The 60,437-nt window shown below is 43.6% G+C and overlaps 2 protein-coding genes across 2 annotated transcripts; one reads left to right on the plus strand and one right to left on the minus strand.

The window, feature by feature from the left end:
* Positions 1-607: 607 nt before the first annotated feature.
* LOC110523896 (cathepsin L1) lies at positions 608-5,068 on the minus strand. The gene is made up of 8 exons (XM_021603016.2): positions 4,911-5,068; positions 3,133-3,271; positions 2,856-2,978; positions 2,533-2,682; positions 2,062-2,286; positions 1,625-1,793; positions 1,206-1,323; positions 608-1,024 (listed from the first exon to the last, which is right to left on the minus strand). The coding sequence occupies exons 2-8, from the start codon at positions 3,259-3,261 to the stop codon at positions 925-927; spliced, it is 1,014 nt and encodes a 337-aa protein (XP_021458691.2). The 5' UTR covers positions 3,262-3,271; positions 4,911-5,068; the 3' UTR covers positions 608-924.
* A 34,025-nt stretch (positions 5,069-39,093) lies between these two features.
* LOC110523897 (growth arrest-specific protein 1) lies at positions 39,094-41,461 on the plus strand. The gene has a single exon (XM_021603018.2). It carries the CDS (start codon positions 39,660-39,662, stop codon positions 40,455-40,457), a length of 798 nt encoding a protein of 265 aa, XP_021458693.1. The 5' UTR covers positions 39,094-39,659; the 3' UTR covers positions 40,458-41,461.
* Positions 41,462-60,437: the final 18,976 nt, after the last annotated feature.

Raw genomic sequence — 60,437 nt, forward strand, 5'->3', positions numbered from 1 at the left:
AAATCACAAATTTCCTGACCTGCCAGTGTTGTGTTTAGTCTAATGATTTTGCCTGCCGAAATGGCATCCGTCCTCAAATGGGAAAGCGGTGTTGGCTGTGTTATGTAGAGGTTATTGGGTCAAGACACCCTGTCATTTCCTGGTGGCCAAAAGTCACTGGTTGCTCAATTTCATTTTGTAAAAAATAAACACGCACCAAAGTGTAGGGAATCACTGTACTGTAAATTAAGACACAAAAACTAAACTTAACAGCTGTCATTTCCTGGTTGCTAAAATGCAACACTTCACTCAATTTAAGTTGAGGAAACAAGCACTGAAAGAATCCTTGTCCCATCAAAAAAAAAAAAAAAAAAAAAAAAAATCACTGAAATATATTTAAGTAAAAATCTCAAGCAGGCGTACCATGTTACAGGGAAATGGGATGCAGGGGAGATTTATTTTGAACAGCCTAGTGCTGTTGAAATTCACCTAGCTCCCAAATGACATGTGTGTTTGAGAGTCAGCCTTCACCGACTGTCATAATAGCTGCTAGATAGTGCCAACATTTAAATTAGTGCTACATCGTAGAAAAATGTAGTCGATTAGTACCACATTGTAGCCTCACAAATCCATTTTAAAAATGTTTATTTTGCTGATGTACAAAACAGTTGTAAAAGCAGAAAATTAGGAATGTACACAAGTTACACCTGTAACATTCACTTGGCTCAAGATGCATAGACATAAAAATGTATAAAACAAAAATGGGTAGAATTTCATAAATTCCCTAAATGTGCTTCTTTAAAACCCAAGCAGCAGGTTCTCATGCACCTTTCACGGATGTATTTAATTAAGGCAGCACTGTAACCATGACCCGTTTTCCAGATCTTTCATCAAATGTTTCTAAAACTAAGGTCTAGTGTACTAGAACCTTCAGGTTGTAGAACACTAGACTAGTGGGTAGCTGGCTGCCGTGGCGATGCCACAGTGGTTCTTCCTGTCTTTGGCCATGTAGATGTAGCCTTTGTCTCCCCACTTATCACTCCAGCTGAGGAAGAGACAAAACATGTTAGTCCCACAATTATAGATTCACTGCTGCTTTAGAGAAATGTATGACGTAGACCATAGTATCAGGACAAGAGGCATATTCCCCGATGAGGAAATCAACACATCCCATAGTGGTGACGTAACAAACAAAAAACATCCTAGGAAGATACTATGTACTGTACCTGTTCTTGACAATCCAGAATTTCTTGCCACCTACATCCTCTCCTTCAAAACCGTAACCCACCACCAGAACTCCATGGTCAAGCTCCTCACTGCTGCACTCCTCCTCATAATAGATGCCTACAGGGAGAGGTCAAAGTTAAATTAGTGGGTTAAGATGCTGGGTTTACCTCAGTATGTAAAACCACCGGATCTCAAAGCTAAAGGTCGTTAGGTAGCGTGTAGCTATTTACTAGACGGCAAAACTGAAATATTTGGTAAAAAACACTTTACTACAAAGATGAAACCATTTGTAAATATTAACTACAGTGTGATAAGGACAGACCAGAATAGCTCACTGCTACCCAAAAATAGTAGGTAGGGAATCCAATCCTTGCAAATATTGTAACAATTTAAAGTGGCATCGCTAACTGCTACTCACCAGACTGGTAGAACTGGAAGGATTCGTGGCTGGCATCGATGGCGACAGAGACTGGGCCAACAGACGCCACAGCCATCATCAGAGTGTGCTCCTTGCCATTGGGGATGTCCACAAAGCCGGTTTCATTGACGGCACTGAACTCTGGTCGGTAGTGGCAAAAGTAATCCTCCTGAGTAACCAGATAAGCCCAACGGCCATGATTAGTAAAAAAAACAATTCAAGCAAGTCAGTCATCCTTGGAGACATAAATCGAACTGTAATGTAGTGGAAAATGTCATTTATTTCTCAAAGTTGTAAGTCATGCCAAAATAATAACCATAGGAGTTGGAGCTACAGGAAATTATCTGGGACCAGGCTAAAAGAACAGGGCCTTTTAATAAATGCATCTTCATACCCTATTATATTTGAATTCAGACTAATAGTACACAGGGCCTTACCTTGCCCACATAGGGGTAGGACGCCTCTGTGTCCAGGCCGCCGTTGTCCTTTACATACTGGAACGCCAAGTCCATGAGACCCCCATTACAGCCCTCGTTGCCCTGGGGTCTGGAGCAGTCCATCAGGTTCTGTTCACTCAGAGACACCAGATTGCCAGTCTTCCTGAATTGCTGGCCCTCTATGGCTCCGGTGGAACTGAACGACCAGCAAGACCCACATGAGCCCTGGGGGAAAGATTGTTAAACATCATGTTAGTATTTCATGTCAGAACACTGACATGTGCATATTAAGCCAGTGTATGTAAGTAATAACCCATTTGCCACATACTGTAAATTACAGGCATGTCATTGGTAAGCATGCAAACAAGCCAGACATTTCCTAAATGTAAGAACTCAGGAAAGCCTGCATTAAGTGACAGAGCATTGTGTGTGGATAGGAGTCATGACTCATGAGTGTGATTCAGATCTCACCTGGTCCTTGACGGGAGTGACGTAGCCCTTCTCTCTCCAGTCCACAGCTTTAGGGGCCTGCAGGTAGTTGGGCTCCATGAACAGAGAGCCCTTGTACTTCCTCTCAGTAGTCTGCTTGTAGCCGTTCAGCTGCCTGAACTCGTCGTTGGTCTAGGGAGGAAGGAATTCAGATAAACACGTTGAAATGTAGTCTACCTGGCCAGATGTGTTCTGTAAGTTACCATCTGAATTTAATATGTAGGTTTAATGTCTTGCACCCAGAATGAGTAGCGGCACCCATTTCATCCATGTCAAGCACTGCTCAGCAAGGTGATTCTTCTTACCATGTCACCAAAGTTGTTCATGCCCAGACGATAGGAGTGTTTTCCCATAGAGTGGTCCAGGTTGTGCATCTCAATCTTTTTCAGGTTCTTCTCCCAAACCATCCTCCTCCAGCCCTCCTCTCTCTAACAATGAGTGAAAAACAGTCAGAAAATACACAATCCATGTAATATTGTTAAACTGAGTTAATTGTAATTTACAGCTACATGTATGCAAAGGCACCAATTATAGCCACTGAGGGGTTCCTATGTGCTCCTCTACTTCTGTTTAAACACCCACCTCATGGTAGTTCTTGCTGTGCCAGTTCTTCCACAAGTGCCAGTGGCCCTCCAACTGAGAGTCAAACATAGGGGCTGCATACACAGCACTCATACAGAGCACCAACACTGCCAAGTAGAGCGACGTCATAGTCAAACAACTTAAGGGAGAGAGCAGAGTCATCAGTCAGCCTTGTATTCAGTGTTAAGAATCTATACATTAAAGTGTTGAAATTGCTTCTTTGAAACAATAGAGCTTCAATGTTATAGCCACTACCAGAAGAAAATAGAGGCTGGGCAGCACCAACTTTTCAGTAGAAGAGCTACAGCTATCCATTTGGTCTCCCACCCAGGGTTTTAACCAAGCCCTGCTTAGCTTTGACATGTCCCTGACTACTACCCATGTGGTACAGTGAGAAGTCTCTCACCTTCAGATTCACTGTTGCTAGCAGTCATTCCAAAGGATAGGTTTAACAGAAACAATGAAATCACCCTACATATCAATGACACTATTCAGGCATATACAAGATTTGTGAAGGCATCAGCAGCTATTGTTCAAAGTCAACTAAAAAGAGACACATCTAGAGTTAAGCTTCACTTGATTTAAAAAGTAATCTTAAAATTAGGCCATATGTTGGATTCACATCTCCCTCAACAAATATCTAAGTTAAAGAACAGGACTAAATCAAACTTACGACCTATTCTTTAACTTTTGGTTGAGCTGGAGGTGTGAATCAATCATTAATATGTAGACATGCCAAAATTAAAGCCTTGACACAAAATATACAAATCCTTCAAATGTTGATAATTGGTTGCATTGACAAAACATTTATATTATTTGTGCAATACAGTAAATAGCCTAAAAGTGTGTCTCAAACTAATGTGACAGTATTTACTCAACTAAAATGAGTAAACACATCCGTGCCACATTCGAGATGAGTCACTATAAAATGTCTTATTTGCATATCAAAGTTGGTCACGTGCGCCGAATACAACATGTGTAGACCTTAAAATGAAATGCTTACTTACAGGGTCTAACCAATGCAAAAAAAATGTGACAGCACTGAACTAATTAATCATGCATTCAAAATAGCGTGCCAAGGTCGTAGTTCTGGAGATATTCATAATTGCTATAATCTGCACACTGAAAATGGCATTGATCACCGGCACCAAATTACGCAGTTAATGAAATCAACAGCAATTAAGGTCATGTGGTTGTGCTTTTAGATGAAGCACAGTAATTAAATTGTTTATATATGTTTCATGTTTGAAAGCGCAGTGTAAAACACACTTAGATTGATTTTTGGATTAATTCACGGTTTCCATAGAATTTGGGTTGTACTTTGAGGGTTGAAAGCAGTGATAACACATTGAGGAATCAAACGCCGGTCTCTTTTTAAATTGCTGAAAATCTCATTAAGCAACACCTCATCCAAATATTAGCCGCATTTGTACTGTTTCCTATATCGTAACGTATAAAAACGATAACACTGGAGAGGTTTCGTATGTGAGATCTCCATATTCTAAAAATCTAGCGCAACAGTCAATTAAACTGAAGGAAAAAACAAAATGGAACGTTACTGTCGTTATTCCAAATTATAGCAAGTAATGCTTTTCCAAATGATAAATGTTGATATTCAAGGGAATGTTTGGTAACAGCCGGCAGCAATAACATCAGAAACTGTATCTTAACGCTGTTAGGCATTGTCGTATCAATTGAAAAGCAAATGCCCCTGATAAACGGCCATAACCCAAGAAGACCGACTGAACACTGTATAACAACCCTAGCTCAATACTTACTTTCCGTAAATTTGCAATAAAGGTGAGTTGATATATGCTGTTGTTGTGTGGACAATGCCTACTAAACACAACACTTTATACAGCCTGCTATATGTCGTGATAGTAAGGGAGGCCTGTGATTGGCTAAACGGACCTCGATATCACACAGTGTATCTTGGGATTGGCTGAAAAAGGAATTAAAAAAATCTCAGGTCCCGCACCCGAGTAAATATCCCAGCATGTGATTCCTGCCCAAGTGACCGTTTTATCCTTAAGCTGAACTTGATGAAACATCTTTAGAAGTTGATTAGATTACTGGGAGACAAAGGGTACAATGATAATATAATTATTATACATTGTAACGTCGAACCAGTTTGCATTAACATTCTTTCATATTCGGTTACTTTGTAACAGTTCTCTCATCATGTGCCGGCTCAGAGAAGATGAGAACGTGACACGCTGCTGCTCAAACAGCAATAACTAAGAAATGGTCAGTAAAAAAAAGCAAGACATGTTCACTGCACAAGGATGACATGAATTTAGCTAGAAAGTGATAAATAACTTGCCATCATTCTTTGACTCAGCAGTGGGTTACATACCCGATACACATCTTCGTGTTAATTTGGGGTTTTAGGCTGTGTTCCTGTATATGCACATTGTGACAACTGCAGAAACAGTGTATTTATTCCCTCAGCAAGGCAATCAAACAAGCAAAGTGTCAGTGTAGAGACAAAGTAGATAACAATTCAATGGCTCAAACGTGAGACATATGTGCCAAGGTCTACAGACAATAACGGATAGCAAAAAGAAAACCAGCCCCGTCGCGGACATCAACGTCTTTCTCCCAGACAAATTAAACAACTTCTTTGCTCACTTAGGGGACAATACAGTGCCACCGACACGGCCCTCTTCCAAAGACTGGGCTCTCCTTCTCTGTGGCCTATGTGAGTAAAACATTTAAACGTGTTAACCCTCGCGAGGCTGCAGGACCAGACGGCAACCTTAGCAGCGTCCTCAGAGCATGCGCAGACCAGCTGGCTCCACATGCTTCAAGATGGCAACCATTGTTCCTGTTCCTAAGAAAGCTAAGGTAACTGAACTAAATGACGATCGCCCCGCAACACTCTCTTCCGTCATCATGAAGTGCTTTGAGATGCTAGTCAAGGATCATAATACCTCCACGCTACCTGATACCCTAAACCCACTCCAATTTGCTTACCTCCCCAATGGGTTCACAGACGATACAATCGGCATCACACTGCACACTGCCCTATCCCACCTGGACAAGAGGAATATCTACAGTTGAAGTCAGAAGTTTACATACACCTTAGCCAAGTACATTTAAACTCTGTTTTTCACAATTCCTGACATTTAATCCTAGTCAAAATTCCATGTCTTAGGTCTTTTAGGATCACCACTTTATTTTAAGAATGTGAAATGTCAGAATAAAAGTAGAGTGATTTATTTAAGCTTTTATTTCTTTCATCACATTCCCAGTGGGTCAGAAGTTTACATACACTCAATTAGTATTTGGTAGCATTGTCTTTAAATTGTTTAACTTGGGTCAAACGTTTCGGGTAGCCTTCCAGAAGCTTCCCACAATAAGTTGGGTGAATTTTGACCCATTCCTCCTGACAGAGCTGGTGTAACTGAGTCAGAATTGTAGGCCTCCTTGCTCGCACACAATTTTCAGTTCTGCCCACACATTTTCTATAGGATTGAGGTAAGGGCTTTGTGATGTCCACTCCAACACCTTGACTATGTTGTCCTTAAGACATTTTGCCACAACTTTGGAAGTATGCTTGGGGTCGTTGTCCATTGGAAGACCCATTTGCGACCAAGCTTTACCTTCCTGACTGATGTCTTGAGATGTTGCTTCAATAAATCCACATAATTTTCCTCCCTCATGATGCCATCTATTTTGTGAAGTACACCAGTCCCTCCTGCAGCAAAGCAGACCCACGACTTGCAAGCCTCCCCCTTTTTCCTCCAAACATAAAGATGGTCATTATGGCCAAACTGTTCTATTTTTGTTTCATCAGACCAGAGGACATTTCTCCAAAAAGTACGATCTTTGTCCCCATGTGCAGTTGCAAACCATAGTCTTGCTTTTTTATGGCGGTTTTAGAGCAGTGGCTTCTTCCTTGCTGAGCGGCCTTTCCGGTTGTGTCGATATAGGACTCGTTTAACTGTGGATATAGATACTTTTGTACCTGTTTCCTCCAGAATCTTCACAAGGTCCTTTGCTGTTGTTCTGGAATTGATTTTCACTTTTGCACCAAAGTGCGTTCATCTCTCTCCTTCCTGAGCTGTATGATGGCTGCATGGTCCCATGGTGTTTATACTTGCGTACTATTGTTTGTACAGATGAACGTGGTACCTTCAGGTGTTTTGAAATGGCTCCCAAGGATGAACCAGACTTGTGGAGGTCTACAATTTTTTTCTGAAGACTTGGCTGGTTTCTTATGATTTTCCCATGATGTCAAGCAGCCTACAGGGAGGAGGTGAGGGCACTCGGAGCGTGGTGTCAGGAAAACAAACTCTCACTCAACGTCAACAAAACAAAGGAGATGATTGTGGACTTCAAGAAACAGCAGAGGGAGCACCCCCCTATCCACATTGACGGGACAGTAGAGGAGAAGGTGGAAAGTTTTAAGTTCCTCGGCTTACACGTCACGGACAAACGGAAATGGTCCACCCACACTGACAGCGTGGTGAAGAAGGCGCAACAGCGCCTCTTCAACATCAGGAGGCTGAAGAAATTTGGCTTGTCACCTAAAACCCTGACAAACTTTTACAGATTCCCAATCGAGAGCATCCTGTCGGGCTGTATCACCACCTGATACGGCAAATGCACCTCCCTCGACCGCAAGGCTCTCCAGAGGATAGTGCGGTCTGCACAATGCATCACTGGGGGCAAACTACCTGCCCTTCAGGACACCTACAGCACCCTGTGTCACAGGAAGGCCAAAAAGATAATCAAGGACAACCACCTGAGCCACTGCCTGTTCACCCCACTATCACCCAGAATGCGAGGTCAGTACAGGTGCATCAAAGCTGGGACCGAGAGACTGAAAAACATCTTCTGTCTCAAGGCCATCAGACTGTTAAACAGCCATCACTAACATAGAGAGGCTGCTGGCAACATACAGACTCAAATCACTGCCAACTTCAATAAAGGTATCCATGGTCACTTAAAATAATGCCACTTTAATAATGTTTACATATCCTACATTACTCATCTCATATGTATATACTGTATTATATACCATCTATTGCATATTGCCTAAGCCGCACAGCCATCGCACATCCATATACTTATATGTACATATTCTTATTCCATCACCTTACATTGTGTGTATAAGGTAGTTGTTGTGAATTTGTTGGAATACTTGTTAGATATTACTGCACTGTCGGAACTAGAAGCACAAGCATTTCGCTACAGTCACATTAACATCTGCTAACCATGTGTATGTGACCAATAAAATTTGAGTTGATTGAACTTGTAAAAGTCTGTGTTTCAGGTGGTGAGGCCTCCTCGTTTACATCAAGCAGTCATCAAGAAACTGTTGACCTTGATCTATGTATTTAACATTGGAAAGAGGATGCATCGCATAGTTATTTATATACTTGGCATAGCTAATTATAATAGGCTATACTGTATCTACTGCTGTACATATCATTCTTAGCATATCTTGTGTAAATTCATCTGGTGTATACACCTGTAGATTGCATTTGGATTACAGTGCTATTTGGGATGTTAATTGGATTCCGCTGGCATTTCTTGAATTTTTATATTTTTTCTTGTTTTATTATTTGTAAAGTGTACTTTCACATTGAGCTGCACTGTTCGGAGCTACCCACTGGGCACACACTGGTTGACTCAATGTTGTTTCCATGTAATTTCAATGAAATTACGTTTCAACCAACGTGGAATGGACGTTGAACAGTGTCCAGTGGCTAGTAACATTAAGTATTTCGCTGCACCCGACATCTATTTTTAAAGATGAAACTAGCAGGAACGCACTGATCAATACATTTGTTTCTGATCAACACCTATTGTGTCATGTCACTTTTGCCTTGTCAGCTTTAGGAAATACTGCCTGTGAACCTAATGAACTTGACTACAGTATTCTGAAGGAGACAAAACAAATACTTTGTAAAGGGGTGTTTTCAATTCCAGCAAAATATAGTCTGAAGGAATAATAATAAGAATACAGTAAATAACCGGTATTAGAAAGGTTACTTCATGGAAGAGAAACGGAGTGAAATAGATAATTGTTATCAAAACCCTCTTAATAGTCACAGTCGGGGCAGAAGCACATTTGTTTCTGAATTGATTCATTCAATTAACGGCTTGTCTGTCTCTGACATTGGACACCACATTACAGTTGCCTATCTGATTGGGCAAACACAATCACACAGGAGAGAGATACAGTGCCTTGCGAAAGTATTCGGCCCCCTTGAACTTTGCGACCTTTTGCCACATTTCAGGCTTTAAACATAAAGATATAAAACTGTATTTTTTTGTGAAGAATCAACAACAAGTGGGGCACAATCATGAAGTGGAACGACATTTATTGGATATTTCAAACTTTTTTAACAAATCAAAAACTGAAAAATTGGGCGTGCAAAATTATTCAGCCCCGTTAAGTTAATACTTTGTAGCGCCACCTTTTGCTGCGATTACAGCTGTAAGTCGCTTGGGGTATGTCTCTATCAGTTTTGCACATCGAGAGACTGAATTTTTTTCCCATTCCTCCTTGCAAAACAGCTCGAGCTCAGTGAGGTTGGATGGAGAGCATTTGTGAACAGCAGTTTTCAGTTCTTTCCACAGATTCTCGATTGGATTCAGGTCTGGACTTTGACTTGGCCATTCTAACACCTGGATATGTTTATTTTTGAACCATTCCATTGTAGATTTTGCTTTATGTTTTGCATCATTGTCTTGTTGGAAGACAAATCTCCGTCCCAGTCTCAGGTCTTTTGCAGACTCCATCAGGTTCTTCCAGAATGGTCCTGTATTTGGCTCCATCCATCTTCCCATCAATTTTAACCATCTTCCCTGTCCCTGCTGAAGAAAAGCAGGCCCAAACCATGATGCTGCCACCACCATGTTTGACAGTGGGGATGGTGTGTTCAGCTGTGTTGCTTTTACACCAAACATAACGTTTTGCATTGTTGCCAAAAAGTTCAATTTTGGTTTCATCTGACCAGAGCACCTTCTTCCACATGTTTGGTGTGTCTCCCAGGTGGCTTGTGGCTTGTGGCAAACTTTAAACTACACTTTTTATGGATATCTTTAAGAAATGGCTTTCCTCTTGCCACTCTTCCATAAAGGCCAGATTTGTGCAATATACGACTGATTGTTGTCCTATGGACAGAGTCTCCCACCTCAGCTGTAGATCTCTGCAGTTCATCCAGAGTGATCATGGGCCTCTTGGCTGCATCTCTGATCAGTCTTCTCCTTGTATGAGCTGAAAGTTTAGAGGGACGGCCAGGTCTTGGTAGATTTGCAGTGGTCTGATACTCCTTCCATTTCAATATTATCGCTTGCACAGTGCTCCTTGGGATGTTTAAAGCTTGGGAAATCTTTTTGTATCCAAATCCGGCTTTAAACTTCTTCACAACAGTATCTCGGACCTGCCTGGTGTGTTCCTTGTTCTTTATGATGCTCTCTGCGCTTTTAACGGACCTCTGAGACTATCACAGTGCAGGTGCATTTATACGGAGACTTGATTACACACAGGTGGATTGTATTTATCATCATTAGTCATTTAGGTCAACATTGGATCATTCAGAGATCCTCACTGAACTTCTGGAGAGAGTTTGCTGCACTGAAAGTAAAGGGGCTGAATAATTTTGCACGCCCAATTTTTCAGTTTTTGATATGTTAAAAAAGTTTGAAATATCCAATAAATGTCGTTCCACTTCACGATTGTGTCCCACTTGTTGGGGACCCCAAAATATGTGGTAATAGGACTACTTGATTGGTATCTACAGAAAGAGGGAAATCAATGAATCAATGGGTTTATTTATGATAAGCGTTAGTTACTAGTATTAAGAATGTTTTTATTACAATGCAGTACTGACCATTATCTCATCCATGCAACTAACGCTGATTACAGCCAAACAGAAAAAGAAGCACCTCCTCCACCTGTTAGCCACGAAGTGTACTGCAGGGGTCCAGGTTAGTCGGGGAAATTTGTACATATAGGTAGGGGTAAATTGACTTAGTCAACTATAGAGTTGACTAAGTTCTAATGTCACATGCACAAGTACAGTGAAATGCCTTCCTTGCCAGCTCTAAACCCAACAATGCAGTAATCAATAACAATGTAATACTAGAAATAACAAGGTAGAACAAAAACACAAGTAAGTAAGCATACTACACTGAGTGGACAAAACATTAGGAACACCTGCTTTTTCCATCCCATAGACTCACCAGGTTAATCCAGGTGAGCGCTATGATTGAAGTGTTAAATCCACTTCAATCAGTCTAGATGAAGGGGAAGAGATGGGTTACAGAAGGATTTCTAAGCCTTGAGACATTGATTGTGTACGTGTGCCATTTAGAGGGTGAATTGCCCATGCAAAATATTTAAGTGCCTTTGAACGGGGTATGGTAGGAGGTCCCAGGCACACCGGTTTGAGTGTATGAAGAACTGCAACACTGCTGGGTTTTTCACGCTCAATAGTTTCCCGTGTGTATCAAGAATGGTCCACCACCCAAAGGATATCCAGCCACCGTGACACAACTGTGGGAAGTTTTGGAGTAAATATGGGCCAGCATCTCTGTGGAACGCTTTCGACACCTTGTAGAGTCAATGTCCCGATGAAGTGAGGCTGCTCTGAGTGCAAAAGGGGGTGCAACTCAATTTTAGGAAGGTGTTCCTAATGTTTTGTACGCTCAGTGTAGAGGTCCTAGATGGCAGGGAGCTCGGCCACAATAATGTACTGGGCTGTCCACACCACCCTCTGTAGCACCATGTGCTTGAGGGTGGTGCTATTGCCATACCAAGCAGTGATGCAGCCAGTCAAGATGCTCTCAATGGTACAGCTGTAGAATTTTCTGAGGATTTGAGGGCCCATGCCAAACCTTTTCATCCTCCTGGGGGGGGGGGGGGGGGGGGGGAAGAGGTGCTCTTGCGCCTTCTTCACGACTGTGCGTGTGTGTGGACCATTTTAAGTCCTTATTGATTTGGACACAGAGGAACTTGAAGCCTTCAACCCACTCCACTGTAGCCCGTCGATGTGGATGGGAGCGTGCACGGGCACCACACTTCCAGGCTGTCTCATCATCGTGGGTGATCAGGCATACCACCGTTGTGTTGTCAGCTACGTAGTTGTGGGTGAACAGCGAGTATAGGAGGGGACTAAACACACACCCCTGTGGGATCCCTGTGTTGGGGGTCAGCTTGGCGGAGGTGATGTTGCCTACCCTCACCACCTGTAGTCAGCCCGTCAGGAAGTCCAGGTTCCAGTTGCAGAGGGAGGTGTTCAGTCCCAGGGTCCTAAGTGTAACGGATGTGAAACGCTAGCTTAGTTAGCGGTGGTGCGCGCTAAATAGTGTTTCAATCGGTGACGTCACTTGCTCTGAGACCTTGAAGTAGTAGTTCCCCTTGCTCTGCAAGGGCCGCAGCGTTTGTGGAGCGATGGGTAACGATGCTTCGTGGGTGACTGTTGTTGATGTGTGCAGAGAGTCCCTGGTTTGCGCGAGGGGACGGTCTAAAGTTATACGGTTAGATTGATGCTGTTGACCCGGATCACTGGTTGCTGCGGAAAAGGAGGAGGTCAAAAGGGGGGTGAGTGTAACGGATGTGAAACGTTAGCGGTGGTGCGCACTAATTAGTGTTTCAATCAGTGACGTCACTTGCTCTGAGACCTTGAAGTAGTAGTTCCCCTTGCTTTGCAAGGGCTGCGGCTTTTGTGGAGCGATGTGTAACGATGCTTCGTGGGTGACTGTTGTTGATGTGTGCAGAGGGTCCCTGGTTCGTGCCTGGGTATGGGCGAGGGGACGGTCTAAAGTTATACTGTTATATAAGCTTGGTGATAAGCTTGGAGGGGACAATAGTGTTGAACGCTGAGCTGTAGTCAATAAAAAGCATTCTCACATAGGTATTCCTCTTATCTAGGTGGGTGACAACTGTGTGGAGTGCAATTGCGGTGTCTATGGATCTGTTGGGGCAGTATGCAAATTGGAGTGGGTCTAGAGTGCCTAGGATGATGGAGTTGATGTGTGCCATCACCAGCCTCTCAATGCACTTCATAATTACAGATTTTATTTTATTAAAATTTTTAACCTATATTTAACTAGGCAAGTCAGTTAAGACTTGTATCTCACAAAGCCAACACCTCATTTGGCCGCCTTTCCTTCCAGTTCTCTGCTGCCTGTGACTGGAACGAATTGCACAAATCGTTGAAGTTGGAGACTTTTATCTCCCTCACCAACTTTAAACATCTGCTATCTGAGCAGCTAACCGATCGCTGCAGCTGTACATAGTCCATCGGTAAATAGCCCACACAATTTTACCTACCTCATCCCCATACTGTTTTTATTTATTTACTTTTCTGCTCTTTTGCATACCAGTATCTCTACCTGCACATGACCATCTGATCGTTTATCACTCCAGTATTAATCTGCTAAATTGTAATTATTTGCCTACCTCCTCATGCCTTTTGCATACAATGTATATGGACCCTTTTTTTAAATAAAATTTTTTACAATTATACTGTGTCATTGACTTGTTTATTGTTTTCTCCATGTGTAACTCTGTGTTGCTGTCTGTTCACACTGCTATGCTTTATCTTGGCCAGGTCGCAGTTGTAAATGAGAACTTGCTCTCAACTAGCCTACCTGGTTAAATAAAGGTGAAATAAAAATAAAAGAACAAATTCTTATTTTCAATGACAGCCTAGGAACAGTGGGTTGTTCAGTGGGTTGTTCAGGGACAGAACGACAGATTTGTACTTTGTCAGCTCAGGGATATGAACTTGCAACCTTTTGGTTACTAGTCCAACGCTCTAACCACTAGGATACCCTGCCACCCTAGGGTAGATATGGGTGCTACCGGGGCAGCAGTCATTGTTGCATGAGGCCTTCAAGTTCTTGGGACCAGGAATGATGGTGGTAAAACATCTTAAAACATGTGGGGATTACAGACTGGGACAAGGAGAGGTTAAAAATTACCATGAACATGCCTGCCAGCTGTTCTGCGCATGCTCTGAGAACGCTCCCAGGAATAACGTCTGGCCCTGAGGCCCAGCTGGTGTTGACCTGATTAAAGACCTTACTCATGTCGGCCTTGGAGAGTGAGATCAACTAGTCCTCTGGGTCCGTGACAGCACTTACACCCAGCACAATGTTGTTATTGTCAAAACGTGCCTAAAAATGCATTGATTTCATCTGGTAGCAAGGCATTATTGAGCAGATCACGACTGAGTCTTTCTTTGTAATCCGTAATATACAGTATCTAGCCTATCAGTGACTTGTGTTTGCTTCTCTAAACAGGACCTACAAATGATAATGTCAGAAAGCAACATAAACATTTTAGGTGTTAGTTTTCCAATAATCTTAGCATTTCAGTATTTGATCCACATATTTTTTAGCTCTCATCTTTCTTTTTCAGCTTCTCCTCTTCTTTCCCACTAGAGGGCGACCTCTAACAGTTAGTCAGCTCAGAAGTAGATCCCAGGCCGAACATGAACAGAAACACTCACACACTAGATGCAAGTTCAGCCTACCCTGACAAATGATAACTTGGCTTGCAATCTGGTCTCAGAGAATTTAGTATTATTCTGTATGTAAATCCAAGACACTCTATTTAGTATGATATGTTACGTTTTGTATGGTATGCATTTATTCAAGGATGTCCATCCTCCATTTTGTATGATATGTACAATATGTTACAAAGTTTGCTAAACATACAATATGTTACGAATGTGAAAAATTAATGATGTGTTACAAATTCCAATTTGTTGTTGTTAACATTAGCTAAGTGGCTAGGTGGCTAATGCTAACGTTAGCTAGCGTTAGCTAGGCTAGATGTTAGGGTTAAGGTTAGGGTTTTGTCTTATGTAGCCATACCAAATGTAACTTATCATACTAATTTCAGTGTCCCGGATTTACTTTTACTATGTTATGTCTAGTCTATGAGACCAGGCTGTGACTTAATTAAATAAAACTAAAGAAGGGTAAACTTGTGTTTGGTATGAAACCCTATGTTAACTTCACACCTCTCGCTGTCAGTTTCAACGAAATGGACTCTACGTAAAAATAAAAACGCAGGGATAATATTCCTCTAATGAACTTTCACACAGTTCTCATACTGGGATTGACCTCAATGTTCCTGGGTGAGAGACATTATGAGGTTGTTTTGAAGAGGTTTTTACAGCTTCTCTCTGCCCGACCAGTCTTCTCAAATTAACATGAGCTGAAACACACTGCCCCATGAACACACACACACACACACACATACACACACAAGTCCACAAACGTAGCCCTTTTTGCCCTATACATCCATTACATAGCACTGCTCTGAGTGCCTGCAGTCTATTGACACAGTACTGAAACTAGAGACAAACAACACAAGCACAGCTTGAGATAAGAGCTCAATTAATGAGAAACGTTATTTCTGTTGGCAAATTGGATTTCTATTTTGATGACTTGCTGCAGTGTACAAGCCCTCAGACTCAGAGCTCTCTTTATTCATTCTCTCCATTTAATGAATGAAGGGCTACTGTCTCCAGACAGACTTTCAGCAGTGACTTTAGAGAGAGACATAGAGATAGAGAGAAGTAGAAGTTTATAGGCAGCCAAAAGCTACCTGCTCTTTTGATGAACAGCTAACACACTACTTACACGAACTCTTGGCTACTTTGTTTCCTTCTGTGTTTTAAAGTTCTCAATATGAAAGCAAAGATCCCCTTGAATGGCCTTGCTCATAGTGGTAGCTTAATTTATTTTAGTGTCCGATATGTTTGTTTTGGGTTTGTCCAAGGATCAGTACTTCGATGGAACATCCTTCAGTATGGACTGAGAGGTTATGCAGTCAAGTGAAAGAGGAGTCTGTCTGTCTGTTCATCTATTCTCCCCTGAGTCAAAGGTTTTCCCCCTTTCTCTCTCTCTCCCCTCTCTCCCCGCTGACACTCAGGTCCTCTGCCAGGTGCGGTGCTCTCTGCACTCCCCTGATTGCCTCTGGCACCGGGAGCACACCCATACACACCCTTACACCCTTACACACCCTTACACACACATAGCCCAGACACACACATTTCATACAGGCTCTGTGTAGCGGAGCCAGAAGTGTTTTAGCATCGCCACGGCGCTAATGGGCCATAAAGACTCACCCAGAAAGAAAAAATCCAATGCTAGCTCAACAGTCTCATTCAATGGCAGTGTATTTGGGCAAGCAGTCATTATAGTCCACAGAACAACAGGGCTTTGAAAGACAATGCTCCTATGTCTAAACTGTAGGGAGGGAAACAACTTAGGACGAACAGAGCAGAGAGGTCCATTTCAGCCCCAAAATCATCTAGATTCACAGACTGATATGAGACTGCAGGGCTTGGGAACATTAGTGCAAATTTCCGGTGTGTGAGTGTGTGTTTTTCACGGACCAGTTTCACAGACGTACTTAGACACACACACACACAGAGCCACACATGCATGCACATGTAATTGCAATGATTAATGGCTGTTATTATGATGTCATGTACGAGTTCAGTTCCGTGGAAACTTGGCATTTCGGGATAAATGCTCCTCTGAGAACCTATTGGATTTTTTATTGCTCCCTTCATTTTATTCCTGGCCATTGATAAAAGTCCCTTGATGTCAGATGTTGGTATGTGATTCATATGAAATGAAAAGGATGAGAATTAACAGCAGATGCCTGTGTGTGTAGCAGGCCTTGAGCTCACAATACCCATCTGTAGAAACCCTTTGTGTCGAAAGACTAAAGGAAAGAATAAATATTTCAACTTGACTTCAAATAGTCACAGATAAAGAAGCCATGGTGCTTTAAAAATAATAGCAATTAAATAAATCTTAATTGTATGGCACGTGCACGCACACGCACGCACGCACACACACACACACACACACACACACACACACACACACACATATGTTTATTGCTATTCTGTCCAGACTGTGTATGATTACAGGTTGCAGAGTCAATATTTAGATTTTGTGGAGAACAGCACAGCCCAGCCTGTTTATTTTCCTCTCGCTACTGTATGTGTGTGTTGACTCAGAGAGCTGCGGACAAAGTGGGATGTCAATGGTCTCACAAATCACACCCTGTAGTATAAACTGTTGTAGTTTATTTTAGATAACCGTTATCATCCATATAGATCGCGAGGTTACTGTTAGCATAATTTCGCCATATGCTCTCTTGATGTACGGAGCCTTCAGAAAGTATTCAGACCTCTTGATTTTCTCCCCCACATTTTGTTACGTTACAACCTTATTCTAAAATTGATTGAATTACTTTTTTCCCCCTCATCAATCTAGACACAATACCCCATAATGACAAAGCAAAAACAGGTTTTTCTAAATTTTTGCAAATGTATTAAAGATTAATTTTTTTAAATGAAATATTACATTCAAATAAGTATTCAGACCCTTTACTCAGTACTTTGTTGAAGCAATTTTGGCAGAGATTACAGCCTAGAGTATTCCTGGGTATGACGCTGCAAGCTTGGCACACCTGTATTCGGGGAGTTTTTCCCATTTTTCTCTGCAGATCCTCTCAAGCTATGTCAGATTGAATGGGGAGCGTTGCTGCACTGCTATTTTCAGGTCTCATAAGAGATGTTAGATCTGGTTCAAGTCCGGGCTCTGGCTAGGCCACTCAAAGAAATTCACTGACTTGTCCCGACGCCACTCCTGCTTGGCTGGATGCTTAGGGTCGTTGTCCTGTTGGAGAGGTGAACCTTCGCCCCAGTCTGAGGTCCTGATCGCTCTGGAGCAGGTTTTCATCAGGGATATCTCTGTAGTTTGCTCTGTTAATCTTTCCCTCGATCCTGACTAGTCACCAAGTCCCCGCTGCTGAAAAGCATCCAACAGCATGATGATGCCACCACCATGCTTCACCGTAGGGATTGTGCCTGGTTTCCTCCAGACGTGAAGCTTGGCATTTAGGCCAAAGAGTTCAATGTTGGTTTCATCAGACCAGAGAATCTTGTTTCTCATGTTCTGAGAGTCATCATTTAGGTGCCTTTTGGCAAACTCTAAGTGGGTGCCTTTTACTGAGGAGTGGCTTCCGTCTGGCCACTCTACCATAAAGGCCTGATTTGTCACACCCTGATCTGTTTCCCCTGTCTTTGTAATTATCTCCACCTCCCTCCAGGTGTCACCCATCTTTCCCATTATCCCTTGTGTATTTATCCCTGTGTTCTCTGTTTGTCTGTTGCCAGTTCGTTTTGTCAATCCTATCAGTGTTTTACCCTCTGTTCCTGTCTCTTGTTTTGTTCCTGTTTTCTAGTTTTCCCGGTGTTGACCTTTTCTTCCTGCCCTGAGCCTGCCTGCCATCCTGTACCTTTGCCCCACCTATCTGGATTACTGAGCCCTGCCTGCCCTTGACCTGTCTTTGCCTGCCCCTGTTGGATTAATAAACTGTTATTACTTCGACGTTGCCTGCATCTGGGTCTTACCTGAAACGTGATATGATTGGTGGATTGCTGCAGAGATGGTTTTCCTTCTGGAAGGTTCTCCCATCTCCACAGAGGAACTCTGGAGCTCTGTCAGAGTGATCCCCATTCTTGGTCCCCTCCGTTACCAAGGCCCTTCTCAGCCGAGTGCTCAGTTTGGCCAAGCAGCCAGCTCTAGGAGGAGTCTTGGTGGTTCTAAACCTCTGCCATTTAGAAATTATGGAGGTGTGTGCCTTTCCAAATCATGTCCATTCAATTTAATTATTTCAAACAGAAATTTGCATCCTGTAGCACAAACTCAAAAAAGTTCTGGGTCACTGTGAAGTCCATGGAGAATAAGAGCACCTCCTCCCAGCTGCCCACTGTACTGAGGCTAGGAAACAGTGTCACCACCGATAAATCCACTATAATTGAGAATTTCAATAAGAATTTTTATAAGGCTGGCCATGCTTTCCACCTGGCTACCCCTACCCCGGTCAACTGCCCCTACCCTCGACTTCGGTGATGTCATTTACAAAATAGCCTCCAATACTCAACAAATTGGATGCCGTCTATCACAGTGCCATCCGTTTTGTCACCAATGCCCCATATTCTACCCACCACTGCGACCTGTACGCACTCGTTGGCTGGCCCTCGCTTCATACTCGTCGCCAAAACCATTTAATTGGTATTATTTTGTAAATGACATCACCAAAGTCGAGGATCGGTAAGATGATCAGTTTTACGAGGGTATGTTTGGCAGCACGAGTGATGGAGGCTTTGTTGCGAAATAGGAAGCCGATTCTAGATTTAATTTTGGATTGGAGATGCTTAATGCGAGTATGGAAGGTTAGTTTATAGTCTAGCCAGACACCTATGTATTTATAGTTGTCCACATATTCTAGGTCAGAATCGTCCAGAGTAGTGATGCTAGTCGGGCGGGTGGGTGCGGGCAGCGATTGGTTGGAGAGCATACATTTAGTTTGATTAGCATTTCAGAGCAATTGGAGGCCACAGATGAAGTGTTGTATGGCGTTGAAGCTCGTTTTGAGATTTGTTAACACAGTGTCCAAAGAAGGGCCAGATGTATACAGAATGGTGTCGTTTGCGTAGAAGTGGATCAAAGAGACACCCGCAGCAAGAGAGACATCATTGATATAGACAGAGAAAAGAGTCTGCCCGAGAATTGAACACTGTGGCCCCCCCCATAGAGACTGCCAGAGGTCCAGACAACAGGCCCTACGATTTGACATACTGAACTCTATCTGAGAAGTAGTTAGTGAACCAGGCGAGGCAGTCATTAGAGAAACCAAGGCTGTTGAGTCTGCCGATAAGAATACGGTGATTGACAAGAGTCGAAAGCCTTGGCCAGGTCAACGAAGATGGCTGCACAGTACTGTCTTTTATCGATGGCGGTTATGATATAATTTAGGACCTTGAGCGTGGCTGAGGTGCACATGTGACCAGCTCGGAAACCAGATTGCCTAACGGAGAAGGTACGTGGGATTCGAAATGGTCGGTGGTCTGTTTGTTCACTTGGCTTCTCCAAGACTTTAGAAAGGCAGGTCAGGATGGATATAAGTCTGTAACAGCAAAGGCTCTGAGATATAGGTCTCATGGCAAAGGCTCTGAATATTTATGTAAATAAGGTATTTCTAAAAAACAGCTTTTGCTTTGTCATTATGGGTATTGTGCATAGATCGATGCGATTTGATTTGATTTGATCCATTTTAGAATAACGCTGTAACGTATCAAAATGTGGAAAAAGTCAAGAGGTCTGAATACTTTCCGAATGCACTTTATATCGCCCTGTATGTTTTATCATTAGCATGAGGTGGTCCTGTTGTTTCAACCACAAAGACACAGAGGGTTTGGGGTTTTATTGTTAGTACTCAGAGGTGGGCTCGTGTCTAAGAATAAACAATTGAACCGGGCCAGTGTCTGACGCACTGCCTGCTGTAAACATTTAGAGGGAGGGACAGAGGGATGGAAGAGAAAAGGGGACACAGCCTCAGATTTACGTCTGTAGGTAGATTGAGTCGTCGGCTAGAGACTGATTAGGACTCTTTAGCGCCATTGTTTAAAGCATTTGTGAGAGGATTCTTTTGATTAAGATTCACTGAAAGTCAGTTTTAGTATTTGCTCCTGACAAGCTACAGCTACAGAAGTGGCAGAATGTGTCCTATGTCTATGACCGTACCTTATCTCCCTGTGTCCTTGTATCCTTTTACATCTGTGACCTGGTAGCGGAACCTCACACACTGTAAGGTCAGAGTCATGCCGCCAGGCTGAGTGCTGCTGCTGTGTATGTAACCTACCGTATGGTCACTACAGAATTCTAGACTGTTGGATAAATCTCTCTATTTTGGTGAAGAAGTGAACCTGGCTTGGACTTGTTAAAGTCTGGCCCCATTACACCCATGTTTACATAGTCACAGGAGTTGTTGCCCTGCATGACCTCTGTATGAAGGGCTACAGCTTTAAGGGTTACAAGTTGTGTTTTTCCAGTTGGCTGCCGTGCATGTCTTTGTCGATCATTTCAGAGTATCTAGATGGGCTCTGCCTCCATTTTCCCATAGCAGTGGGGATATGTGTTACATCTCACTTGGCTCACGTTGACTGGTGATTAAATTGAATGTTGTTTTGTCTTCCAGTAAAAACAGCATAGTGGCAGAATTAGGTTTAACCCCCAGGGGGATGAAACAATGGAAGTGGAGGAAGAGCATGGAAGGACTCCATCATTTTCCACTGCAGCTCCAAGGAGCTGGATGAAGTGTTGTCTACAGCGCTGTAGGAATTCCCTGCCTATCATCAAGGTTTAACTGCTGCGGGGAATGTACACAAATGTGTACAATACATCTGCAAACTGTGCCACATTAAAAAAAAAAAAGTAAAGCCAAAGGCACAGCATGATAATATGTATGAAACTTTGTGAACGTATCTAAAGTGAAGGAACTAAAGTATTCTTCGTTTTCAGCTCAACAGAGTAGACCTATTACCAGTTAGAATCACATTTATTTAAAAAAAAATCTAAACAAGAAACCATTCTAATTTTCCTATCATGTAGCTGCCTACAATAGCTAGAGACATAGTCTTATACACTGGGGGAAGGCATTTCCCCTTGATGACATCGTTACAACCAGTTTGCAACCAGAACTGAGAACCTTAAGAACCTCCCTCAAGTCCATGGCCGCGATGATGTTCTTTCTGGCACTGTTTACCTCCAGCTCCCTCCCCTTCAGAACTCCTGTTGTGGTGGTGTTGGTAGTACTGGTTATGGGGCTCACTGAGCGAAACCGATCGCTACCCCCTTCCTATCCCCTCCCTCGGTGGGGGGACAATAGGTCATTCAGACACGGCTCAGCTTTGTCACTGGTGATTGGCAGGGAGGTGGCTAGGGCCCTGGCTGCGTGGGAACATTCCGGCACAAATGATTACCGGGTCCACAGAAGACAACGAACCCCTCATTTATGCCTGTCCAGAAAAAAAATCTTAACACAAACAAAACAGGGCAGTGATGGCTGTCGGCGCTGCTATCTGCTGGTAGAGAGATGAACACATTGGTTCTCATGGAGAGACCCAAACCCATCTTCCTGTTACACAGCGTTACAGCATTAGGGTTGGCTCACCATGCTTTGTGTTCAGAGCCTGTGTTTTGTTCAATCACAGTGGAGATGCTGTGCTTTCTGCTCTGCTGGTCATTTGAGAATAGCTACAGTAGGGTAGGCAGTCAGTTTAGCTTAACAATTCTACCAGAAGATACATTTATGTAACACTTGTAAAACTGTCACAAATGCTATGTTGCTCTTGGAAAAGCCTATTCCCCCCAAAAACATTACGATCAGGTAACATGAATTTCTCCTTTGCTAGTAATTTAGAGCCCACTGTAATCTGTAGCGCTTCCAAAACTGTACGTTCCCCATGACCAATGGAACTCAAGCACACTTCATCATTCCCCTCACCTTTCGTTCAGGCAAGACTCTACAAAACATTATAAACACCTTTCTGATATTGAGTTGCAATCCCTGATTTTGCCCAATTCGTCAGGGCATGAACTGTACTAGGTGTCCAAAGCGTACCACAGGGATGCTGACCTATGCTGACTCTAATGCGTCCCACAGTTGTGTTCGATTTGGCTGGATGTCTAAACTGTTGAGTGTGGAAAACCCAGTAGTGTTGCAGTTGTTGACTCACAAACCAGCGCACCTGACACCTACTACCAAACCCTGTCTAAAGGCACTTGTCTTGCCCATTCACCCTCTGAATGGCACAAATACACAATCCATGTCTCAATTGTCTCAAGTCTTAAAAACCCTTCTTTAACCTGTCTCCTCCCCTTCATCTACACTGATTGAAGTGGATTTAACAATATATAAGATTTAACAATCAATAAGGGATCATAGCTTTCATCTAGATTCACCTGGTCAGTCTATGTCATGGAAAGAGCCGGTGTTCCTAATATTTTGTACACACAGTATCTACTTAAAGCTCTTTCACCCACTATGTGAGGGCACTGGTCTGGCCAGTGATCTCATATTTCCTGTAAATGGGTAAGGTGGCCTTTCTCCTCTCCTCTCCTCTCCTCTCCTCTCCTCTCCTCTCCTCTCCTCTCCTCTCCTCTCCTCTCCTCTCCTCTCCTCTCCTCTCCTACCAGTGACAGTAAACAGAGCAGGATGATCTGCAGAGGGGTAGGTAGTCATGTTTAAAAAAAACACACAACATAAACCAAATGTCGTCACAGACCAGACCACCCTGACCGCCCAGAGCTAAACACAAATTCAGATTCTCTCTCTCTTTAACCCTCCAGCCTGCCTGCGTCCACCTCTGTAGCATGGAATGATGTTTGATGCGACCCAAATTGCACCCTATTCCCTATAAAGTGCACTACTTTTAACCAGGGCCCATAGGGGTCTGGTCAAATGTAGTAAACTAGGTTGAGAATAGGGTGCAGTTTGGGACTCAGACATAATATATGTATCTGGATATAGAGACCTACACGGGGACCAACGGACACAGAAATACAGTAAACGCATACAAAGCCACACTGTGCAGTTGGTTCAACGTTCAACACAAAATATACTTCATTCTCCCCTACGGACAACTACTTCCTCCTTTAGGAAGTGACACAACACTATATTTAAGTGTAGTCACCTCTCCCTTAATAGTCAGCTTTGAGATTTTCACTGCCTGCATACCAAATCCCACCCTATCCCCTATATAGTGCACTACTTTTGAAAATAGCCCATAGGGATCTGGTCAAAAGTAGTGCACCATATAGGGGATAGGGTGCCATTTGGGACACCCAGCTTCTTAAATTCATACGGACGTCTCAATGGGGCGACACAAATTAGTCCCAGCATGCCATGCGCTTCAATAAAGTTCCCTCAACGCTCCAGTTACCTTAATCAGGAAACTTTTTGGTTGCTCAGGGGAAACCGCTACCCTATAAATCAGTAGAGCTAGCTAAGGTCTGGAATCCGGAATGAAACAAATGTGCCCCGACCCGGCTTTGCGAGCCAATTTAAGTTGGCTGGAGAAAGTTTTGCTACAGTCCACTCGGCTGTTATAAGGGCATAGGGTATTTATTCATCCAGCTCCAGTAGAAAAACATTTGAAAGTACATTTTCTAGTGAAATGTTTTGTCCAAAGTTGTGCCGGTAGCTAGGCAACGCAGCGGCAATTGCTCCCGGAACAACTCAGGTCTCCCTTCTCTCCTCCTGTCTACCTCTGATAGGAAGGATCCTTCATCATGAGATATCCATCTGAATCTTTGCATCCCAAATGGCACCATATTCCTTACATGGTGCACTATCCTATAGGCCCTAGTCAAAAGTAGTGCACTTTATACAGTCTAAGGTGCCATTTGGGAGGCATGCAAATGTGTCATCTGTTCTGCTTAGAAAAATCTATGAACCGCTGTGGGCAGTGCCTAGTTAATAGGCACTGTTGTTAAGCACACAGGAACAAAATCATACCATTTTCTTTATTCTACATGGAAGTATCAGATTTGAATCATACATTGAAGGAGACAACAGTACCTTCAGATTTCCAACATAATGAATCAGTCTGCTGCTAGCTACATCTATGTTAGGTTTAAAAATTGCATTGACGGGACAAAAATACCATCTCATTTTCAAGCAAGTTCTTTGTAATCACATCACATGCAATACAAGGAGCGAGAGCATGTGTCTGTGCTTTCTGCAGGTCATATACAGGTCAGAAAATACCTATCGGTGCCTCCCATGACTGCTGCTTGCCTCCTGCTTCCAAAGTGCAGAGGGAGAGACAGAGAGGGAGAAGGAGAGAAAGAGAGAGAGAAAGACAGAGATAAAGAGGGAGAGAGAGAGAGAGGAAGGGAGAAACAGCGAGGGAGGTAGAGAGAGAAAGAGACCCCTCCCTGAGTCGGACCACCCCTGAAGATGTTCCCTCTGATCATCAAACACAGTCAGCTCCAGAGAAAGATTGGAACAGCCCAGGGGAGAACAGGCTGGGCCAGGGAGAAGTAGTTTGAACTTGAGAGTTTTTAACCCCTCTGGTTGCAAAAAATGCTGATTTTCCTAGTGTTTATCTTTGGCTGTGAATCGAAAGTGAGAGAAAATGTGTGTGTGTGTGAAAACAGTGTGTGTATGTGTGTCTGTGCGGATGCCTACATGTCTGTGTGTGCGCGCTCGTGCACAAACGAGACATTTGGGTCTGTGTGGGCATTATTTAGACTTATGAGATGGTGTCAGGAGTGAGGACAGTTCCCTGGGACCACCACGGCTGCAGGGCCTGGAGTAGGGGAGTGTGTTTAGAGTGAAAGTGTGTGGTTACTGTCTTGGGAGACAGACTCATCTGTATGACATCCACTAAAGTCACTGTAAGCCTCCAATCCCTCCATGTTTTTCTGCTAGCAGCATCGCGCATGGCTCATCACCAGGGTTTTTCAGTCACGAAAAGGCCTGGTTATTATTAGCTATGTATCACCATACCGTATGGATGGACCCATATAAGTACAAACAGAACAAAGCAAGGTGGTATAGTGTGTTTCGAAATACTACATATTACTATGCAGTATTATGTAACATACATGCACCATAATCAAATCAAATCAAATCAAATGGTATTAGTCACATGCACCGAATACAACAGGTGTAGTAGACCTTACAGTGAAATGCTTACTTACGAGCCCCTAACTAACAATCCAATTTAAATTAAAAAACATGAATAAGAATAAGAAACAAAAGTAACAAGTAATTAAAGAGCAGCAGTAAAATAACAATAGCGAGACTATATACAGGGGGGTACCAGTACAGAGTCAATGTGCGGGGGAACCGGTTAGTCGAGGTAATTGAGGTAATATGTACATGTAGGTAGAGTTATTAAAGTGACTATGCATAGATGATAACAACAGAGAGTAACAGTGGTGTAAAAGAGGAGGGGGAGGGGCAATGCATATCGTCTGGGTGGCCATTTGATTGGATTTTCAGGAGTCTTATGGCTTGGGGGTAGAAGCTGTTTAGAAGTCTCTTGGACCTAGGCTTTGCGCTCCAGTACTGTTTGCCGTGCGGTAGCAGAGAGAACAGTCTATAACTAGGGTGGCTGGAGTCTTTGACAATTTTTAGGGCCTTCCTCTAACACCGCCTGGTATAGAGGTCCTGGATGGCAGGAACCTTTGCCCCAGTGATGTACTGGGCCCGTCAGGAAGTCCAGGCTCCAGTTGCAGAGGGAGGTGTTTAGTCCCAGGGTACTTAGCTTATTGATGAGATTTGAGGGCACTATGGTGTTGAACACTGAGCTTTAGTCAATGAATAGCATTCTCACATAGGTATTCCTTTTGTCCAGGTGGGAAAGGGCAGTGTGGAGTGCAATATAGATTGCATCATCTGTGGATCTGTTGGGGCGGTATGCAAATTGGAGTGGGTCTAGGGTTTCAGGGATAATGGTGTTGATGTGAGCCATGACCAGCCTTTCAAAGCACTTCATGGCTACAGACGTGAGTGCTACAGGTCGGTAGTCATTTAGGCAGGTTACCTTAGTGTTCTTGGGAACAGGGACTATGGTGGTCTGCTTGAAACATGTTGGTATTACAGACTCAGACAGGGAGAGGTTGAAAATGTCTGTGAAGACACTTGCCAGTTGGTCAGCGCATGCTCGGAGTACACATCCTGGTAATTCGTCTGGCCCTGCGGCCTTGTGAGTGTTGACCTGTTGAAAGGTCTTACTCACATAGGCTGAGAAGAGCGTGATCACACAGTTCTCCGGAACAGCCGGTGCTCTCATGCATGTGCTATTTGCCTCAAAGCAATAATAGAAGTAGTTTAGTTAATCTGGTAGGCCCGTTTGCTTGTAAGCAGGAATCGGGAGGATATAATTATGGTCAGATTGGAGGAGGGCGAGGGAGAGCTTTGTATGTGTCCCTGTGTGTGGAGTAAAGGTGGTCCAGAGTTGTTTCCCTCTGGTTGCACATTTAACATGCTGATAGAAATTTGGTAAATGGATTTAAGTTTCTCTGCATTAAAGTCCCCGGCCACTAGGAGGCCGCCTTTGGGTGAGCGCTGTCCTGTTTGCTTATGGTGGAATACAGCTCATTGAGTGTGGTCTTAGTACCAGCCTCAGTCTGTGGTGGTATGTAGACCTCTACGAACAATACAGATGAAAACACTCTAGGTAGATAGTGTGGTCTACTGAACAACTTATCATGAGATACTCAACCTCAGGCGAGCAAAACCTCAAGACTTCCTTAGATATCGTGCACCAACTGTTATTTACAAAAATACATAGTCTGCCGCCCCTTGTCTTACCAGGCGATGATGTTCTATCCTGCCGATACAGCATGTAACCAGCCAGCTGTATGTTGATAATGTCGTCGTTCAGTCACGACTCCTTGAAGCATAAGATATTACAGTTTTGAATGTACCATTGGTAGGTCATCGATTTTATTTTCCAAATATTGCACGTTTGCAAGCAGAATGGAAGGCAGTGGTGATCACCTACGAATTCTCAGAAGGCAGCCTACAAATTCTCAGAAGGCAGCCCGCCCTCCGGCCCCTTTTTTTCTGCCTCCTCTTCACGCAAATGACGGGGATCTAGGCCTGTTCCCGGGAAAGCAGTATGTCATTCAAGTAAGTGGTGAGCAGTTCTGATGTCCAGAAGTTATTTTCGGTCATAAGAGACGGTAGCAGCAATATTATGTACAAAATAAGTTAAAAAAAAAAAAAAAAAAACAAACAATGCAAAGAAACAAACAAAAAACACAATTGGATAGGAACATGTAAAACATCAGCCATCTTCATCGGCGCCATCTTAACAATGGCTATAACAATGATATTACTTTTTTAAACAGGCTGCAACACATCACAACCCGGCCAGCAACGTTCCTTTTCCTCAGGCAGTGTTCGTAAAATTCACAGCATCCAATAATTGACTGTTTTAGTGCTTTGCTTTGACAATGCCCTGCTTGCTAACCTATATGATAGACCGTTGTAGGGATACATTCGGGGCTTAGGGGCACACTGCTTACACCACTGTATGTCAGGACAGTACAGAAAGACAGTATCTACCCATGACACTGGACTGACCTTCACACTTTTGACAACTGTCTGGTTGAACAAGCCAAGCACTATCCTACAGACAATAGGGTATTTCCAGATAAGGGAAAGACGTACTTGAGCGTCCACAACATAACAGGACTTATGCTGAACATAAAGAGACTTGATGCCAAACATACTGAGACAGGGAGGACACCAAAACGGCATACTGTTGGGGCTGTGTCTGTCTATGCATGCATGCGTGCCCGTGGTTCGTGTGTGCCTGTATGTGTGTGCTGGGTTATAGCGGGGGCTGGCTGGCTTCATGATGATGATATGGGCGGGAACAACGGTATGTTCTGTGTCTGTTATTCCAACAGCAGCAGTGCTTTCTCTCGGCACTCCGATTACTAAGGCGGATGTCAGGAAAGCCCTGGGTCACAACTCATTTTTCGCTGTGTGTTCTCTCTCTCTCTCGATCTATCTATCTCTTTCTTTCTTTCTTTCTCTCTCTCTCTCTCTCTCTCTCTCTCTCTCTCTGTCTGTCTTTCGCTCTCACTCACTCCCTTTCTCTCTCTCTCTGAAACAATGGCTACGCCTTAAAGACATGGCTTAGCATGAGGCCCATACAAGGCTGGCGGATGGCCAAGCCCTCAGGACCTGCTCACTCCAGTGTGTGTAAGTGGATGTGTGTATGTGTGTGTGTTTGTGTGTGTGTGTGTGTTTGTGTGAGCAGGGGAGATAGGGTTACACTACGCTATGCACCCTGGAATTGAGGTCCCAGATGCTAACGTTCTGCTCTCTACCCAACCCTGGGTACACTGAGCAATCAGGTGTGTGTGTGTGTCTGTCTGTCTGTATATGTGTTAGGGATGTGCGCATTGACTCATAACCTGCAGTCCTCACTGCGGGGCGGGCAGATTTAGGGTCATAAAATATTGTGTGGAGAAAGGGTGGTTGGGTGCGGGATGGTTGAATAAAGAGAAAAACACTAACTTAAAAAATTCATAAATGTACACTACCAGTCAAAGGTTTTAGAACCTACTCATTCAAGGATTTTTCTTTATTTAAAAAAAATATTTTCTACACTATGAAATAACACACATGGAATAATTTATAGTAACCAAAAATGTTTTAACAAATCAAATATTTTATATTTGAGATTCTTCAAATAGCCACCCTTTGCCTTGATGACAGCTTTGCGCACTCTTGGCGTTCTCTCAACCAGCTTCATGAGGTAGTCACCTGGAATGCATTGCAATTAACAGGTATGCCTTGTTAAAAGTTAATATGTGGAATTTCTTTCCTTAATGCGTTCGAGCCAATCAGTTGTGTTGTGACAAAGATGGAGGTATACAGATAATAGCCCTACTTGGTAAATGCCTAGTCTGTATTATGGCAAGAACAGCTCAAATAAGCAAAGAGAGACGACAGTCCATCATTAATTTAAGACATGGTCAGTCAATATGGAACATTTCAAGAACTTTTCTTCAAGTGCAGTTGCAAAAACCATCAAGAGCTATGATGAAACTGGCTCTCATGAGGACCGCCACAGGAATGGAGGATCCAGCGTCACCTCTGCTGCAGAAGATAAGTTCATTTGAGTTACCAGCCTCAGAAATTGCAGCCCAAATAAATGCTTCACAGAGTTCAAGTAAGAGACATCTCAACATCAACTGTTCAGAGGAGACTGTGTGAATTAGGCCTTCATGGTCAAATTGCTGCAAAGACACTGTCTGTGACTTATTTAGAATTCAAGGTACACTTAACCAGCATGGCTACCACAGCATTTTGCAGCGATACACCATCCCATCTGGTTTGTGCTCAGTGGGACCACCATTTGTTTTTCAACAGGACAATGACCCAACACACCTCCAGGCTGGGTAAGGGCTATATAACCAAGAAGGAGAGAGATGGAGGGCTGCATCAGATGACCTGTCCTTCACAATCCCCCGACCTCAACCAAATTCAGATGGTTTGGATGAATCGGACCTCAGAGTGAAGGAAAAGCAGCCAACAAGTGCTCAGCATATGTGGGAACACCTTCAAGACTGTTGAATGCATTCCAGGTAAAGCTGGTTGAGAGAATACCAAGCGTGTGCAAAGCTGTCATCAAGGCAAAGGGTGGCTATTTAAAGAATCTCAAAAATAAGTTCTTGAAATTTTCCATATTGACTGACCATGTCTTAAAGTAATGATGGACTGTCGTTTCTCTTTGCTTTTTTGAGCTGTTCTTGCCATACTATGGACTAGGTCTTTTACCAAATAGGGCTATCTTCTGTATATCCCCCCTACCTTGTCACAACACAACTGACTGGCTGAAACGCATTAAGAAGGAAATAAATTCCACATATTAACTTTTAAAAAGGGAAAGGGGGATACCTAGTCAGTTGTCCAACTGAATGTATTCAACTGAAATGTGTCTTCCGCATTTAACCCAACTCCTCTGAATCAGCATACCTGCTAATTGCAATGCATTCCTCGTGTAGCTCATGTAGCTGCTTGAGAGAAGGCCAAGAGTGTGCAAAGCTGTCATCAAGGCAAAGGGTGATTTGAAGAATCTCAAATATAAATATATATATATATATATATCTATAGTTTAATTCAATAATAGAAAAGATGCGACATGGATAGTTGAAAATAAAGAGACGGGAGGGCCAGAAAAGTAATATTTGGGAAAGATTGTGGTAAAAGAGGATGATAGCAGTGGCGGCTTATATTATGTGTGATGATTGTGAGGTGCTATACAAATTTGACAGTCACAAGATGTGGACCACAATTAGGCCTGTGGCATGTCAAGGGAACTGTGGCCTACTATGCATCCAAGCCTAACTCTTTATTTTCAACTCCTATTGAATGAAACTCCAACATGGTCCTTTTTACCTCCGTGGACATTAACTTAGCGATTGGCATGTAGGCTATTTGGCCCTAAAGCTTAGGCTTGTGCACTAATGCCAGATAGCCTAAAATAATGAAAGAAAAACCACAATGCAGGTTATAGGTATAAATTGCACAAGAATGATACATTTATGTATTTTTATGAGGTATTGTTTTCTCTTTATCCAACCTGCCCGCCACCCATCCGCCCTTCATCCACACAATATTTCATGACCCCTGCATCATTAGTGTGTGTGTGTGTGTGTGTGTGTGTGTGTGTATGTGTGTGTGTGTATGTGTGTGTGTGTGTGTGTGTGTGTGTATGTGTGTGTGTGTGTGTGTGTGTGTGTGTGTAGTGGATGTGAAACTCGCCCATATCATGTTGCCATGTGTGTGTGTGCAATGACCTCTCACAAACATAGCCAGATAGACTAATGGTCCCACCCTCAATACAGTCACACCCTGGCCTCCACTGCCAAGCCCTGACAGAATCTATCTTAACAAATGAGCAGACTAAGAAAGTCTCTGTGGTTTATCAGAATGACCAGAATTAAAAGAACAACTGATGTCAAATAACAGATTTAAACATTATTTGACGCCCAAATATAGTTTCCAAGGACCTCTGTAGAGAAACAGAGTCTCATTAATGGCTGCTAAAACAAATCCACCACTCTGACAGTGATTTACCTCCCGTTTTAGTGTATGTGCTTTTCATGTGTCTGTCGTTTGTATGAACCAAAGTATCCATAGGATGACTAGCTAGCTACTCAGACACACAGCGGGGTATGCGGTGCAGTGGTCTTTGACATCCAAACCCATATCCTCTGGCAGCATCCTCAGCGCTCGCTAAGTCTAAACCATGTGGTTAGCATAAACAGTCATTACACCCTCATCTGAAGAGCCAGTGTGCCACAGTGAAAAGGAGAGTGTGTGATCAGGAGGACTGACTGTGTTTATGCTCGTTGAGAATACAGTAGCACTGATCAAGGTTCTGTGTGATTACAAATGACTCCTGTGCTGCTTGAGGATCTCCGATCTTTCTTTATAGATCCCTTTTGGCTGCTGACTTCTCCTCAGTCCACACAATAGCCCTTACCAGCCACTTGGGATTTAAAACTTGTTCTTTACTGTCCTCAATGACTGAATGAGTCACAGCCATTTAATGTACAGTGTGGGTGTTGAGTGCGACTCCTTCTTCTCTGGCTCAGATTTGGTCAGTAGGGTACTGTTTGGTCCTGTGTCGTGGGCTGTGACTTCCCCCCTTTCACGTTGCCCTCGATGGCCCTCACAGGAGGAACAATGGTACCTCTGTGTCAGAGTCCTGTCAGCCTATCTTGTCCTGGACAGGTATTTCCTGACAGTGAGATACGAGATCTCAGACAAGGAGAGGGAGGGAAGGTCACATTTCCAAAAAAAAACCTTGAGCCTCCCTTCTCGCTTCCTCACTCTTTCTCTCTCTCTCATGTCTTTCTCTTAATCCCCTCTCCCTCCCTCCCTCCCTCCCTCCCTCTTTCTCCCCAAGTCTTTCAATTACGCCTTTCTCTTTCCCCCCCCCCCCCCCCCCCCCCCCCATGTATTTTTCTCTTGAAATGGAGACCTTCCTGTGAATTAATACTCTAAGAACTAGGTCTAGCCTCCGGGGTATTCTGTCTGGTTGTTGTCCTTGTGTGTTGAAAAGGAAAAGGCCTCTAGCCTCTAACAGGGCCTCACAGAGACCGAAAGTAGACATATGCAGTTACAGGGTAGGTCTTAGTGGTTTACTTGCTTTTGATGCATTGTCAGCCTGATATACAGTGGTACTATAGCTGACCTGTTGTACTTCATCAGTATGACAGGTTATAGCCTGTCATAAGCATGTCATGTCCTCCCTGTCTCAGCTGAAATGCACTAAAATTGAAATGTAAATTCAGCTGACAGACAGACGCTTACTTTCTTTTCACGAGCAGGTGATTGTCATGTCATCCGAGTCTACCTCTGTGTTTTCATTCTTGCTATAGCCCTTTCCTGTAGTCAATGACCAAAAACGCACCCTCTTTGGCCTCATGGAGGGAATGCTATTAATATTTTTTTTTACGAAGAAAATCTGGTGTTTCTATGTCAAACAGTCTTGTTATATTTCAGTCTTCTGTGATGTGTACATAAAGTGTAATATTGAAATGCAAACTCAAAATTGAATACATTTCATCTCTATATCTGACATGGTACAGGTGTCTTCTTTTTTTAAGCCCGAATCCATGTGTGTGAGGTGTATACTTTTGTTTCAAAGTAGATTTGTTTAAGACTACCAAGAATCACTCTGTGTGACCCTGATTTAACCCACTGCAGTAAAAGGTTAAAACCACTGCAAAAATTCACTGCACATACCATAAGTCTTCAACCTTCAACCTCCCCCATCTCTCCCCGTCTCCCATCCCCTCCCCCGTCTCCTCCTATCGAGGCGCTAGGTAATGGCTAAAGCAGGGCCTGGCTGCCTGGCTCTCTCTATACTGCATGTCTGGCTCTGGAGCTCAACTTTCCTCTGTCTCCAACCTGTTCCACAGCCCCTCTGGTTTCCTGCTGGGAAGGGTCCTTCTAGAATGATAATGTGATGATTTTCATAGTTATTGTTTTTCCAAAAGCCCTTCCATCTCCCTCTCAGTGCCTCTGTCTCCAGGGGTGCATGCTGATCTCTTCTGGTTAATTCCGTTAGAGACAATGAGACCTTGGCCCATGTACGCTTTGTTTACAGGAAACCAAGATGAGTGGGGTTGAAAATAAATGACTAGTTGGGCTGAGGTAGTTTGTAATCTGTTTAGCTTCAGAACGCACCGTAAGAATAGAATATAATAAAATGAGCTACTTTGGTGTTTCCAAACCAGGGGGGTATCCTTACATGGTGTACTCTGAGGCAAAGCAGTTAACAAACACACTCAAGGTTGCTACCACAGTGAAACCTCTCTGTAGAAGTTGTGGTGGTTCCACATGTTGATGCTCCTGGCTATAGAGCTGTTGTTGGCTCTGACCGGTGTGTGAACTTACATAGCAGCTAGCTCTGTTCTGTTGTGAGGTTCAAAGCCTGACTCACTCTCTCTCTGTCCCAGACCGGTGCTTCCTCTCCTCACTCGCCTGAGGGATCCACTCAGTGTGCGAACATGTGGTGCCGGCCTGGCCCGGAACAATCTCCTGAGCCCAATGATAAGAGCACAGAGTCCGGGAGGGAACGGGAGTGTGTGTTGTGTGTGTGCACGTGTGTGTTGTGTGTGTGCACGTGTGTGCGTGTGTGAGTGCGTGCGTGCGTGCGTGTGCGTACGTGTGGAGAGAAGCCAAGGATGCTGTCCAGGACCCTGGTCCCTCCTGGGCCTGTGGAGAGAAAGGAGATATGACATCATACCTGGCCTGCACCTTGAGCCAGGAGAAAAGCTGTTACTCTCTCTGACTTAAAATGTCGACTTACCGTCTCACACACAGTCCCTCTCTAGCCTATACTCTACCTCTCTCTTTCACTTTGTTGTTCTCTCTCCCTCCTTATGCCTCTCACTATCCTCTATTTCGCCCTCTCTGACTCTGTTTCCCCCTCTCGGCTTCTGTTTCCCCCTCCCGTCTCTGTTTCCCCCTCTCGGTCTCTGTTTCCCCCTCTCGGTCTCTGTTTCCCCCTCCCTGTCTCTGTTTCCCCCTCCCTGCCTCTGTTTCCCCCTCTCCGTCTCTGTTTCCCCCTCTCGGCTTCTGTTTCCCCCTCCCGTCTCTGTTTCCCCCTCTCGGTCTGTTTCCCACTCTCGGCCTCTGTTTCCCCCTCTCGGTATCTGTTTCCCCCTCTCGGTCTCTGTTTCCCACTCTCGGCCTCTGTTTCCCACTCTCGGCCTCTGTTTCCCCCTCTCGGTCTCTGTTTCCCCCTCTCGGTCTCTGTTTCCCCATCTCGTTTCTGTTTCCCACTCTCGGCCTCTGTTTCCCCCTCTCGGTCTCTGTTTTCCCCTCCCTGCCTGTTTCCCCCTCTCTGTCTCTCTCCCACCGTATTTCTTGCTCTATCTGTCTCCCTGTTATCCTCCCTATACCTCTCTCCTTCATTCTTTCTCCTTTTCCCTCTCTCCCTCCCCATCTATCTCTCTCTCTCTCTTTCTGTCTCCCTCTCATCTTCTCTCTCCCCCTAAAGTACAATCTAAGCCACATGTCTGAACAAGAAATCATAAGTCATTGATTCATTTAGATGTTCTGATTTTTACAAAGACACCCTTATACTAATGTCATCATTATCAATGTTAATGATTACGCTTTTTTTAAAGGAGGAAATTGAAATCAGCCAGATCGAGATTTTTTTTATTGCAGTTTCCATTAGCAACGAAGGAGAGAGCTTAAATAAAAGCAGGGAAGAAAACATTTTGCAACTTTTTAATATTGGCCTTCTTCCCCCTCTCCCTACCTTCCACTCGCTCTCTCCCTCTCTCCCCCCTTTCTCTCTCTCCCCCCCTTTCTCTCTCTCTCTCCCCCCTTTCTCTCTCTCTCTCCCCCCTTTCTCTCTCTATCTGTCACCCCTTTCTCTCTCTCTCTCTCTCTCTCTCTCCCCTCTTTCTCCCTCACCCTCCCCTCTCTCTCTAACCCCCCTCTCTCTCTCTCTCCCTCTCTCTCCAGGGTTGGAAGAACTTGAATGCAGAGCTCAGTGAGGGATTCTGGCACGGCCACTTGTATGTAATGACTTCTGACAGCAGTGGAGACACAGTGAAGAGCATGTCTGTCTTTGCATGAGTATTTCTGCATCTATTCTTGAGAACCACATTCCAATTCTGGAATCGTTATTATACACGAGTCGCCACGAGCAACCGCATGTACAGGACGCTGAACTTACCGGAGAAAGACTCCTTCCAAACAAACGGGTAAGGATAGGATAGTCAGTCAGTGAACTTTTAACAGTTGAAGGAGATAATGTTCAGAAGGGATACATATATTATCCTCAATCTCAAAGGTTTTTCCAAAGAAACGAGCAGAAAACATAGTAAGGTATAAATATGGAGGATAGTGAACTTTTAACAGTTGAAGGAAGGAACCCGGGATACATTATCTTGAAACTACATTATCCTCAATATCCTAGGTTTTCTCCCAATGAAACAGTCTGAAACAAAAGAGTAAGGTAATAAGAGTAAAGAATGTCAGACAGTAACGTACTGGAGATAGTAATTGAGGGGTCCATAGAGGGGGGAAAGCAGCTGCCTGCTCTATCACACACACAGGCACACTGGCTTCAGTGAATCCGGGCCTTGTTCGTGCCTGGCCTCAGTCCAACGCTGATGGGATTTCTGCTATGTGTTATGCTCTCTTCCCGTAAAAGTGAAACGCGGTCAGGAACAACGCGTGTGAAGACTTCTTACTTGAGTGTTTTTAGAAAATTCACATAATTCAAGGAAGATAGTGTATGAGTGCAATGTAATATTTCAGTCATGTGGAAATTGTAGCCATTTGTCGGAGTGAATGATTATAAATCACAATGGCTGCGTTTGAAATTGCACACGTTGAAATGGCACCTATTCCCTTACATAGTGCATTACATTTAACCAGAGACCACGTCGAAGAAAGTCATTGATTCAGAGGTGGCGTGAAACATGTATAACACTCATATTGAAGTGTGTATAAACATGTGTATTCTTTTGGGTCCATCCATCTGTTTGGCTTGAACAGACCAGCTCATGTTAAACTGCAGCGTACAGTGGGGTCCCCCCGGCATGCCTTGTGTCTTGTGTCTTTGATCAGCAGGATGGGGGTAAGCCACACAAGAGCTCAAACAGCCAAAACAACACTTTCACACCAACTGGGTATATGTAGTGTATGACATGACTGCTCTGTTTTAAGGCATGCAGCTTTCGATTAGAGGAGAGAATGATTGGTTGGGGGGAAAAGGTTCTATTGTATGTCGTTGGAACTATTTTCTAAAATAGAAAACAAATGTAATCATCTCATTGGAGTGTACCAAACCTTACCTCGCATCCTCACTCCTACAAACAACGACAGACAATACGCTAACTTGCAGTAAAATCGCTTTCTGCCTCCCCTCCCCCGGCTAAACCGTATGCCCATTTGGCCAAATGAATAAGCTTTAATTTATCTACAAGTAGACACTCAAGGCTAATATGGCATGACGTCACCCTCTTGGAGGGGATAGTGGACACCCTTGAGTGATTCAACCAGTTGGAGGATGTCACGTTTTTCAGATGACCTCGTCTTTGATGTGACTGTAAGATGACTCTCCTGCAGGCCTGTTGCTCTGGTATGCCAGCTGGTGTGGCTGGGGCTGCTAGGGTGATATGGGGGTAATTTGTAGAAGATAAAGGGAAAGAGAGACAGGGAGGTTAGAGGGACATATAGAGGGGAGAGGGAGGGAGAGGAGGAAGATGAGAGTTGAGGGGTATGACACAGGGGGAGAGACTCGAGGAGTCAGGGGTGGGATTTCTTATTCTGCTCTGCCTGTGCCCGGATTGAATACTCTCTAATCTCAGTAATTGGGGTAGAGGGTCCTGGGGTCTCCAGACAGCTGCCAGATCTTTGTGGTCAGAGCAGATTGATTTGACAGGGGGTCAGGGGGTCAGGGGTATCACAGTGACTGAGTGGTTCCCTCTGGTTTCTGTCTGGTTCTGTCTGACTGCTGGCCTTCTGGCATGGCCTCTGGTCTGGATGGAGGGACGAGGTCTTACAGGTCACAGGGGCACTGAGGCGGCTGGCGACGGCTGAAGGGGACAGAGGAAACACAGACGGCCATACACACACTTTCTTTTTCTTCTGGGCCTTGTTCAAATAGTGCCATTTCAGACACAGCCTCTGTGATTTATGGTGATTCGCTAACACCTATGGATGCATTTAGCCTATCACTCAATTATCACATTTCACTCCTACTCAGACACAGTGGCTCTGGGTTTGACCACTCAGTCACTCACTGGCAGCACGTTTGTTTATGTGCTTTGATACTGTGCCCCCGTTGATCATTTTCACCCTCCCTGGCCTGTACGGTCTTTTGATGCACCATCAACAACTAGGACATAATGTTATCAAAAGAAGAGCTGTCTATAAGAGGTGAACAGCTGAGTATATATGCACAAGATAATTGAGGTGTTTGTTTTATGAAGTGAAAGAAGGTTACACTTCTCTTTTTCATTGCTCTGTTTACAGCTCTGGCTCTTCTCTTTTCTTCACCCTCCTGTCCTCCCTGGCTGTCATGTCTTTATTGGCATGTCCATGTGGTGCCTTGTGGAATTCACGCGTGTGCTGTAACATGGGAAGGTCCTTAAGGCTTGTGTAAATACTCACTTATGTTGTGTGGAGGGTGTAAGGGAAGGGTGAAGAGGAGCAGCATCTGTTATAGCAGCTGTCCTCAGAGGTTGTGTCCCAATTGGCACCCTATTCTGTATGTCGTGCACTATTTCTGACCAGGGCCCATAGTGCCCTGGTCTGAAATAGTGTACTTCATAGACAAGAGGGTGCCATTTGGGATACATTCAGCCTCTCTCTACGGGGAGTTAGTCAACACAACCACAGCGTTTCTAAAGACACCGTTCTTCTAAAGACACCGGTCATCGCTCATCCATATATTCATATGGATATATTCTTACTTCATCCCTTTACTTAGAGTTGTGTGTATTAGGTAGCTGTTGTGGAATTGTTAGATTACTTGTTCGATGTTACTGCACTGTCGGAACTAGAAGCACTTCGCTACTCTCGCAATAACATCTGCTAACCATGTGTATGTAACCAATAAAATTTGATTTGATTTGATTCACCACCTTCAGAATGACTGGTCATTATTCTGTGTGATTAAAGGTCAGTATTCACCATTTTGTTTCACTGGTAGTTGAACCATAGGTTCGGCTACTTGCCTAATGTGATGGATGGCATACTAGCTCTATTGTCTTCTTTCATTATCTATCGGCCTAAACAGTATCTTCATGTTTCCTATGATTTTAATGTAATATATAAAGTTTGAATAATGTCTGGGAAATAATTGACAATAGCTAGAATTGGGAGATGAAAGAAAGAAAACACTCATAGGAAGTTATAGCAGTTCAGTTCAGAAGTTATATATATATATATATATATATATATATATATATATATATAGTATTAAAATGTATTATGCATTTTCCCCTGCTCATTCATTGGTCACGTTTCAACTTTCACGTCACTGCCCCTGAACCAAGTAGAAAATCCCAAAAACGAATTTGACCAATAGGGCACTTGTCAAGGGATGCGGAGGAACCAGTGGGGGGAACGCGAAAGACACTCAACAGTCGTAACTATTCTATGGGGCGTATCGTTTACATCGCATTCCTCATTCCTTTACATCATTTTAAAGCTGAAGAAGGCACCGAATGCATGCTTCATGAGCGGATACACCATAACACTTTACCCAGAACGGAGTTTGTATTTCTGAAAGGTAAAACGACGAAAACGGCTCTTCTTGCTGCTTCATTTGTGAGTGCGGCAAAGCAATGGGACGCAGACGTTGAAGAGTTCTCGTGAAGCCGCGACTGTTGTGAAGATAAGTGGAGAGTTAATTTGTGCCTTTTAACTTTTATTGTGAGTGTATCAAGTGACAATCTAACAAATTGCAAGCGATGTGCGGTTTTCACACCTTGGGCGTATCACGGCAAATAATTTGCTGAACCTCGTTCATTCTCCAGTGGAGCGGCCTGAATGCGAGGGAATGGATTTGCTTGACTACTTTTTGACACATATTTAATGTAGATACCGCTACACAAATCCATATGTTGAAGTCTTATTTGGATCAGTCTACATCGAAATGGCAACTTTTGCCGGGTTTATAAAGTGGACTGGGAGATCAACTTTGTATTTATGCTGCGCGTTTGTCCTGTTCGGCTGTCTCTGCATCGCGTCCCCTACTCATGGTCGTCGGCTCATCTGTTGGCAAGCCATCATGAAGTGTCATGGAGAGTCTGAGTGCCACTACGCATATGACCAATACCTTTACGCCTGTGCGCCTGTTATCAACGGGGATAGGAAGAAGTGTCCCAGCCACTGCATCTCGTCCCTTATCCAGCTGAATCTAACCGAGACCGGCCCGTCTCTGGAGGACTGTGACTGCGCCTCGGACCCCGTCTGCCGGAGCACCAAACGCGCCATAGAGCCGTGCCTGCCTCGGACAAGTAACATGGGCTGCACCGAAGCCCGGCGGCAATGCGAGAGAGACTCCCAATGCAGTTCGGCGATGCGCGACTATTTGTTTCACTGCCGTAAACTTTTCGGAGGGGAGCGATGTTCGGACGACTGCAGGAGGGTGATTGCCAACATGCGCAATATACCCAAAGCACAACAACTTGATACTTGTGTTTGTGATGGCACAGAGAGGACCATATGCGAGTACGTCAAAGTTAGTATGAAAAACTTTTGCTTTGACTCTATGGACAGATACGCGGGCAGCGGGTTGTCTGATTCAGAGGACGACTCTGAAGATGATTATGACGAGATGGAGGATTATATATATGTGGAAAACAAAAGTTTTTCATCCAGATCCGCCTGTCGGGGTGTTGTATGGACTGCCTCTGTGGCCACCATTTTGGTTCTAATGAATCTTATCTGATAGGGCAGCCTACCCCAGTTGATTCAGCTGTTGGGAAAGTTGTTTGAGAAAGAGTGGCCAGTGAAATGTTGACACGGACATAATAGCTCCTGAAAGTTGTAACACCAGCACACCTGCTTTAGCATATACGTTTTGTGTATGGATGATTTTATGGCCTTTGCTCTGCTATCTATCTTCACGGGGCTTCTTCTCAACATTCCATCTGGTCTCTGTCCCACTCTGTCTCTGTGCTAATCTGCTATGGGTCAGTAATTTAGGTAAACACGTATATATTTCAAATGTATCATTTTTGGGGGGTGAATCCAAAAGGTTTATAGATACATTTCCAGACAGCTGTGCACCTCTAGGCTATGTAATATTTGAACCAACCCTTGAAGAATGTTAAACACCAATTTCATCAGCTATTGCCTATCATCACAAAATAGTCAAAAATGTATAGAAGTTTGACAACGACATTAAAAAAAAAAAATGTGGATAGGCAAGTGACTTCTTTACGCTGCTTTCCCGCTGTTTCGAGACAATAATGAAAACGGCAGGATTTAAAGCGTTCTCTTCGTAGTCACTTCGTTGTAATGTGGAGAGACTAATCAGGTGTTCTTCTTTTCTTATGAGCTAGACAATAGACATAGGCATACGTGTAATTATGATGTCATTTCAATTCTAGTCAGTGGATAATGCATTTAATGCAAGCAACCTGACAATAGTTTGATTGGTTGGTTAGCCTACATTACCAGCCTTAATCATGTCACACATTTCCGTAAACTCAGTATCAATGTCAAGTTTTCAAAAAGTTAAGGGAGATTATTTTTATATGTCAAAATCTGTAAAGTTAAATTGTACAGTTTATTGTATGATATTGATTTTGTTTCCAGAGATATTTGTTTATTACTGCTAAGAAGAGATTTGCACTGTATAGAAATGACGTGAAGTGCTTCACGGTGACTATTGTATATTCTTTTGTGTCCACAGAGGTGAAAATATAAGTCTTCTTGCTTAAAGTGCCATATGACTCTTGATTGTTTCACTCTTCTCTCTTCCTTGCATGCTGACCAGGCCGGACACGTTCGAGCGTCGCAAAATACATTTAGAAATCCATGTTATTCAATTATTGCACCCACACTGCTCTCGCGCGTCAACGAACGTCTGCGTTGCCAAGGGCTAAAATAGAAGTCATTCCTATTTCTGACACAGATCACGCTGAAAGTCCTGCCTCTCCCATCTCCTCGTTGGTTTATAGAAGCAGGTACCCACGTGCCATTTCCTCATTGGTTATACCCAGGTGGGTGATTGAAAGACAAAATGTTTTGCCGGTTCTCGTGGTAAAAGTGTAGATGCCAATCACCATATAAATTCAAAGATGAAAAGGTCTGGAAGGAGGAGAGATGACTAGAAACGATTCGGTTGGCTGTTTTATGTGTGGATTAATTGTCGGAGTAGAAGTCCTTGTGCATTTCAGGTAAAATAACAACTCAATGTTCATATCCCAGGACAAATGAGCTAGCATCAGCAAGCTAGCTAAATAGGACAAATTAGCTAGCAAGTGCAAGCTAACTAGCTATATTGCCATACATGTTTAATGCTTTTCGACCTGTCCCCAAATTAATGTCATTGGTTCAGAGTTTGTTTTGATATTTGAACCTGCATGTTGTGATCGCGTTTGGTGTAGGGGGGGACAAAATAAATGTATGCACGATAGCGCACGCGCGCAGCCGGTTTGGGTTCCGTGTTATGTGGCCGTATGGGCACTGGGCAGCAGGTTATTTCACTACTATAGGGAAATATGACAATCTAAGTCTTGCTCTAAAGCGGCAATCAGCAGTTGAGACAATAACAATGCCTACTCCTCACCTGTTTTGGTAAAAAGCTGAGGGACGGGGCTGGAGAAATGTAAAGACTCTCAAATTCATATGGATGCAAGGACTGGCCATCCATGATATCAAAAATAATAGTTTTAACCTCATCCCTTTTTTGGACTTGTAAATGATGCACCCATTTTGATTATTGACGAATGTAGCTTATAAATGCCTCATGAGCTTAGTTCCACTGTCAACACCCAAAATACAAGCTTGTTTTACTCCAATGTCTGTGAACAAAGTAAATGTAAAGAAGCACCGTACAGCCTCAAAACATGGTTAAAACTATACATTTGATATCATGGACGATCCCTCCGTGCGTTCATAGCTCTGTCTTGTGAATATGAGAGTGGGTACATTTCTCCAGCCCCATTCCTTCAGCTTTTTACAGAAGCGGTGGCGGGGAGTAGGCATTGTTATTGTTTCAACAGGGGATTGACCATATAAAGTGCCATATGAATCTTGATTGTTTCTCTCTTCACTCTGCCTTAAGTGACCATATGGGCACTGGGCAGCAGGCTATTTCAGTACTGTGTCTCTCAAGTCTTTGGACAGCTGTACCAATCCTTTCTACTATCACAAGATTCCCTGATTACGAACGATCAGTTGATCTGAGCTACTGAATGCCGCCTAAATCCCAGAGCAAATGAAGCGTCGGGTAAAAGAAAAGCTCTTAGTCGGATCGATATACACTTGACCTTGTAAACATCAATGTTTGCTGAAGGCATAAACTGTTTAATGCTGGAAGACTGTTTTAACATAAGGAATAAAGAGCCCCATCTCCTGGGGATTGCTGCTCAAATGGAGCCAAGAAGGGCCTTGCCAGTTTATTTATCCTCACCCCGTGTGTTTGTTAGAAGTCTTCACACCGAGAGGAGAGGGGCGAAAGGAAAGCTGTGTCCGGATGAATGGAGACTTAAGTAGCCATTACAAATGCACTCTGATTGGACTGCTGTTGCTGTGTGTGGTGTGTGTTAGCTACTGGCCGTTGCTATGTATGTCTAACAAAGTAGAAGTGTTTTTCTTTTTTTTAAAGACTTTCGCTTCAACTTTACTATTATTATTTATCATCCTGAACAGAAGTTAAATGGCTGGTTATAGACCCGGGTCTACTTGAAGTTTGTAGCCCCACCCACCACCACTAAAGAAACCATTTCATTTGTGTATCACATTTGTTTTCTCTTTTGGTTTGGCACCACTGAGAGACAGAAAAAGAGAGAGGGGACATCATCCTCTCCTTCAACTCTTGTCACAAGAGGGACTTGAGAGCAATGATGGCAGCCATGTTGTTTCTCTCGAGAGGAGGACAAGGGCCCTCCGGCCCAGTGAATGGAGGAGAAGTCGAGTGGCACTACTGTCATGGAAATGTAAAACACACAATGGTGGAGCGGCACAATGTGCAGGCACTTCATTCACTCGCTTTCTCTCTGACAGCATCTCCTCGGGGAGGATGGGGGGGGAGCTCGGGGAGAGACAGAGACTGCTACTGCAGATAGAGGCTTCTTGGAAGGACTTGAGAAACTTCTGTCAACGTTGTATCTCTCTTTCTCTATGTGATGCGTCCATGCTCAACGTTAGGTGACGCTCACTTGGCTTTATTTGAAGGTGTGCTTACAAACAGTTTTTTTCTCTACAGGTTAATAGCTATTATTTGTCAGCTATTAAACATAATACATTTTATAAGGCCTGATGTTTATGATGTACATGAGTAAACGTCTTTCTGATCAGACATGTATTAGGTACAGCATACATGAATCAATGATTAAATATGCTATATAATCAGGTGAACAAACTATTTGATACTGGTCTGTGAACAGTTGTACAGCACATGGCACATGTTTTATTATTGCTGCTTTATAAATGCAGTCTTAGGAAGCGTACACTTGAGATAATAGCTTATGATCAGAACTACAATTACGTGATATGATAGCCTTTTTACGGCTACCACATTTTTAAGCTGCACAGCAGATACCGAGGTTCAAAGTCATTTGCCACTGATGCTAACGTAAAAACAATTAGCTGATCTGTATCACCACTCAACACTTTGATTCACTTAGCATTTTGATTGTTACTGGAGTGCACATTCAAATAGACTGCAGTCCTAAATAGAACCAATGATGTATTGTGCTTCAATTGCTATCGGTTTCCTTCCCACTGAATATAGAAAAGAAAAATACGCAAACTGTGGAAACCCTGCAGCTCTGTCACGGTGATGTGGCGAATGCATTTCTGGGCCTTTGTTAGCCGTCACAAAAGAGGGTACTGCCGCTTTAAGAGAGCAGGCCTGGGTTCCAACCATTAATAATTGTAATGCCTCTTTATTATTGCTGGGGATAATGAAGGAATGAGAGTCATATGGGGCCCCCAAAACCATACTTTCCCCTGAAATGTTTTCAATTAACTTTTGGCACCGGAGGAAAATAAGCGAGTTGTTTTTTTCCCCCCATCATGCTGAAACAGAGGAGAGGCTAGAGCCGGACGGGGGACGGCGCTGCGGGACACAGTACCTCATTAAATTAGCCTCATCATAACTCAAAGTGCTGTTTTTGCAACCCCCTACTCCTAGTAACCCTGCTACACACACAGACAAACACACACAAGCACTTGATACTCCTGCATACACACACACACACACATGGGCATGTACGCATATACACACACACACATACACTCGGATGTTTCATACACACACGCAGAAGCAGACTAATAGTCTTACATTAGTGGACATTCCAATCTAGACGCAATTTAAGGCGATGAGATGACTTATGGTTGAGATTCTTCTTGGAACAATCATGACTAACATACCCCTGAGCATACTGGCCACATTTCCCCCTGTGAAGTCTTCTAGAACTTTCTCTCAGTTGACATAGCATTTGTAGGTGAGGCAAACATACTGTACATATACAAACGGTACATTTAATTTACGTAAACTGGAGTCAGGAAATAAGTATCAGATAAATAAGGTAGATTGTGTGTGAAAAGGAGCATATTATATGTTTTATAAAGTTGTGATATGAGAATAACATTTGCGGCCCCTGAACTATTTTCCATGTTGTTTTCGTAGCATGTGTAGGCTACTCAATGAACTGCCCACAATGGTCAGTAATTAAATTACTCTCTTTCTCTTTTAAGCCTCTGTGAAACTCTTCCAAAAAGTTTTTGAAATTCCAAGCTGCCACATTGATTCTGTCACGTCAAGTCCTTTCTGAGTTCACCGGCCTTTGAAAAAAGGGAAACTGTCTCTAATCCAGTTAGACTTCCTTGTGCCTCATGTGAAGCGAGATGGAGAGAGAAAAAAAGAAAAAAAGAGTGGGAAAGGTAAGATTTAAGTTTCTCTCAAAGAGAAGGTTGATTTCCTAGTCATGTGTAAACAGTCAGCCTATCTTAGAAACCATGCTGATTTGAAATTGAACTTAAAAGTATAAAGCAAGTGTTTAAGGTCTTCTAAATATACTGTACAAACATGCTATATTATATTTGTTTAAATGCAAGATCTTAGGGGTAACTTTTCCTCAGTGGTGTAAAAATACTTTAAAGTACTACTTAAGTCTGTTTTTTTTTGGTATCTGTACTTTACTATTTATATTTTTGATTACTTTTACTTCACTACAGTCCTAAATAAAAAAATATATATTTTTGCTCCATACATTTTCCCAAATACCCAAAAGGACAGGAAAATGGTCCAATTCACACACCAAGAGAACATCCCTGGTCATCCCTATTGCCACTGATCTGATGGATTCACTAAACACAAATGCTTCATTTGTAAATGATGTCTCAGTGTTGGAGCGTGCCCTTGGCTATCCGTAAATAAAAAGAAGAAAAATAAGATGGTGCTGTCTTGTTTGCTTAATATAATGAATTTTAAATTATTTATACTTTTACTTTTGATACTTAAGTATATTTTAGCAATTCAATTTACTTTTGATACTTAAGTATATGTAAACCAAATACTTTTAGACTTAGTAGACTTTTAGTAGTATTTTACAGGGTCTTTCACTTTTACTTGAGAAATGTTCTGTTAAGGTATCTTTTTACTTTTACTCAAGTATAACAATTGAGTATTTTTTTCTACCACTGCTTTTCCTCTTTCATTGACACATATTTGCTTGTCATGACTGTATTAAACCACACCACGTCTTGTGGACGGGGTGTCTGCCAGTAGTCTTGACTACTTAAACCTCTCAGGACTGACCAGAGAATAAACAAACTCACCCACAGACAAACTGAGTACGTAAACCCCACCGCAGCGGCCAACTGAGGTCTGTGGAGGCTATAGGGGGGTTAGGGAGGGCGCTGCCTGGTTCACCCTGAGCTTTAGGAGAGGTGAAAGGGGGGGGGGGGGGGGGTTACAGTGGGGGATGGGCTGATTTATGGTTGTTAAGTGTATGGGGGAAGGGTATGGAGTTTGAGGAGTGACGGACTGGGGTCTGTAGAGGGAGTGTGTGGGGGGGGGGTTGAATGTTGTTGAGTTCAGACCTCTGAATGATGATGCTGACACACAGGCTATGTCCCAAATGGTGCCCTATTGCCTATGTACTGCACTACTTTCACTACATAGGGAATAGGAGAGGGTTCTGGTCAAAAGTAGTGCACTAGATAGGGAATAGGGTGCCATTTTGGACACAAATAAAGAAGGGGGATATTCACCCCGGCCAATCGGGTAACTTCTCCTAACCCAGGGATCTCTGGAACTCTGGATGTTGGCGCTCAGCGGGGCGCCCTGATTGATTCCTCATTCCTGCCTCTCCCTCCTGTGTACTGGGTTAGAGAAGTCGAATAGAGGTACGCAATAGTTTTGAAAGGACCAAGGGGGTGGGGAGTGAAGCGTAGGTTTTGAGTTTGGGCTGGGGGTAGAGTAAGAGGAGGAGGAGGAAGGAAGGAACACAAAACGTTGCTGACACAGGGCATAACTTCATTTCCACGGTGCTGGGACAGCTGTGCGCAGTAATCTGCCATGGCGCTCTAAAACATCAATGACTTCACTGAACCCAAGGGGGGGAGACTCCAACTGTGTCCAGCCGTTTAGAGGAGAGGACCAGGGAGTGGAGCCCCTTTCACACCATTCAGGGGTTTGTCTTAAAGAAATATACCCCCCTTTACCTCTCTAAGAGGAGAAGGTTTGATAGTATGGGGGTCTGTGTGTTTAGGTCCAAGGAGACAACAATGGGTCATTTTTAAAGCAAACTTAGAATTCATGCCTTAGTTCTATAGCCGTTTGATCAATGAGCTGGGAAACAATCAGACACATCCCTATATGGGCGGCAGGTAGCCTAGTGGTTAGAGCGTTGGACTAGTAACCGAAAGGTTGCAAGATCGAATCCCTGGGCTGAGGAGGTAGAAATATCTCCTTCTTCCCCTGAACAAGGCAGTTAACCCACTGTTCCTAGGCCGTCTTTGAAAATAAGATTTTGTTCTTAACTGACTTGCCTAATTAAATACAGCTCAAATACTCAAGAGTTTTGATCTTGGGAAAATATTTTTTGGAAAGTTAGATGACCGTTTATTTATTTGACTTTTAGCTATTGTCACCATCTTGTAAGTTGCAAATTGGTGTTTGAAAAATGTACAAACATGAAAATAATCTATTCTAACGTGGAACATGACTTTACACAGCCTATAAGAAACCACATCATTTCCCTCAAGCAGATACATAGGGCACCTAAATAGGATTTGAGTGCATGGTCATTCTTGTGAAATAACTATTATTGTCCATTTCATTTTGAAGTAAATCGTTGAGATGCAGATGTCATGTCGTTTGACCTGTTTTCACATTGCTGTTGCTATACCTGTTTTTGTTTTGTGTGTCGTTATTGAATCAAGAAAGTTTTGCAGTGAAGGTTTTTAACTTCTCCTTCCCTTCAAACTCATGTCATCACCTAAACCAACCTCAAACTTTCAGATTGCCAATTATAACACAACCAACATGTTTTAGCATAAAAACAGAATAGAAAAACAACTCCCGAAACTATATTCTTCCTTCAAATAATGTTTCAAAGTCGTTTTCCCCTTTTGCGTGCTCAACGATTAACCGATACAAAAAAAACATGAGTAAACAGAGAACTGGGAGAGTCTATCGATGGCGAGAGGTTCATTATTTTCTGCTAACCATTTTGTTGTAGAGAGCGGCGAGAACAAAACATTTTAACCTAAGATAATGGCTCGAGGCTGGGGTGCTGTCGGCAGTGAATAGGGTCTCTCTAAGCTGAATGGGGGCTCAAAGCTTTACTCTATTATCCTGACATCCTGAGGGCCAGGGGCCACCCCCCCCCCTAGCTGCTGTCGACTAGGTATTCATCCATCACACATTCCTCCCTCTCTCTCCCTCCTCTATGCTCTGTGTCTTTCTTTTTTTGCGATAAAGGGAGGGAGGATCGATGGTGTTATTTTTGAAAAACAAACTGTAGGTCAGACCCTTGAGAGGGGGAGAGATAGAGAGAGGAAGGGAGAGCCACTGGATATGAGAGATAGATGGCATGGAATTACAAGAGGAAAGAACAATAGAGTTTGAGTGAAGAGAGAGAGAGAGAGAGCGAGAGAGAGAGAACAAGGTTGATAACTGATGCCAAAAGTGTATGTGGCTTTTAAGGAGAGAGAGAGAGAGTCTATTGAAACAAGATAAGCAACTCAGTCTTATCACCCTCATATTCTGTCTCATGCATACCTAACCATTACAGCAATGGAGAAGTGATCACATTGCAAAGCTCGCCTACAAAATCTCATGCCAGTGTTTTTAAATGTGTTATAAACACACACTTTTAAGGTATGCTGCTGGACTGCAGTTCATTTGAGGTATTACTGTGCAACTGTGGCAGCCAGCACTCGCATTGCTTTTGTAAGCAGAATGACACTTCGACACCCCCACATTTTCTCACTTTCTCTCTCTCTGTCTCTCTCTCGCTCTCTCGCTCGCTCTCTCTCTCTCCCTTCTTTCTCTATCCTCCCCTTCTCTCTCGCTCGCTCTCTCTCTCTCCCTTCTTTCTCTATCCTCCCCTTCTCTCCGCTCTCCACCACTCCACCACTGTTTGTTTAACAAGCTTGGCTCAGGCGCAAGGATCTCCAGTCATGCCTGCAGTGTTGACGGTAAATGACTCAATTTAAATCCGAGAGCAAACAGGCAAATCCAAGCCAGCTGAGCTAGGCAAATATCACAGTTCATCTCAAGTCCCTTCTACCCATTGTGAGAGCAGGATCGAGGAACATTAGCCCAGTGCTAATAGCTTTGTTCACAGCTCTCTGATGGAAGCATATACACAAAGTCACAAAATGGGGCAGGACATTTGTGGTTGTTAGCAGAGGCTTTAACAAAGGCAAAATGGCCTTGACAGTGAAGTGCTATGTAGTAACAGGGTTATTACCCTGTGGTTGTGAAAGGAACGTGTCTGTGCGTGTGTGTGCGTGTGTGTGTACCATATGTGTGTGTGTAGGCCATACGCAGCATAAGTCTGTGTATCAGTACTGTCATGACCAGAGGGTAAAAACAATGGCGAGATGCTATCGTTCTGCCACCTCAACATCCACTGTCACTTTCAATCCTTTTGGTTGTGAAACCCCAGATAAATCGTTATTCAGGTTATATCCAGCAGGACACAGAGACCAGCAGGAGAGGACCAGAGAGGATCAGGATCAGGAAAATATTTTTGACCTGGCCTGTCTGGTTCTAGTTTGCTCAATCTAGGAGCACTGCTGTTACCAGTTCAGACTTGTGCCAAACGATAAACATGCCTATGTGAGAGGTAATGCCCAAATATGTTCGTATCGAAAGAAAGCTCTCTTTGTATGCATAGTTAACGTTAGCCAAAGATTACTACATACTGCAACTGTCATTTATGAGGTCTTGATATCGCTCTATTCTATCTTCTTTACCCCCTGTCCACGTTAAGATAAACCATCTTGGAATCTCAAGCACCTTCATTCATCAGTCTCCATGTCCTGTCCAGATCTCAATTCTCGTCCCCCCCCCCCTTTCTCTCTCGTGCTCTCTCTCTCTCTCGCTATCTCTCTGAAGCTTCAGCTCCATCTGTTTCTCATTTCCACTGGCGTAGCTGCTTGGAATGTGGCCATGTTTTTAAAGATGAGTTATTACACCATTAATACATACTTTACCCAACACTATTTGAAGTTGGCCAAAGTGGAAAGACACACAGCAGTACAGCACTGTGTTTTAGATAAGGGAACGAGGCTGTTTCAGATTACTTTTAATGGTTTCATGCATATTTGGAAAGGAGGATACATGAAAGATTCCTCGGTTTTGGAAAATGAGTTTGAAATGTTAGTTATCTTTTTCTGTTTGTGATATCAAGGGGCTGAGAAGATTTAATGGCATATTTTTTTCTCTCTAAATGTACTCTGTACGGCCCTCCAGTGCCGTTAGTTACACTTCCTTAGTAGAAAAAAAGAGCATAATTTCTTAACACTGTATTCAACTGCTTATATATATTTAAATATGAGACTATTATGGTTCTAGATACAGTTTTTTGTTTCCTGAAGTTTGGATCATAATATTATGAGTGCCAAACCATAATGATAGGTTTTGGTTTATTAATTTGAATGGGCTAAAACACATTAGCCTTTCAAAGATGTTATATGGCTGTCTCCGTCTCCGTTTTCCTAAATTCCCAAGATTATGAGGTTCTGAAAGATATTCATTATGATCAGTAACATACTGTACCTAAGGTCTCGAAGGACCGTATGAATTGTATTAACCACTGTTAGCCACAAGACGGCCTCATTTTTCTTGTGAGATGATCAGTCAAACTGGGCTACTCCAGTTCACAGTCCACCAGTGAACACGTTGTTGAGATTACGAGGAACGTATCGTGCGTAATGTCATTGGATCATGTTTTGATGCACTTAAGAGGTCCAACTTTATTGGAAAAAATGTTCTTTGTAGAACACAACTAGGCCTACTTCATGGGAGTCGATACAATTTTAAATAGGCATCACAAAATTAAATAGGCATTTTTGTGTGCGCGTGTGGCGTGAGTGCGTGTGCATGCGTGCCAACAAGTGAGTCAAATATGTATTTGAACTCCTTTCTGACTTTGTCGACATAAATACGCTTGTCAGTTTGTTGTGCTGTGTCATCAAAATGTGTGTGTGTGTTCAGCAGTAGTCTTCACTGACTGTGTTTCCCCTGCAGGTGGCGCCAGTTGAAGCCCTGTGTGTTGCAGCTGCAGATCCTAGTACGTTTTCCTTCACTGCTACCCAACACGACCAGATCACCTCCCGAGGAACACTCCACTGGGGTTTTAATATCCTTATCTGAAGAAGAAAACAATGTTTAAAGTGCATGTGTGCGTAGGATTGTTAATGGGGCTGCAAGTAGCCTAGTGGTTAGAGCGGTGGGCCAATAACCGAAAGGTTGCTGGATTGAATCCCCGCGCTGACAAGGTAAAAAAAAAATGTCGTTCTGCCCCTGAGCAAGGCAGTTAACCCACTGTTCCTTGTGTACTGTGGATGTTGATTACGGTAGCCCCCCACACCTCTTTGATTCAGAGGGGTTGGGTTAATTGCCGAAGACACATTTCAGTTGAATGCATTCAGTTGTACAACTGTGGCTGTGCCTGGCTTGCATTTGTGCACTTCCCATCCAGCAGGGCCAGAGTGCCCCTGTTGTGTCAGGGTGTAAGGGGTCTACGCAAACAGAGCCAAAGGAAGTCTGTACATTTGTGCGGCTGAATTTCTGGAACGCAACACAAACTGATCTCCTTCGGCTCCGTTTGCGTAGAGCTCTTTACACTTGCACATACTGTACTCAGCCTCGTACTCCCGAGTGGCTCTCTGCACGTTAAGCCTCCTGGTGTTGGCATTGGGAATGCTCAGTGGGATCAGGGTCTGGATGGGCTCCGGCTGACAGTGGAGACAGACAGGAAGAGAGCAAACTGACTTACTGTAACATTCAGTTTGTTTCGGTTCAGTTCTATTCCATTCGACTTTCCGCCTCTGACTGCAGTCATTACCGTATCCACCAGCGCCTTGCCCTCCTCATCTGAGGAGACAGAGCCATTGGAGTTGGGAAGGAGGGTGGGTGTTGAGTGTGTGCATGTTTTACTATACTTGTGAGTAACAGAAGTCCTTACAAGAAGAGTAAACCAACAGAAATTCAGACAAGTGAGGACATTTTGTCGACCTTAAAAAGGCTATTTCTGACTTAGGGTTAGCGTTAGAATTAGCTTTCAAATTAGGGTTAGGTTTAGGGTCAGGAGTTATCATTAGGATTAGGGTTAAGGTTAGGGAAAATCGTTTTTTTTTTACGGGAATCAATTGCTGGTCCCCAAAAATCCTCACAAGTATAGTAACACAGTTGTGGGTGTGGTCAGGATCAACATTGTAGTTGCCCATTAAATCTATTAGTGGCCTCTGGATGACCCCTCTGAGGTTAAATGTCACCATAACTCAAGACTTAGCACCCTGAGAGACCTTCTCCTGAGGCTGGTGGCTGTAACTCAGCTAAAGGCCCGTCCAAATGATCGAATAATCTATGGTTCCCTCTGACCCAGCTCTGACTGTTATTATGGTATGGGCCTGGAACTGAGGGAGCGAACAGATAAGGAATGAGCATATAACGAGACGTTTGTCCTTCACTCTGGAGTAGATTGATGCAAGCCTCTGAGGATCGTGTCTGTCTCCAGTTGCACCTGTATGTCTGTTTGTCTATTAAACCTTTTAAAGTATAGAATTAGTCTGCTTTATCCTTGTATCCAGCATTTCCACACTTTGGGCAAATTCACAATTCCTGACTGTGTGAGTGTATTTAAATGTTTTTGCAAGTGTGCACACCACAGTGTGTGGTGCCAGGACACCAACCTCATCAAAATTAGCAAGACAAAGGCGGTGATCGTGGACTACAGGAAACAAGACGGCCAAGCACACCCCCAGGTCAAGAGCTTCAAGATCCTCGGTGTCCACATACCTAAGGAATTATCATGGTCCACACACACCAACACAGTCGAAGAAGGCACGACAACGCCTTTTCCCGCTCAGGAGGCTGAAAAGATTTGGCTGAAAAGATCCTCCAAAAATGTCTATAATTGCACAGTGGAGAGCATCTGGACTAGCTGCATCACCGCTTGGTATGGCAACTGCTCAGCATCTAAGGCGGTACAAACGGTAATGAGTACGGCCCAGTAAACCACCGGGGCCAGGCTCCCTGCCATCCAGGACCTCTATACCAGGTGGTGTCAGAGGAAGGCCCTGAAAATTAACAAAGACCCCAGCCACCCAAGTCATAGACCGTTCTCTCTGCTACCGCACGGCAAGCGGTATCGAGTGCACCAAGTCTGGAACCAACAGGACCCTGAGCAGCTTGTACACCCAAGCCATAAGACTGCTAATAGTTAAATAGCTACCCGGACTATCTTCATTGACTCGTTTGACACATACGCTGCTGCTACTGTTTAATCTATCCCGTTGCCTAGTCACTTTATCCCTGCCTATATGCGCATATCTACCTCAATTACCTCTTACCCCTGCACATCGACTCGGTAGTGGTACCCCGTGTATATAGCCATGTTATCATTACTTGTTGTGTATTCATTTCTCATTATTAGTTTTCTATTATCTCTCTGCATTGTTGGGAAGGGCCCGCAAGTAAGCATTTCACTGTTAGTCTACACCTGTTGTTTCTGAAGCATGTGAGAAATAACATTTGATGTGAAGTGTTAAAGTGAGACATGGCCGTGGGTGTGTAACGTGGGGGAAAATACACATCAAATACTATTTCTTTAGCCATACTGCACCTTTTTTTACAGACAGTGCCTTGCGAAAGTATTCGGCCCCCTTGAACTTTGCGACCTTTTGCCACATTTCAGGCTTCAAACATAAAGATATAAAACTGTATTTTTTTGTGAAGAATCAACAACAACTGGGACACAATCATGAAGTGGAACGACATTTATTGGATATTTCAAACTTTTTTAACAAATCAAAAACTGAAAAATTGGGCGTGCAAAATTATTCAGCCCCCTTAAGTTAATACTTTGTAGCGCCACCTTTTGCTGCGATTACAGCTGTAAGTCGCTTGGGGTATGTCTCTATCAGTTTTGCACATCGAGAGACTGAAATTTTTTCCCATTCCTCCTTGCAAAACAGCTCGAGCTCAGTGAGGTTGGATGGAGAGCATTTGTGAACAGCAGTTTTCAGTTCTTTCCACAGATTCTCGATTGGATTCAGGTCTGGACTTTGACTTGGCCATTCTAACACCTGGATATGTTTATTTTTGAACCATTCCATTGTAGATTTTGCTTTATGTTTTGGATCATTGTCTTGTTGGAAGACAAATCTACGTCCCAGTCTCAGGTCATTTGCACACTCCATCAGGTTTTCTTCCAGAATGGTCCTGTATTTGGCTCCATCCATCTTCCCATCAATTTTAACCATCTTCCCTGTCCCTGCTGAAGAAAAGCAGTCCCAAACCATGATGCTGCCACCACCATGTTTGACAGTGGGGATGGTGTGTTCAGGGTGATGCGCTGTGTTGCTTTTACGCCAAACATAACGTTTTGCATTGTTGCCAAAAAGTTCAATTTTGGTTTCATCTGACCAGAGCACCTTCTTCCACATGTTTGGTGTGTCTCCCAGGTGGCTTGTGGCAAACTTTAAACGACACTTTTTATGGATAACTTTAAGAAATGGCTTTCTTCTTGCCACTCTTCCATAAAGGCCAGATTTGTGCAATATACGACTGATTGTTGTCCTATGGACAGAGTATCCCCCCTCAGCTGTAGATCTCTGCATCCAGAGTGATCATGGGCCTCTTGGCTGCATCTCTGATCAGTCTTCTCATTGTATGAGCTGAAAGTTTAGAGGGACGGCCAGGTCTTGGTAGATTTGCAGTGGTCTGATACTCCTTCCATTTCAATATTATCGCTTGCACAGTGCTCCTTGGGATGTTTAAAGCTTGGGAAATCTTTTTGTATCCAAATCCAGCTTTAAACTTCTTCACAACAGTATCTCGGACCTGCCTGGTGTGTTCCTTGTTCTTCATGATGCTCTCTGCGCTTTTAACGGACCTCTGAGACTATCACAGTGCAGGTGCATTTATACGGAGACTTGATTACACACAGGTGGATTGTATTTATCATCATTAGTCATTTAGGTCAACATTGGATCATTCAGAGATCCTAACTGAACTTCTGGAGAGAGTGTGCTGCACTGAAAGTAAAGGGGCTGAATAATTTTGCACGCCCAATTTTTCAGTTTTTGATTTGTTAAAAAAGATTTAAATATCCAATAAATGTCGTTCCACTTCATGATTGTGTCCCACTTGTTGTTGATTCTTCACAAAAAAATACAGTTTTATATCTTTATGTTTGAAGCCTGAAATGTGGCAAAAGGTCGCAAAGTTCAAGGGGGCCGAATACTTTCGCAAGGCACTGTATATATACATACGTGAGGTGAGGTCCTCTGGACTAAGCTGCACAGAACAGGTTATTTACATCAAGGAGTGGAGCATGGGAATCAGACAACAATATCAGGGTGCAAAAACGATTTATTTTCAGTTTCTATGTCACACGATAGGCACAAATCACCATAGGCCTAAATTATTTCCATACGTTATCTTCAGCTCCAGGAACACTTCAACAGATGGCAATGGCAAGACTTCAACAGATGGCAAAATCAGATCTCACAAACGACTATCACTAGGTTTATACGTTTCATTCACATACTCAAACAGACAATAAGAATGTGTAGTAACACTCACGGAGAGGGAGGCATGCCCTTGGCATATATAATGGTAAATATAGACAGTATGGACAGTGTATGAATAGAAAAGGTGTGTACAGCAGTAGTTATATAGGATGAGCCTTGACTAGAATACAGTATATACATGTAAAGTGGGTAAAACAGTATGTAAACATTATTAAAGGGACCACTGTTCAGTGACTACCGGGTGGTAGCCGGCAAGTAACAGTGACTAACGTTCAGGGTAGGGTACTGGGGAGAGGTTGGCTAGTAGCGACTGTTTAAAAGTCTCATGGCCTGGAGATAGAAGCTGCTTATCAGTCTCTCGGTCCCAGCTTTGATGCACCTGTACTGTCTCCGCCTTCTAGATGGTAGAGGGGTGAAGAGGCTGTGGCCCGGGTGGCTGAGGTCTTTGATGATGTTCTTGGCCTTTCTGTGACACCGGGTGCGATTGGGAGTCCCATAGGGTGGCGCACAATTGGCCCAACGTCGTCCAGGTTAGGGGAGGGTTTGGCCGGGATAGGCCGTCATTGTAAATAAGAATTTGTTCTTAACTGACTTGCCTATTTAGATAAAGGTTAAATAAAGCAATTATAATAACACAACAGCCCGACAGAATACTCTCAATGGTGCATATGTAGAAGTTTGTGAGGGTCTTAAGTGCCACGCTGAATTTACTCAGCCTGCTGAGGTTGAAGAGGCGCTCTTGCTCCTTCTTCACCATGCTATCGGTGTGGAGGGACCATCATAGGTCTTCAGTGATGTGCACGCTGAGGAACTTGAAGATTTTGACCCTATCCACTGTGGCCCCGTCGATGTGGATGGGGGCGGGCTCTCTCTGCTGTCTCCTGTAACCTACGATCATCTCCTTAATTTAGTTCATGTTGAGGAAGATGTTATTTTCCTGGCACCACTCCGCCAGGGTCTCACCTCCTCCCTGTAGGCTGTCTCGTCGTTGTTGGTAATCAGGCCAACCACTGTTGTGCATCAGCAAACTTGATGATTGAGTTGGACATGAGTGTGGCCAAGGAGTCATGGGTGAACAGGGAGTACAAGAGGAGGCTGAGCACACACCCGTGGGGCTTTTTGTTGAGGATCAGCGTGGCGGGGGTGTTGTTACCTACCTTTACCACCTGGGGTCGGCCAGTTGTACAGGGTTGGGTTCAGACCCAGGGTCCTGAGCTTAATGATGAGCTTGGGTAAGGTGGAGGTGATATGATCCTTAACTAGCACCTCAAAGCAGTTCAGTTAGTTCAGTTACCTTAGCTTTCTTGGGTATAGAAACAATGGTGAACATCTTGAAAAAAAGTGGGGACAACAGTTGGATATAGAGAGATTGTCCATGAACACTCCAGCCAGCTGGACTGCACATACTCTGAGGATGCGCCTTGGGATCTCGTCTGGCCTGCAGCCTTGAGAGCATAAATGATTCACTCACGACAGCCATGGAGAACGAGACCACACGCAATGTTGTTTTCCTTGAAGTGGGCGAAGAAGGTGTTTAGCTTGTCCATGAGCCAGGCGAGTGAGTCTGCTACATGGCTGGCTTTCACTTTATAATCTGTGATTGTGTGGAGTACCTGCCACATACGTCTCCTGTCTGGGCCGTTGAAATGCACCTCCACTTTGTCCCCTGTACTGTTGTTTTGCCTATTTGATTGCCTTACGAAGGTCATAGCTGGTCTGCTTGTACACGTCCATGTTCCCAGTCACCTTCCCATGGTTAAATGCGGTGGTTCGCCCTTTCAGTGTTGCGTTTGTATTTTGATTGATTGAAAAACCCAACCCAGAGTGTAATCAGTGGACTCATGGTAAAGAGAGTTACTGGACTATCCCCTATTTTGCATTTTATTGCAGATTAAGAATATATTCTTGAAATACAATGTATGTACTGAATCTTCCATTAACACATTATTACAATTAGCTACATATAACATATGCAAAGTTAAACTATTGTTGCAAGAGAGTTAGGGGAAATGGTATGCTGCCCCCCCCTGACCATTGGAGTTTATGGGAATAGAAGGGCAAATATTTAAAGTAGTTCCTTTATTTGTACATTCTGGTTACACTGTGGTGTTATTCACTAAATGTCCATCCAATTGGCGACATATTTTCATGTGAATATTTGAAAATCCGTATAAAAATAATTTGCACACTTTCCCACGAGTGTTGTTTCCATCAAATTGACAGTAAAGTTCCGAGGTAAAGACAGTTTCAGGTTTTCCTTACGTCCACCAGCAGCAGTTAGGGACCGTCAACATAGTGACAAATCAAATTTATAATTTCAATAGCTCTTTAACCATTACTCCAAACACTTTCAAAACTGGATGTAGCTAACCCGATGGCATAGACACACATTGCACACCTTTTAGTTTGTCCATTTTTATCTCGCATAGTTTTACATTAATTTTTCAAAATGTAGAATTTCAATAGCTCCTTGGTCATGTGACCTGGTGACTTCAAACAAGGTTCAGAATGTCCACTAAGTGGCTCTACACATTGCAGACCCTTTAGTTTGTCCATTTTCATCTCACATGGTTTTTTCAACAACATTTTTTTTGTGTAAAATTTCAATAGCTCCTTGGTCATGTGACCTAATGTCTGCTGACAACTCTTCTATATTGCACAATCTTGTTTGTACTGTAAAATCACGCGGTGTAACATACATTTTTCATAGTTTCAAATTTGCAATAGCTCCTTGGTCATGTCAAATACACACCTAAGAAGCATGCAGTGGATATACACCCATATTGCATAACCTCTAGTCATGTATCTTCTATATTGTTGTACATTAATATTAGTTTTACAATTAGGGGGTTCAGTCCAGTGTTGTGTTTACCCTTTTCTTTAATATTTATCTATAATAATTGGTAGTACCTATTTTCACTTTTTTATTTTTCCACAGTATTTAACAGTGAGAGAGACATAATATCTCCTTTCGTCGTTAATATCAACCATATAGGAAAATGTATCCCTGTCCCAGAGATTTGGTGACATAGGTTTCCATAGCCGCCGTCTTCTCCTGTGACAGAGGATACATGTGACTCCTGGGAAGTGCTGCGTCTACCAGGAGATTTATCGCACAATCCCCCCCATCGATGGGGTGGTAATTGAGTCTCCTTCTTTTTACAGAAGGCGAGAGCGAAATCGGCATATTCAGAGGGGATGTGCATGGTGGAGACCTGGTTTGGACTCTCCACTGTAGTTGCACCTATGGAAACACCTATACATCTCCCTGAACATTGACGTGACCATCCCTTGAGAGCCTTCTGTTGCCACAAAATAGTGGGGTCATGATAAGCCAACCAGGGAAGCCCCAACACCACAGGAAACGGAGGAGAATCGATCAGGAAGAGACTAATTCTCTCCTAATGGCCCTCCAGCATTATCATACATAATGGAGCTGTGACCTCCCTAATCAGGCCCGACCCTAAAGGACAACTATCTAAGGAATGTACAGTGAATGGCATATCAACAGGAACAATAGGGATCCCTAATCTAAGAGCAAACGACCGGTCAATAAAATTCCCAGCTGCGCCTGAATCTACTAGCGCCTTATGCTGGGAAATCTCAGGAAATTCTATAGATATACACATGTGCGCAACAGGAAGCTCTGGGTGAGTTGGGTGCATACTCACCTGGGATGATCCACCAGTGCCCTGCCTGCTGCCTCGACTTCCTGGGTAACCTCTCCAGCACCGACCAGCAGTGTGTCCTCTGCGGCCACAGGTAGTGCAAGAAACAGCCCCCCCCTCCGGTCATCCTTAGAGCAGCACCTCCGAGCTCCATAGGTGTAGGATCGGAGGTGCTGGGGGATGTAATGGACGCACCCCGATCCAGACATCCGCGGGTGGCCAACAGGTTATCCAGCCGGATGGATAAATCCACCAGCTGGTCGAGGGTAAGGGTGGTGTCCCTGCAGGCCAGCTCCCGACGAACGTCCTCACGTAGACTACATCGGTAATGGTCGATCATCCCACGCTGGCAGTCAGGGTCCTGAAGTCCAGTGCGAATTCCTGTGCGCTCCTCATCCCCTGTCTGAGATGGAACAAACGTTCCCCCACCACTCTCCCCTCAGGTTGATGATCGAAGACCGCTCGGAAGCGGCGGGTGAAATCCTCATAGCGGACCAACGCTGAGTCTATACCTCCCCATTCAGCGTTGGCCCTGACAGACAGGAGATGAGGGCGGACACGCTCTCGTATCCCGAGGGAGTCGGGTGGACGGTCGCCAGGTAGAGCTCCAACTGGAGCAGGAACCCCTGGCACCCGGCAGTCGTCCCATCATATGCGCTCGGGAGCGAGAGCCGAATCCCACTGGGTCCAGATGACAGAGGGGTGGACAGCGGTGTGGGTTGTGGTGTTGGTTGGAGTGAAGTTGATAGGGTTGTGGGAAAACCCCCTTTATCCCCATCGCTCCATGGTGAGCAGCATGCGATCCA

Source organism: Oncorhynchus mykiss, chromosome 5 (genome assembly GCF_013265735.2).
Source record: "Oncorhynchus mykiss isolate Arlee chromosome 5, USDA_OmykA_1.1, whole genome shotgun sequence".
NCBI lineage: Eukaryota > Metazoa > Chordata > Actinopteri > Salmoniformes > Salmonidae > Oncorhynchus > Oncorhynchus mykiss.

Excerpts from the sequence above, each read along its gene's own strand:
- LOC110523896 (XM_021603016.2), bottom strand. The coding sequence starts at position 3,261 with ATGACGTCGCTCTACTTGGCAGTGTTGGTGCTCTGTATGAGTGCTGTG. Across the intron at positions 2,683-2,855 it reads TGAACAACTTTGGTGACATG|ACCAACGACGAGTTCAGGCA; the intron begins GTAAGAAGAATC and ends CTTCCTCCCTAG. Across the intron at positions 1,794-2,061 it reads CCTACCCCTATGTGGGCAAG|GAGGATTACTTTTGCCACTA; the intron begins GTAAGGCCCTGT and ends CTGGTTACTCAG.
- LOC110523897 (XM_021603018.2), top strand. The coding sequence starts at position 39,660 with ATGGCAACTTTTGCCGGGTTTATAAAGTGGACTGGGAGATCAACTTTG.